This window comes from Centrocercus urophasianus, unplaced genomic scaffold, assembly GCF_019232065.1.
Source record: "Centrocercus urophasianus isolate 14NV4802_14NV808 unplaced genomic scaffold, USGS_Curo_1.0 seq_25, whole genome shotgun sequence".
Taxonomy (NCBI): Eukaryota; Metazoa; Chordata; class Aves; order Galliformes; family Phasianidae; genus Centrocercus; species Centrocercus urophasianus.
The window spans coordinates 3,582,516-3,653,549 of record NW_024884811.1 but is presented as its reverse complement, the minus strand read 5'-3'; the positions used below and the strand labels follow the sequence as shown (position 1 = coordinate 3,653,549).

General features: G+C 43.0%; 2 protein-coding genes across 2 annotated transcripts; both read right to left on the bottom strand.

Annotated features, from left to right (window-relative positions):
* Positions 1–12,064: 12,064 nt before the first annotated feature.
* S100Z (S100 calcium binding protein Z) lies at positions 12,065–39,368 on the bottom strand. Its single transcript, XM_042825755.1, has 6 exons — positions 39,148–39,368; positions 34,742–34,832; positions 29,905–30,009; positions 17,379–17,457; positions 13,516–13,672; positions 12,065–12,396 (listed from the first exon to the last, which is right to left on the bottom strand). The coding sequence occupies exons 4-6, from the start codon at positions 17,381–17,383 to the stop codon at positions 12,241–12,243; spliced, it is 318 nt and encodes a 105-aa protein (XP_042681689.1). The 5' UTR covers positions 17,384–17,457; positions 29,905–30,009; positions 34,742–34,832; positions 39,148–39,368; the 3' UTR covers positions 12,065–12,240.
* A 1,357-nt stretch (positions 39,369–40,725) lies between these two features.
* Positions 40,726–50,164, bottom strand: F2RL1 (F2R like trypsin receptor 1). Its single transcript, XM_042825924.1, has 2 exons — positions 50,058–50,164; positions 40,726–43,502 (listed from the first exon to the last, which is right to left on the bottom strand). Exons 1-2 carry the CDS (start codon positions 50,125–50,127, stop codon positions 42,397–42,399), a joined length of 1,176 nt encoding a protein of 391 aa, XP_042681858.1. The 5' UTR covers positions 50,128–50,164; the 3' UTR covers positions 40,726–42,396.
* Between the last annotated feature and the right edge of the window lie 20,870 nt (positions 50,165–71,034).

Sequence of the window (71,034 nt, the reverse complement as noted above, 5' to 3'; positions counted from 1 at the left end):
AGGATGCTTGAGGTCGCACCGGTGCGGGACATGCCCCAGGGAACAGGACAAGAAGGAGCTTGTAGGACAGCTCAGCCTCCTGCCCTTCTCTGTACATTTGCTTCCTGAAGAGGTGAAGCAAGCAAGCCAGGAGCGCAGCACAGTGGGCAGCCTGCTGCTTGCTTGTGGGAGCAACATCAAAAGTGTGACCAGAGCACTTAGATGTTGGTGTCCGGAGCTCTATTTCGGCCCTGTAAGAACCCAGATCACTCACCTTGTGGTACTTGGCACCTTCCAGCCCCCATCTGTCCAGGCTGACCCTGCTGACCTCCAGCCCAGATCTCAGCTGCTGAACTGAAGGTCTCCACTGAGGAGGGAGAGTGCTTGCTTGTGTTAGAATTTCACCTGTTACTGAAGGCTTGGGTGAATTCAACTGTGAAAAAGAGGGAAGAATAGGTGACACTGCAGCTCAGCCTGTCTGATAATCCACCTATGAGCTCATCTGCTCAGACAAACCATACCGAAAGCCACGCATAGCTGAGGTCTGGGTCAGCACTACCTGCAGGGATGCCCTGGAAAGCAGACAACCCTGGGCTGTGAGCTGCTGGCAAGTGAGGTGCAGGGACTATAATTCCCCAGCTAACAGGGAGCTGAGAGAGGTGAGGAGTCTCCTGCACAACTGCTGCCAGCCAGGACCCATGGCAGCTCTGTGGTTCCAGTGCATCTCCTGGCCCTCCCCAACCCCCTCCCCTCAGAGTCTGCCCTCCCCAATGCAGACTCTTGTCTCAGCTCTGCCTGTGGTGAAGGATAAGCTTGAGCTCTTCAGGAAATGTGACTACACTTCACAAAGCAAGGAAAAATCAACAGTTCAAACAGGGTTTAAAATATCCATTATAGCATTTTGGAAGGGAAAATCAATTTAAGTGGGATACAAACCTCGGGCAATTGAGGGGGTTTGAATTTTCTTTCCTTGTGTCGAGCCACATTAACATTTCACAGGACAATTTCATGTTGTTAACATCAAATAAGACAATACAACATGACACATTCCTGGTCTGGCCCTGCTATTGGCAGCTGTCTCACCGTAGCACCACCACATCAGCCAGACCCATGGCTGTGACTCAGTGTTGGGACTCCGTGGAGGACATCACCTGCCCTGTGCTGTGGTGCCTCAGAATCACTCTGGTGTCTGAAGAAGGGTTGTGGGAGTGCTTAGGGGACCCCCAACCCCTGCCATGTGTCATGCTAGGAGCCTGTGGGTGTCTTGTCAGCTGCAGCTTCAGACAAGAGATCCTGCTGTGGTGAGAGATGCAGAAAATACTGCTGAATAAAATGTGGTTTAAACACTGTTTACCCTCCCCCATGGAGATGAAGTGATGCTCTGTGCTGTAGTGCAGGTGATCAATGTGTTTTGCTCTCCTCACCACTGTACAGTGAGGCCATGGATAATGCTATTGGCACTGAGCTATCCCGTGAGTGGCACTAAAGCTGTAGATACTCCTTGGGGCTGCCTCCCCTGTGCAAAGGGTGATGGGGTGTTGTGAACCACACAGCTTTGGCTCTCCAGAAGTGTCCCTTGAGCCCCCACCTCCTCAAATAGCTCCCTTCTGAATCTCTGTGAAAAGTCCTTTTATTTATACACAGACTTCTTCGCAAAGACATCGTAGGGAGCATCCCAGTGGCAGACCATTGCATGTCCCATGGGCTGTTCTGTGTCTGTACCAGGCAGTTCCTTGGCCCAGGAAGAGCAGCAGCAAGGTGCTTCATCACCAATTTCAGTAAAAGACAATTTCTGCCTCAGGCACCCCATCCTCAGATGTTGGTGCTGTTAATCACCAGCACTCAGCCTGGCTGGAGAGACACATGCAAGGGGATGCACTGTGCAGGACCTCTGGTTAGGCCTCAGCGAAACCTATGTGCCTTCTGTGCCAGCTGCTAGCCACTGTGCTAAGTTACATACATTTCCCTTACATTCATCCCTGTCTTAATTCAGAATTCATTATCAGTGTAGCTTTCTCTTTCATTCATGGTGTCTGGGAGCTGTAGCACTATCAAGCCCTTGCTGCTTCTCATATGGCAGCAATCCCAAATGAAGGCCTGTGTCTTTGTGGGATGGCAGAAAGCTACATGTCATTTACATTTGATTATACAGGTATGGCATTCAGCTGGCTACAATTCCTTCACCCTATTATTCCTGGTAAGTGGGATTAGCTAGCCTGGATAAAGGAAGCAAAGAGATCTACTGGCCCTGAAATGTCACAAATGCTGCTACCACGGCTAAATTTTCAGTTTTGTCCTTGATAAATTTTATGAATTGCAGCTTTGAAAAAAATACTATGCAAAAAGAAGCAAAGGTAAGTTGTATGACAAATTACAGGTGCATAGATCCCTAGGAAACCATGCTGTTAATATAGACTTACAAAAACTTTGCTTCAAAACCTGAGAGACTGTGGAACAAGAGTGGAATGGAATGAAATAGAATGGAATACAAGAGAACAGCACAGGACAAAGTTCAGTTGGAAGAGATCATCTACTCTAACAGCCTGAGGGAGCTCCTGCTTCTGGTCCATTTCTCTCATTCCATAAGTCACCATAAGTGACACTGAGATCACTCAGTACTCACAAACCATTACCGAATACTTCGCAATACTGCGCCAGCTAAGGAAACTTTCATATTTCTGGGTCTCCACGGCCCTAGGCTCCTCAGTATGTTACTACCTCCCCCCCGCCAGTGCTGGGGAGGAGGAGGAGGAAAAGGAGGAGAAAGAAGGAGACTTTGCAACCACATCCCATCACCAGGCCCCCTCTTTACTAATAGTTTATGACACACTGTGTGTTATCAAGGCAGGTGAGGGTCAGTTAATTGTCAGGACCTGGAGCCAGATGACTCTGCGCATCCAGCACATGTACACACCACCTCACCCCACTGCAGTGGATCCCAGTCAGGGGAAGCCATCACGCATACCCAAAAAACAATCAGTGTAGTAACATCTCGAGTCTCCCTGTTGTTTGGATGACCGAACTATGACTACCAGGCCTCTTGGGACTGTCACTGTGGCTGTGGTCATGATTACATTTGGGGACTGCTTGTGGCATATAAGATAGAAGTTTGATCATTGCCACATGACCACAGGACCATTCTGTAGAACAAAACAGCATAATTCTGGAAACACTGTTAAAGCAGTGAGGCTGTGGATCTACACTGGAAAAGTGACTAAAGTAATATTTGCCCCTATCAATTTTTTGATGTGATTATCCTACACAAACCCACCCACAGTTTCAATGACAACTGAAGGAAAACATTCCCAGTACCAAAAGCACCCAGTCCAAGATGATGTGTTGTGCTTTATTCCTTTAGTCCACCTTTGGTTTGGGGTCAGCAGGTCTCCCACAACACGTGATCCAGGCTGAACCTAGCGCTCATCAACTCTCAGAAGGCAGTGATCTGTCTGTCACTGACCCCTGTCCCTATCTGTGGCCCCAGCCCTGTATGCCCATAGAGCAAAATCCACCCGCTCTTCCGAGCTTTGCCGCACATCTCTCTGTGATGACACTTCTATCAGTTGTGTGTGTATCTATAAAATGGCTTTAAGTAGAGCTGAACTTTCTGTCAGGTGAAGTAAGCATAGCTTGTTAACTCTGGGCAGTTTGACACAAGAGATGTGTGATTTGTCATGTTGAGTGGCTTAGAGAAACGACAAATGCAAGTGATTGATGAACTGAAAGACTATCAGCATTGTGCAGGCTTGATGATAAGTGTTGCATTAACACTATTTATGGCACTGAATAAAAGCAAGAACTGTGAAGCGCGCAGTTTAGCAGGTTACAAATAATCAAGCAAATATTATATTCAGACACTGAGATTGCCCTGAGGGTTATGATCACTACCAGCTCTGCCAGTGACTCAACTCAGCATCTCCGCAAAGCCATCGGGGCTAACAAGTGCAAGAAGAGAAAAGTTTTGACCAGAAAGGAGAAAAGCGCTATGGGAGGCGGGTGGTGAGAGAAGCCATGGAACGTGGCTCTGGCATTAGGAGAGGCATGGGCCATCTGCCCACCTGGGAAGTCACCTTTAACAAGCTGTTGAGGCTCAGTGTGGCTCTGACACAAGGGACCTGTTAGAAGCTCCAAGGCTGAGTCTCAACAGATCAGTGCTGGGCTAAGTCAGCCTTCACCTCTCGCAGCCCAGATCAGAACCAGTGTCATCACGGAAGGACATCTCCTTCCCAGGACACAGCTACCCAGGCATTACTTGAAGGCAATGTCATGCGTGGGATCTGCACAGCAGGCAGTGTTGCAGAGTCCTCCATTGCTACTTCTCTTCCCCAAACCCGTAGTTCTGCTTTGCATTACCAGAACATTTGTCATTTTGTTTTCAATGGTGAGATCACTTTAGTATACAAAATGCATTTGTCAGATGTATTGAAATCTCTTAGCACTTCACAAAATCTGTTAGAAGGGAATCAATGTGAAGAACAAACTTCCTGTCTGACAAAAACCCCTTCAAAATGTGTTAAGATAATTTTCCCATTCAAGGATGAATACTTCTCAGTTGAAGTAGCTGTCTCCTTGGCTGAGTCTGTCTCACCCAGAGAAGGAGGCATGATTCAACACAATAGGCTCCAGCAGTTGTAAGTATTAAGGTGAAACTCAGCAAAATGTTGGAGTGGAATACAGTTCAACTACTGAATATGAGCCAGGTAAGAGATGCCCAGTGCAATGATGTATTTATCCTCACAACTGCTCCTACTGCTTAGCCCTTTGTCACAAGTATGAGATTCCTTCACCTAGTAGAAAATACTAGAATGTTTTTTGTCAGTGTAGCAAAACAAACACTGAAGGGCTGGTCTGTATCAAAAGAAAGGTGGCCAGCAGACAGAGGGAGCTGACTGTTCCCCTATACTTGGCTCTTGTGAGGCCCCATCTGCAGTACTGTGTCCAGGCCTGGGGCCCCCAGTACAGGAGCTCTTGGAGCGGGTCCAGAGGAGGGCCACCAAGAAGGTCAGCAGGCTGGAACACCTCTCCTATGAGGAAAGGTTATGGGAACTGGGCTTGTTTAGCTAGGAGAAGTGAAGACTCCAGGAAGCCCTCAGTGTAGCCTTCCAGTAGTTGAAGGAGGGGATAAGCAGGAGGGGAACTGACTTTACACAGTTTGATTGCAGTAAGACAAAGGTGCAAAGAGGTGCTGGCACAGCTGCCCAGAGAAGCTGTGGATGCCCTGTCCCTGGAGGTGTTCAAAGCCATATTGTCCTGGGCAGCCTGAGCTGATGGATGGCAGCGCTGCCCGTGGCAGGAACTTGATAATCTTTAAGGTCCCTTCCAACCTAAATCATTTTATAATTCTATGATTCTACTTGATTTTTAGATCACCTGGTCAGCACTCTTCAACATCCAGAAGCCTGGAGATACCTTAACATTTGATAGAAGTTTCACAATCATCCTTCATCTCAAGTCTGCCAACCTGTTTTTAGACTTGTAAGCAGAAGTCAAACTTGGCTTTGAAAGACTGATGATTTTTCTTTCCATTAATCTTTTCACTGGGACGCCAAAAATATCAGAAATTTTCTTTGATTCACAACTACAGAATAGGTCATCAATGCAAAGCCAAAAAACCCTTTAGTTTCACTTAGTCAAAGCACTAACTGTTTAACAAGGCCAAGTTCTCCTGCCCTGCATCTCCTGCAACCACACTCTGCTCAACTTATGGACGTATTTGCTGCTGCCACTCTATGCCTACAGCCAAAGCTGGGGAAAATGCATTTTTCTGCAGTACTCTCAATTTTTTGGCCATTTTTCAGTTCCCAAAACACAGCATCATTTAACGTTCCAGATGGTCCAGCTGCTCTTCAGCTCTTTGCAGCTTGTCCTATATGCAGGTTCTTCTTGCCATAGCTATAGTCCACATTTCCACATTGCATTTTTCATGAAACAGATGTGAGTGTAGCGTCATCCTAAACAAGGAGATTTAAGGTAGACTCCACAGGTAGGTAGAGAGCTATGCTGTGACTCTGCAGCCCATGAACATGATCAGGACCTACAAGGACAGCCTAGAATTTAAAGCAGGCATACTACAGGAACATCTTCTGCCTACTTGCCCTTTAAGTACCTACAATCTGAGAAACAACCGCTCTTGTTTTCTCTCAGCTGTTTTACTGCAACACTTGCAGTTTTACAGACATCTCCTTATTTAGCCAACCAGCTAACAGAAGCACAACTTTCCACTGAAGGCTAATTTGAAGTCATAAGCGCATGTCCTCAGCTGTTGCAAAATTATGCCAGTAAGTGCAGTAGGCTTTGTTTTTTTACATCAGCTGAGAATCTACTTGGTAGGGAAAAACAAGTGGATGCAGCTGCAGCTCCCTGCCTCGGGAGCTGCCTCTCTTTCACAACTGGTTGCAGGTGGCTGGAATTTGGTACTTAAAGAGTTCTTTCTTCCCTAATGTATCTGCAGAAGTTTGTTCATCTGCTTTGTCTGATGGCTATCCAAGGACATGTAACCCACCATAGAGGTGAAATGTTCTAGCTTAGAAAAAAAGATTACCCGATCATAAACAGAATATTTCCTCTCAGGCAGTATCATGTGGCAAAAGAAAGATAAGATTGAAAATGTGATCCCTTTTTTCTTCAAGTAGCACAGTGTCACTCAACAGACTTAATTATCCCTGAAGACACATTTTGAATTGTTGGTCTGTCAATCAAGCCACTTATTAGACATGCACATGATGTCACATTACAGCCTAAAAAATTTTCCTGCCAGTCAAAAACCTTTATATAGATCAATCTGATTTCAGAGGCAAGTCTTGTGTGTGACCTTTTACCCGTGTTTTCTGGGTGAGAATCTGAGGGGAGCTGAACAATTTCTGCGTGGTGACAGGCTGGGGCCGTGGGCTGGAGCCATGGCCAGGAATTCTGCTCCTGGCCATGCTCTGCTGTATGCTGGCATGCTCTGCAGCTCTCACGGTGGGAAGGGCTCTGATACGGGACGGGAGTGACCTGCTGTGGACCAGAGTATGAATCTCCTTCTGCTTGGGAAGCTCCAGGACCATGCTTCACTGAAGTATGTGCACTGGGTTTTGAGACAGTGCAGTCTGTCCCACGGGGACTGCACAGACCCCCAACTGCTACCATGGCTGCAGACGCACAGCAGTCTTTTGGCACAGAGGGAGATCTGGGAACCCTTGCCAGGAGGAAATAATTGCTTTCTCAAGGGAGAAAAGCAAAAGTCCTTGCACATCTTTAAGGAGCACATACCACACTCACAGATCAGTGAGTTTGCTAGCCTATGAGTAAGGCTACCAAGAATGAGAAGTTACGCACCAGAATATGAAAGGCAGCCCCATCTGGATTTCCCAGTCTGAAGAGCTGTGCACGTCATCCTCCATTCTCATAATCCTAGGCTGCTTTTCTTTTTCTCACCTTTATGAGCAGAAACGGCTGTTTACAAGGGTGGATAGTGATAGGACAAGGGGGAATGGCCTTAAAATGAGACAGGGGAGGTTTAGGTTAAATATTAGGTGGAAATAGTGATGCACTGGAACAGGTTGCCCAAGGAGGTTGTGGATGCCCCATCCCTGGAGGGATTCAAGGCCAGGCTGCATGTGGCTCTGGGCAGCCTGGTCTGGTGGTTGGTGACCCTGCACATAGCAGGGGGGTTGAAACTAGATGATCACTGTGGTCCTTTTCAACCCAGGCAGTTCTACGATCCTATGATTCTATGATTCTTTGATTTTCATAATTGGAATACCACCGTTGAGGTCTGTAAGCTTTATAGAAGGGGCAGACAAGGTAGAAGGGGTAGGGGAGTTGCCCTCTATGTTAAGAAGAAGGGTAGACTGTGAGGAGCTGATTCTGAGAAAGAGTCACAGCCCATGGATTAAGATTAGGGACTGGGCCAAAAAAGGACATCTGGTGCCTGGGATCTACAATAGGCTGCCTGATCAAAGAGAGTCTGTAAGGTGAGGCCTTCTTGCCTCAGGGGGCATTGCACTTGCAGGCTCTCATCTTGTTGAGGGATTTCAACCATTCAGATATGTACTGGGGAAACAACATGAGGGGCTGAAAGTGATCCAGGAGACTTCTGGAGTCGACCGATGAAAGCTTTCTGGTTCAGGTATTGGACAGTGCAACCAAAGGTGAAGCGCTACAGGACTTGGTGGTGTCTGATGTAGAGCCTGAAAAGAGGTTAAGGATGGAGGCAGTTTTGATTGTAGTAACCACATCCTGGCTGAGTTTATCATCTCAAGGAATATGAGTCTGGTAAGGAATGGAGTCAGGACCCTGAACTTCATGAGAGTTAACTCCAGGCTGTTTAAGAAATTAATGGATGAGATTTACTGGGAAACTGTCTTAGTTACAACAGAACAGAGTTGGCAGTTCTTCAAGGACACCTTTCTGAGAGCACAAGAGCTCTCCATCCCCCAGAATAAGAAATTGTGCAGACAAGGCCAGAAGCCAGCATGGTTGAGCAAGGGCATGTTAATCAGGCTGAGGGGAAAAAAAGGGAAAAGTATAAGCAGTGGAAGTGGGGAAGGTGGCCTGGGAAGAAAATAGGGATGCTGTCTGGATGCACAGAGATGGGATCAGGTAAGTCAGGATGCAGATGTGAGGGATGTGAAAAACAACAAGAAGGGGTTATTTCTATACAATGGGTAGAAGAGACAGGCAAAGGAGAATGTACTCTCTCTAATAAATGAAAATGGAGAACTGGCATCCTCAGACATGGAAAAGGGTGAGGTACTTAATTAGTTTTTGCCTATGCCTTCAGTAGGAGACAGGATTCCTACACCTCTCATATTCCTGAACTTCTAAGCGGAGGTAAGAGTGGAGAAAGCACCTCAGGGCTCTGAAGGAACTGGCTGATGTGGTCTCCAAGACACTCTACATAGTATCTGAGAAGTCTATCATGGGAATTCCCCAGTGACTGGAAAATGAGAAACATCACTCCTGTATATAGGAAAGAGAGAAAGGAAGACCCAGGGAAATGCACTCTGGTAAGCTTCGTGTCTGTGCATGGGAACATCATGGAGCAGATCATCCTGGGAGAAATGCTAAGGCACAAGCAGAAGAGGAACTGACTTTTTACATGGTCTGCTAGTGACAGGACAATGGAGAAAGTTTTTAAATTAAAAGAAGGAAGATTTAGCTTACATGTTAGGGAGAAACCTTTTACTCAGAGGGCAGCGAGGCACTGGCACAGACTTCCCAGAGAAGCTGTGGATGCCCCATCTCTGGAGGCATTCAAGGGCAGGTTGGATGGGGCCCTGGGCAGCCTGAGCTGGTGGGTAGCAACCTTGCCTATGGTGGGGCTTTAAACTAGATAATCTTTGAGGTCCCATCTAACCCAATCCATTCTATGATTTGGTATGATTAGCCCATTGGGCTGGATACCTTCTAGAGCTAAAAAGTGAAGGTGTTGCCTTCCTGTTGATCTGGCTGGTAAGTTAGAGCCTGGAAGGACCACTCCTGATCCCAGTGGTGTCACAAGCAGTGCTTCAAGATCAGCAACAGGATACAAGATTCAAAGATGTTATATACACTTACTTAACCAATGCTTCCTCAAACTTTATGCACCAAGTTTCAGCGCCGCTTCAAGTATTCTTTGAACTTATATAAAAGGAAATGGCAACGGCTGAGGCTTTCAAGGTAATGCAATTTATCTTCTCAAAATCAGCTTTTTGGGTGTCAGGCAAAACAATTTCACAATAGCTTGAAAAGATCATGTCTGGCATTGCTGAATTTTTATTGGTCTTTAATGTTACTTGAAAAGACCAGGCCATGCTGCAGTGTTCATTTTTCTATTGATTTTTCAGACAGTTTGATAACACAAATGAAAAAATGCCCAGAATAAGACATCTTTCCTAAAGCTGAGGAACTTTGGAGGAAGTCACACAACAAGTCTCCACTTCAAGTAGTGCTTTAAGAGGGCTCCTGGATGCAAGTTTGAAGTCAGCAAAAAAAAGTGTCTGTAAACAATAAGAAAAAAATAATGGCTTCATATTTACAGAAGATAGCTCTTCTTTAAAGAGCAGTTAAAAGCACATCTGCAGGGTAAAGCAGCTTTTCAAGGCTGGCAGTGCAAACACCATACTGCAGGTCCAGTATAGGTGGCTGAATGCAGTCTTCCTTGCAAAAAAGAGGATTGCTCATTGCCTTGTTTCCGGTTCTAAGGTGGTTCAATACTTCCAGGTGATCTTCCCCAAAAGAGAAAGATTTCATGTATCTCTAATGGAAGTGCTGTCTGCAAATGCATCAGTGATTGGTATGGCTGGAGGAGGAATGGCAGAGGAATGAGCCCCTATTGGAGAGGGGTAAAGAGAAGTGCAAGCCCTTTCTGCAGAGGAAGCAGGCTGCACTTGGTTCCAATTTGCACAGCTGAGGAGGTGGCTCTGTGGAACATCCCCCTGCCTGACCTCAGCAGTGTGCCACCAGCAGCTGTGATTTTTCAGAACTCTGCTCAGTGCATGAGCTGCTGAGCATCCTTGGTCCCACCAGGGGTAGGCAGGTTGTCTACGGAATAGGTGGAGCTTCTTTCCAAAAGAGCTCTTGCTCAGAGCCCTCTCTGAGAAAATGCGTCTCCTTGTAGCCTTGGGTTGAAGTTTTAGACTGCTGTCCCTTCTCTACCCATAGAGGAAGGGGAAACTGGGAGACCAGGAGCAGCCTGCAGGAAGCCCATGGAAGACCATAAAGGCTGATCCTTCTGCCTCTCTGGTCCAAGAACTGCAGTGATACTAAAGCACATGGCATCAGAGGGGGCAAAATGTTGCATGACTGCTTTCAGTCTAGTACATTTTTCCAGCATTTCTGTATAAGATATCTCATGAATCCTTATCACCATCACTGGTGAGTTAAAGAGACAATGTGATCTGGCTCTGCCAAACTTTTTCTTTCCAGGATAACACCATCTGCTGGTGGCCTATTTCTGGAGATGATTTCCACCTGTTTGTATATTTGCTACACGTAACAGAATCCTTTTCTCATAACAAATTGCATCACGTTACAATATGTAATTCTATACAACTATTACAGTCTTTACGGAATAATATCCAGGGACCTGGGGATGTTGCCTAGTAGGGCACATCTTCATTGAGAGTTATTCTTACCACTTACAAACAGAACATCCTGACTTAACTCAAACACCTTTTATTACAGTTTGAACTAATAACAAAACAAGAACAAAGAAAGCTCTCCATGCAAAGCAAAAGCATGACAACCTGCCACTGAGGACTGCAGACATTTAGAAGCATGTTTAAGCAGAAGTTTAGACATAGATGTATTTCAGTCCATGCACCGATTAGCATTGAAATGGATTGTCCTTCTCTGTCCATGCCTGGTCAGAGGGTCCCACTGTCTCCTCCTGTGCCACATTTATGCAGGGATTTGGATCTGCATGAGATGAAATCATTGTTCCATCAGATGACTCACATGATGAAGCTGTACCCTGGGATCTCATCATGATATCCTTCACAAAATCCTTCTCTTATGGGTGCCAGAATAGTGAAGGCATTTACCCTTCCTCTGAAGACCTGGCTCTTCCATCAACATTTAAAGCAGCTCGCTGACTAAATCCCCTATGCATTTGAATAATTTATCAGATGAACAAATTAATTTGTGCTGAATGAAGAGCTGGACTGCTGAGGTGCAGTAATGCCCACACAATGGAATGGAAGCTGGGGAAGTGGGGAAAACAAACCCATAACTGTGGCACACAGTGCCATCTGCTTGGGTGGATAAAGGCAGTTGTGGCCATGTCTGAAACACAGGAGAGCAGGGAGTACAGAGCAGCATCCAACAGTTGGGTGAGAATGAATAGAAGTGTTTAAGAAACAAGCAAGTTTTGTGACCTGGAGAAAGATATTGTTACAGAATGACTGAAAATTCAATTGCAAGTTTTACAACTCATTCCAGATTTTCCAGTTCAGAAGCAATGTAAGTAACATTAATGTTCCTTTTATATCACACCGACAGTTATGAAATAGAAATCTTAACTCCTGCCAAACAATCTGCCACCCCAGGCCTGGACTGGGAAACTGACAAAGGTGTATTACAACAGTGCAAAGGCTGAAAATACTAACAGCCAGACTTCAGGTAGTGTAAGCTGCCTTTGGTCCAGCTTACACCAGCTGCTGATCTGGTCCACAAGAGTTTTGCAGCTGTAGCAATTGGAGTGATGATGGTTTGTGTTCACCAAATGCTAATGAGCACTACCTAACTAGTCACGGTTCATTGCATTTGTGACCAGAAGACCGATTTTATGCAGCATCATTAAAATCCTTCTTCTAGCTGTTCTTCAAAGAAATCGTTACAAGCCACAGTCAGAGTTGCAACCAGAGTCATAAATTCATTAAAATCCACTTCATTGTCTTTATTGGAATCCAGATCGTTCATAATCTTATCAACAAGATGAGGATCGTTTTGGCCCTGAAAAGAAAAAATAAGAAAAAAAAACAAAAACAAAGAAACAAACAAACAAAAAAAACTGACTTAGCTGTGTAGATCTTGACTGCATAATTACAGCAAACCAGATGGTACGTCACAGCCCAGGTGCTATGAAATAAAAGAGTGAGGGAATGATGCACCTGAACACTAACATACCATGAAGCGTAACATTAAAAACACAGATCTGGAGTCCCAGAGATGCACAGTAACAGAAATTGGAGACTGTGCAGCTCTTAGGAGAAATACAGGTACTAAATGGGTACAGAAATGGATCAAACAGATTTGAGGAGCTACTGAGCACTGATTTATTTTGACAAGTCTGATCTGCAATGCGTATTTCTCTACATCATTCCTAAAAAACATGTTCATAAGTAGTTGTATTATACCTCCACTGATCACATTCAGAAGGTTTCTACTTAACAAAGAGCACATCCTACTCAGTGAAAGTAAGGGCAGCCAATCTCATAATAGTAAATCAGTAGCTAAGACTAAAAGAAAATCCTACTCAAGGAAATGGAGGTATAAGGGTATGAAAAAATCCTGCTGACGGTAATGGGTCTCAGAACAATGCTTACAGTTCAGAGGCTCCAGAAAAAAACAGTTATGAATCAAATTATCATTCCATAAAGCATCAATGCTTTATGAAGAACATAACAAATGTGTAAAGAAATTCATATGAAAGGCTGATCACTGGGAGGTTTTCTTAGAATCTCTCTGCAGGGCAGACAAGCAGCTGTATTGTTTGCAGTTTCCCACAAACGTGTGTAACAGCTGTCTGTGATGCACTTATAAGCCTCTAGGAATATGAGAGACCTTGGATCCCACACTACATGACCATGGTATGCAAACTGCTTTCTTGTCTGCTGAGAGCTAGTTGCTGGAATTGATTCTTTGAAGGACATATTCTGCCTTTTCAACTTTCCACTTTTCAAATGGGATATTTGATCTCATCTCCCTCTCTCCATCTCTCAAAGACAACTGTCATCTGAGAGGCTGTGGTACAAAGTGTGCAGTGTAAGGAGATGCCGTTCCTGAACACTTTGATAGATGCTTATCCCACCTGAGAAACAGAAACTCAGAGACTCAGGAGCTGCATCTTACAGAAAGGAAGTCAGTGAGCTCCCTGGTGAGGAGTTCCTTGAGCTCTCTTTTGCTCAGCTTGTATCTGTCACCTTCTTTGCCAGAGTAGTGATGAAAAATCCTGATGAAGGTGTTCATGGCATCCTCCAGTGGAGTGGACATGGCAGGAGCAGGAGAGCTGTGGGGCAAAAACCCAGAGTCAGCAACGTGGCATAGGAGCCAAAGTCATGACATGGAGAAGGCATGAGAACTAGCTGAGGATGGGCATTGTCACCAGTGCAGAGAAAATGAGTCTTCTGCTGATCCATCCTACCATGTGCATGTGAAAAGGCTATGTTATTAAAAAACAGCAATAAAACTGGGGACTGGAATTAGATCACAGAATCACAACTGTAGGGGTTGGAACGGACTTCCAGAGATAATTGAGTCCAGCCCCCCTGCAAAGCAGGCCCCTGAAGATGAATGGCAAATGAAGATGAAATTGAAATCACTTCCAACCCAAGCCATTCTCTGATTCTATGAAAATAAAATATCATCCTGAATTCATTTGCATTTACCTCTAAAAGGTACAGAGAAAGGAAAGCTCTTATTTAAGAGAGTGTTCTACTGCAAATACACTTGCTACAAAAAGAAACCTCTTGCACCCATAGCTGAAAATTCAAACATGATGAAGGCACCATGCTGCTCATTCAGAAGTTTCCACGAAAAATTAGAATCAACAGAAAACAGCAGCTGAAGGGGACATGAATTTATACAGGATGCCCCTGACATTTCTATGGTGGTTGGAGGAAAGTCACTGATTATAAAAATGCGCAAGGGTATGGGCATCAGTTTTTGCTTTATTTGGTACTGGTTTGAGATGTTTTTTTCTTTCATCTCTGTAAATTACTTGAAATAAGCAAATATAAGCTATAGGGCTTGTTTCATCAAACATGCAGTAAGAAAAAAGAAAGGGAAGCACCACTAAAACAGAAAAGACAAATGTAATGTAATTCATTAGTGAGTAACTGACATTAAAAGAATAACAAAAAACTGTGAAAAATAGAAACAAAGTGAAAGGAAAAGGGAAACATTGTCCTGATTAAGCCCCAGAAGAGAGCTTAAAAAGGCAGAATGAAACTCAAAGACTGGAGTCATGAGCAATATTACAATGCAAAGACCAAGACTTACCTGCTTTAGAGGTGTGGTGAAGTGTTTGAAGATAAACACTCAGCTCAGAGGGTGGTGGCCACCTTCTGTTCAAAACCCACACACAGGCTTTTGTTTATCAGGCTGAGAGGGTGGATTACACATATAGGGACAGACGTATAATTGTCACACACACAGGTCTTCTGTTTCGCTCTGCAGTTGCCTACTGTGTGCTGTAAAAGTCCTTGCTCTAGATAGGTCACTTAAATATTCACCAGGCCGCATACAGGGTTGTGTGTGGACACTCAAGATATTTTTTTATCTTTTAACCTGTTACAAAAATATATATCCAGAGGCCTGAAAGTAAAAACTAGTAAATACAAACAATAAATGTAAGTCTGCATGGAATAACATATTCCATTTTCAAAAACACCTTCTTAATCTCTCCACAGTTCTACAGCAGAGAGCCAGAGTGCCTGGGCACTGGCAGCCCATCCTCAAGGATACTTCAGGATCAAATGTAGGCTTGTAGTTGAGTTTGCACCAAACCCTTTGACACGTTTACTGTCAGATGTCTCAACAAGCTTAAAATGCTGGTCTTGTCAGACAAAGTTCTTGCCATAGAATCATAGAATCATTGAATCATAGTATCAGTTTCAGATAAAGATGTGGCTAGAACTGCAGTGCGCTCAGATCTGTGGACTTGAGTTAATTTCTGTCAACTCAGTTGAACTGAATTCCAGAGACTCTAAGGAGAGCACCCTGGGTTTAGCACACAGCTTCTTGCTTGAGTTTGGTTTCTCTCCAAAAAGTTTTCCACCTGTTGCATATGCATATTCATCAAAGAAAATTGCACAGAAGAACAGCTACAGGAAAAACAGCTGTGGCTACTTCTCTTTTTTATCCCAGCCTGGAGGACAGAGAAGGAGATGGGCTACACTGTTGTTTCTGAAAGCTTCCAGCCACTCATAATTTTAAGTGCCCAGCAGATCTCAGCCCACACCTCTGTCTGTCTCCTCTGCCCCCAGATATGCCTCTCTCATCTGTGCTGCTGCAAGAAGCCTCCACAGCGGGAGGGGTCTTGGGCAAGGACTTGTCTGATGGGCAAGGATGTGCTCTGGGAAAAGGGATGCCACACAAAATGCTGAATCCAGCAGTATAGGAGGTGACTGCACGTGAAGCTTTGCTTCTGAAGCAGTAGGCAGGCTCATTTGGATAGAGGTCTCTGTGGACGCACACAGCAGTGCTTCATTTCCTATCACTGTGACTGTGATTCTCACTGGGCTAGGAGGAGGAAACACGTCCGTTGGAGGACGGGTCCTAATGGAAGCCAGCCTGGATGTTGATCCACAACAAAAAGAATCTATCAGCCCCTGAAATCAGGTGAGTTCTGGGGAAGAGTACCCTCCATTCCCCTTCTGTATGTGGTGAGGGATGCTTGTGGTATCAGCTGCATTGCAGCTGTGCATGCACTGTGCCATTGCAGATGCTAAGAAAAAAATATATCAAGGGAGACTGTTCTTTATGCATCTACAGACATGAAGGGCTGTGATTCGCTAATGACAACAACCACTGTTCAGAAATATTATTCAAACAAACAGTAAAACACCTTTTTGTTGTTGTTATTTATTCAACATCTTCACCCACAGCCAGAAAGAAACACAGCTAAGTCAACACATATTTATACAATCCTCCTGTTTTTCTATGTATTACACATATCCTCTGCCTTATGAATATTGCAATTAATTATTTAAGCAGAGTCTACAGGAGGTGCAACTTTCAAGCAGCTCGTATAGTCTTTCAGAGCTGCTATCCTCAGGACAGAAGACAGAAGGGCTTTCTCTGTTATCTCCAGAACATCAACTCAATAATTTACACAGTGATACAATCTGTGTTGTCTCTTTCACTAAAGCTAATTGTGTAAGGAACTCTCTATCCCAAGCTGGAGGATTGTATCTTCAGAAGGAGCAGCTGCACTGAGCTTGTTTATTAACATATCCTTTCATTTGTTCTGTCCACCCCACTCCCTTTCCAGCTATTAAAATCCTGCTGGTGGCTCCAGTGACAGCAGGGATCTCCCTGCTCCTCTAAGGGCAGATCCCAGAAGCTACTCAGAGTTCATGATTATCTATCCACTATTTTGAACTCTTCATCCAAAACTCTTGATAATCATTTTTTGATATGCTATCTGATATGCATTGAAGATAACTAAGGGCATTGTGGCCTGAGAGAAGAGCATTTCTGTATCAGGGCAAGAACCAATTATATATTAGTAGCCACCACTTCCCCACTGATCCTACCCTGCTCTCTGGTTTGCACCAGGGTGAGCAAAGGAGTGGCGCCAGGGCAGACACATGGCTGACAGAGCAGAATTGCAGTGATTGGAGACATAGAAAACATTGGTACCTTCTTCATTAGTGTCCAAACTGCCCATGCCTCATCCCACCTATTGCTCAAAGTAGAATGGTTACCAGATGAAGTTAGCTATGGGTTTATCTTGCTAAATCTTAAAAACCTTCACGGACAGAATTTTCAGAGATTCTTAGGTAACCTACAGTTCTGCTGCATTACCTCCCTAGAGAAGATGTAATATTCAGTATGGACATCCCAAGTTGTGAACATGGCCACTGGCCGTTCTTGTACTGTCACCACCACCAAGAAGTGACTTCACTGACATTATAAATTATCTTCAAATACTCATTATCCCTCAGCCTAACTCAAAAATAAACCAGAAAGCAGCCTGTTGCCTGACTTACCTCATCTAGTTCCATGTTTTTGTGTATCCTGCATGTCACATGCTGGCCCCTTGCAGACTGCTCCAGCTGTGCCCTTCTCCTAATGAATAAAGTGATATTAATGTGCACACTGCAATATTAAAGACTACACTGCAAAATTAATGGCTGTCAGAATCAGAAGAGCAGATTTTCCAGACGGCATGTCAAAACTTCTACATAGGACTGAATTCTGTCATCTTTGGTTAAGCATTAATACACACGAGCCTTACAGAATGAGTAATCCATCCAATTGTTCACTGGAGGCTGCTGAGAGATGAAGGCTTTTTCTTGTTGTGTAAATTTGAGAAAAGACCAAACCAGCTATGAGTGATTCCTTCATTTCTAGTCAGAGTAAGCTAGAAGTACACATTGTCTCTATGGAGTTGCACCTTCCCTCCTCCATGGGGATGAAGCACTCAGACCTCAGGCAGAGAATCTTAATGCTGTTCTCTGCTCCTTAAGAATGACTGATACAAGTCAACAGCCCTTCACTTCCACAGACAAGAAGGAGAGGTTTTGGCTTCTTGCATCACAGTGATTTTCCCTTTGGTCTCTTTCTGAAGCAACATAATAGAGGATGCTTTTAAGCCAGAGCAACCTATAAAGTGAGAGACTAACCTGCAATAAAATACTGCTCAATTTCAGTGGGAGAATCTCAAACTCAGGACATCTGTTTTTCAACATTTGCCAGAACACATGTGGGGAATATTTTCTCACAAGTAATTATTCTGCTGGGAAAGACAAGTCAGCCTCCCACCCACATCCTGTGATCATTTATTTTTTCCCAGATTCACACCACTTTTGAGATGCATGTGTTCTGCATAAATGTTGTACCCCCAAAGTGGCAAAAGGTGTGATTGGAAAGAACAGGCAACTCTGCAAGACTCAGAAGGACAGATAAACTGGACAGTAAAAAGCTTACACTAGATTAACTAGCCTAGATTAGAATAAAGAGCTTATTTCTATAGATTAAAGAGTTTACAAGAGACTTGCATTTGAACCAGTATTTCATGTTATATTGAGCATTTTTACATTTTTAGCATTGCTAGCATTTTCATTTCTGTTCTGTTTCTGTATCTGGCTAGTTGACTGATTTGTCTCATTACATCAGGCATAAGTCTCCAACAAGCCTGGTTCACATCTCCAAGACTTTAAACTGCTGTAACCACACAGATAGCAGAATACCAAAGAGCTGGAGCTGCAGTGGACACCCTGTCCCTGGAGATACTCAAGGCCAGTGTGGACCAGGCTCTGGGCAACCTGATCTAGCTGTGGATGTCCCTGTTCACTGCAGGGGTGCTTGTCTAGATGACCTGTAAGGGTCAACTCCTAAGGATTCTATGATTCTGTGATCCTGCTAATAGCTTTTATGACCTAAATTTGGTGATTTTCTCTGTACAGATCTTTTCTGAGAAGTTACACTTCAAGGACTGCCCAGCTCAAGTTTACCCTGATCTCATTATTTTCTGAGGCCCATGCTGAACAAGACTGTATATATCTTTTCCAAATGCACTGATGACTTTTCATTTGAAATGTCTAGCCCACTGAACTCTGCTTGTTCTCATAGTGATCATTTCTCTTACGCTTCTCATTTGGGACAGGAATTGGAGTGTTGCATATGAGATGCAGAGTTGCTTCACCACCCACTACTCCCTTCTCTTCCTTCTAACAAATGAACCACCTTTTTCTCTGTGAGCAATCACCCATTACTACACTATGAAAGTAATGCTTGATTGTACAGGAATTTATTGTTACCTGGAAAACTGCCTAGAAAGCCTTATCTAACCCTAAACTGAAATTATGAAGTCATATTCTGCTCATACAATACTTTCTTCCACTCAGGCCTCTGAAACATATGTATTTACTACGTCATTTATCAGCCAAGCCATTTATTACTTTAATACCACTGGTCTACACTTAGGAATATCAAAATAGTGTAAAACGCCACACAGTCAGAGCCAGCTCTGCTTCATACAGCAGCAGGGCATCCAGTTCAAAGGCCAGAGCACAGCTCTCCTTTCTGTAACCAGAGAACATGCACACTGCTCCAGCTGGCTATGCTAAGTCACCTTATGATATGTCACCATCTGAGCAAAGCCAAGATAGCAATACCCCTTGTGATAATTCCACTGGTGCATAAGAGGAACTCACACTCCTGAGACATGCTATTTCTGTCTGACTCATTCATACTTGTATCAACATTCAGCAGCCTTTGCCGTAATTCATTTCAACGTCCAGTTCCTTCCACAAGGTTTTTGCAGACAGGTACAGCTTGTGCTGCATAACCATCGGTAGCCCTCCTTACAGGGTATGTTGCAGGTGCCTGCTGGCTTTGTCACAGGACAGTGGCCATGTCACCTAGCAGGTTGTAGCAGATGACTAGGAAAATTCCTGTCCCCTTCACATTCTCCAGTGTGTGTGGTTCTCCTAAACTGCCCCTACCTGAATGGCACTTCAGGTCTGACACATGCAAGGGCACATGGGAACAAGAAGAGTTTGCCAGTTACTGTTGATGTGAAAGCTGATGGAGATGTATCAGTTAACGAAGATACCTTGGAAGGGTCCAATGTGCAATGATTCATTTTCTGCTTCATGATGATTTCAACAGCACAGCTGATCCTCTCCCCTGAGCGCTCGGAAACATGTAGGATACCTGCAGACCTTGAACAACATCCTGCGTGTGCTTTCATTGCTTTGTAATCTCAAGAAATCACATGCTCACGGAATCGCAGGGGTTGGAATGGACCTCAAGAGTCCCTTTGCATACTTCTCTAGTCTCAGGCTAAAAATTCTGCAGCTATTAAATTTAGGAACAAGCTTCCGGTGGCAGTGAGCTCCTCCAAGCAGTTAAGGACCCAGCCCATGTAACTGCACACTTGCACATATGCTTGGCCATGTCATGATGCGTGGGTGGCCACAGAAGTGGAGCTTCTGCAGCTTTTCCATACTCACTTCCATACTCACAGTAAGCTGTGAGATCAAGCAGACCAGTTTTCAGATAAAAGGAAAATAAACTCTCCTTCCTTATCAGTCGTGCATTAAGACCAGACTGATTCAATATTTCTGGGTATTGTTGATATGAAGTCAACATATATATATATTTTAAAAAAGAGGTAAATAAAGTTTTCTTCGTGTACGAACCAATGAGAAAAACTTATTTTGGTCTGGCACTGCCCCTTAGTGTCTTGCTGAAGAACTGCTACTTCCAGATCTCAACTCCAGCAGTGACCAGCAACTACTGGCCCTAAACTGCTCCAGGGCACCTAGAAGTGGTTCACTACTGCACCATTACAGCACTGCATAAGGGTCTGCATTATGAACTGCAAGCTAAATGAGAAGAAAAATACAGAAAAAGAAAATAAAAACCAAACTCCAGCTACTTGTGTCTTGTTAGCTAAAGCTACCAACTCTGTAGATAATTTGTGCTTAACACCATTCAGCGTTCAACCTATGGGGTTTAGGCAACATGCTTTGTAGAACTCAGGCTGTATATCCCACTAATGAGAGGCAGGCAGGCCACAGCAGGCAATTGTGGAAACATCTGGCCCTTAGTAGTGCGCCACAAGCTCATCACCTGCTGTGGGAAAACCAAAGTTAATTCCAATCCCAGTGGTTGGGCAGTGACTGAAAGAAGAAAGAACATGGTAATGTAGTATGTGCAAGAGCTGTTACAGAAGCAGACTGTTAAAAAAAATAAAAATTAAAATTAAAAAAAGGATCTTTCTGAAATGCAATGGGATAAAGGAGTCTTAAGAGGGATTTTGGGGGCAGGCAGGTGTTCAGGATACAGAACAAGTACCTGGGGAAGGTGAAGCCATAGAAAAAGACGTAAGTATTTTCCAGGTGTTTTCACTGTGGTGAAGCTTGGGGCTTCCAGAGGATGGAGAAAGGGACATGCTGAAGGATCTGTGTCAGACCAAAGTAGAGGAAGAAGCTGTAGAAGCCAAATCCTCACAACAAGCAGAACGAATTGATAGGACTGAATGATGCTCATCCCAGAGCTGTAGAGGAACTCAAGGTGGATGAACCATGTACTCTGCCTGGGAGCCGTGTTCTGAAACCTTATTTGGGACTACAGTGCAGGAACTGGGCAGGGAGAATGTCAATGTGAGAGGTGCCCTGCAATAGCCAGAGGGATGCTGACAGTAAATGTGTTGTTCAGGGTAGATCAAGAGGAATTCAGCCTCAAAACCAGAATGCTGGGAACATGAATAGAAGTAATGTACTGGGGAAAAGTAAAGGGAAGTCATAGCTCAAACCTGCTGATGTTCCCTGGAGGAAACCATAAGTTGATAACCTCTCTCCTTATTGTCTACCTTGTTCACAGAGAGTATTCCTCACTCTTAAAGGAGCTAGGATGCCATGGCATGAGGGAAATGACTGACTGAAAGATAGCATATCAGGAATGAATTATTGATCTGTACAAGTGAACTGAAACTGCCAATGGAATTCTGCAGGAATCTGCACTGTTCAACACGTTTATCAGTGATCTGGGAGGAGGGGTGAATAATGAAGAGATAAAGGTTTTTTGCTGACATAAAACTGTACACACAGAGCAACTGAAAATGTTGGCCCAGTAATAATATGAAAATAAACAGGATTGGGAGAGAAATAGAAAACAGAAAAAGTAAAATAAATAAGTGCAAAAGGGCACAGTGGTGGCCCTGGTGTCCTCATCTTATAAAAAGTACAGCAGGATTGGAAAAGGTAAGGAGAAGAGCAGCAAAGAAGATCAAAAGCAGTTTTAATGTTAGAAACAGATAATTACAGAAGGTGTCTCTGTCTGTGGAAGGACATAACTGAGTGAGTATATGACAGAAGTCCATGTAGAAAGTAGCATGAGAAAGATGAGCAAGAAGTAGTTGTTCATGGTGTTTTCCAATATAAAAATAAGGAGAAACAAAAATGAAAAGAAACCAGCTCAAAACAAACTAAATAATATTTTTAATCTGTAAAACTGCTTGATTTGACAAATTCCTGGAAAATATATATCGATAACTTAGAAATATAAAAGCTTGTGTCATCAAATCATTGTCAAAATGCAAATCACTGGACATGTGATGAGCATCTGATAGTGTCTGCTTTCCTGGAGGACTGTGGCTGTCTCAGTAGTTTTGCAGCAGGGAGAACATTCATTAAAAAATTCAGAGCAGACCCAACAGCCATTTCCAGGATTAGACCACAGCAAAGCAGAGCTCTGATGGCAGAAAGCACACATGGCCCTTCCTGGATGGCCCCACTGCTGATATAGCTAAAAGTGCTCTGAAGGGTCTGGTCCAGAAGAATACATTTTGGATGGCACTAGGAATGAAACCAGACTGGCAGTACAGGAGCAATGGAAGTCCTAGCAGGAGCCAGGCAGATTTTTAAAAAAAAGAACACAAAAAACTGATGTAGAGTGAGAGCCAGAGGCAGGTGTTTGTGAGGAACAATTGCCTTAATTGTCTTTAAAAGACAAGGAAATTAGGTGGTTGTTCCATGTTTTTAATGAACACCATAAATAATGGCCCAGAGATATGTTGCATGCACGTGTGAGCCACAAACAACAGAAAAGCCAAGGGGCATCATTGTCTCTCCACATCTTACAGAGTACCTAGAATCTGGGGCTGTGCATTTCACTTCCATTTGGACAAGAATAAGCAGCACTGTGCAGATACACTCAAGTGGCAGCCAGCCCATGCTGCTGTGCTGTGGGGCGTCCATCCCCCATCTGGCAGAGCACAGCAGGAGCCCCCAGCCCCGCCAGCCCTGCCAGCGCCTTCTCTGAGCCCCAGGCCTGCAGCTGGGTTCCTCCATTGAGTCACACAACACCATAACCCTGCGGGCTGCATGTTGGCCTCCTGACCCAAAGCTTCAGCTGCCTTATCAGGGCTCATCTGCAGGTTGTGAGTCATACATATCCCACGATTTTGCTCAAGACTTTCATGTCCACTATATTAATTGCACAAAAGCAGTCTGAACAGCCTAACTTTCAGAAAGCACTTCTAATGTATAAAACCAGTGACATTAAATAATCATTGGAGGAGAAGAAGTAGACACAAGTGACTGTGGAACTACTACTTAGTTGAACGAATCACAAACGAAAATATGTTATTAAAATTTGGAAATAAACCTTCTCCCATTATATTGAGCTAGGTGTTCAAGTATGTTCCTTTTGGTAAAAATGTGCAAACATCCTCATTTTCAGTTAGCAAGAAGCAATATTGAACACCTGTGTCTCCTATTTAGAGGAGTCACCATGCTGTGCATTGAGTATGGTGCAGAAGTGTGGCAGAAAACAGTATTGTATTAGCACTGATTACAGCTGCAGGTGGATAGCGCTACAATTGCGATACCTTCATCGATTCTATGCATCTGTTTCATCTTCCAATGGTCACTGAAACAGGAAGTATAACAGACATTGGATGTGTTTTATTCTAATGGCCGTCAAAGGAAAATTATACAGCAAATGAGCAAGGATGTCCAATAACCAAAATTACAAATGTTTCTGCCCCACTTAAATCTCCTAAATAATAGCATGACAAAACATCTAGATTTTCTTATCAAGGACTGAATCCAGGCATTCCTCATTCTTGTTTGCTATCAAGAGAAATTTGAATTAAAATAAATGTACAAAAGAGATTCTGATATTGTTCAGAGAGTGAAAAATATTTTTTTTTTTTTTTTTTTTTTTTTTTTGCTTAAGAAATACATTTATTTCTTGTTTAACTCCATTCTCAACTTGTGAAGAAACCTAAGTTACCACCAACAGAGAACTGCAAAATCACAGTATGACAGAACCATAGAATCATAGGATCATAGAACAGCTTTGGCTGGGAGTGAACTTAAGGACCACATAGTTCCAATCCCTGCCATTGGCAGTATTGCCACCCACCAGATCAGCATAGCCTCTGAAGTACTCAGGACTAAACAGTGGGCCTCGAACCAAAGATGACCTCCTGATGAATCTCACAGCTCAGCATTATATATCATCAGTATTGAATCATTAGTGAAAAATGTATGACGATTAGCAAAATATATATCTTGGACAAAACATCTCTTTAGCAAAAGATGTAGCTTAGATAAAAGGATATGAGAACGTATTAATCTTTCCTCATTTAGAAGCATAGTGTCAAGGCCTACTAGTACATAAACTTCCTTGGTTTCTCCTTGAACTCTGGCCAGGCTCAAGGGAGAATGAAACCAGATGTTTCCGCCTAATTGTCACATAAACTTGTTTATTCAACGAAGTAAAAGCTGGCCTCTCTTTTAGTGAAGTTGGAGACTTCACATATAAGAGGATGTACTGCATAGGATCTCCCAGTTGCTGGGAAAGGCTCTCCAAATCCTCACTGTAACAGGGGCTCCCCAGTGACAGCAACTCTGGATGATGTTAAAGTATTAGGGCAATTGATGATATATTTTTCTTAATCACTGTCACTATCCTCATGTAGTAATGGTTAGGTGCATTGTCTGGTTCTGTCTTGTTCTTGCTGTATCATTTCACTTATTTTCTTATTGCTTCAAAATTAAGTAAAGATAAACACACTTCTTTAACTCGGTGCCTGTGACCTTTGTGCCGATCTATCCACAGCAATGCACCATCCAACCTGGCTTTGAATGCTTCCAGCGATGGGGCATGCACAGTGACCCTGGGGAACCTGTCTCTGGCCTCACTACCCTCTGAGTGAAAAATTTCCTCCTAGCATCTAATCTGAATTTCCTTCTATTAGTTTAAGACCATTACCTTATCACTATCTGTACATGTAAGAAATCGGTCACTCTCCTGTTTATAAGCTCCCTTTTAGCAATGAAAGGTCACAGTAGTTCTCCCTGGAACCTTCTCCAGACTGAACAAGCCCAACTACCTCAGACTGCCATTGTAGGAGAGGTGCTCCAGCCCTCCAGTCATCTTAGTGGCCCTCCTCTGGACCTGCTCCAACAGCTCCATGCCCTTCTTCTGCTGGGGGCCCCAGGTCAGGATGCTATTTTCCAGACAGGGCCTGAGCAAAGGAGAACAGTATTCCCCCCCTCCTTGATCGCTCATGTCCTGCTTTTCATTCATCAGAACCCCCAGGTCCTTCTCTACAAGGCTGCTCTCCACAAGATCTTCTCCCAGTCTGTACTCACATCTGGGATTACAGTGATCCAGGTGCAACACCTTGCACTTGACTTTGTTGAACCTCACTAGGTTCATGTGAACCCACTTTTCAAACTTGTTGAGGTCCTTCTAGAGGGCATCCCTTCTACTGTATCAACTGCATCGTGCAGCTTGATGTCAGCAAACTTGCTGAGGGTGCACTCAATCTCACTGTCTGGGTTACTGATAATGATCTTAAAGAATACGAATCTCAAGATAGACCACTGGGAGACACCACTCATTACCATTCTTCACTTATATGTAGAGCTGTTGATCAGAACTCTCTAGCTGTGACCATGTAACCAATTCCTTATCCATTAAACAGTCCAGTCTTTCCAATTTAGAGATTACAGTTATTCGTAGCTATAGTGGCCATTGTAAACCCGTGTTAAGTTTTCAGCCAGACATTTGAAGACAAAGCAAATGTCTTTCCATGCTAGTAGTCTTCACATGGGCTCAGAAACTGTGAAAATAAAGAAAAATAATCATCTATTACAGGTAATAAACTTCTGTATATCATACTAGTTCAGAAAGCTGAGGATTATGAAGGTAAACAACAGGTTTTTTTGTTCAGATAAGATTACACTTGGAAGAATTAGGCTTAACCTAGATCAAAGAATAGGGAGACTGAAAGACCTTATGAGAGTACCCTACTTCAGAAAGTAACCTTCAGGAGCCCTGTATCCCTTAGCAGTCTGCTTCCCCAATCCCAAACTTAGTGGGGATATTTAATATCAGATGTTAAGTCCTTCTCTAGCATCTGATTTGTGTGTTTTGAAGTGATGAATTGCAAAATTATCTGCACATCACAGGGAAAGCTGGGTTGTCTTTCGTATTTGTTCATATTAAAGAAAACATGCAATATCATCTAGACACAGAAGAGGGAGCATTTCATCATGTTATTGTTCCTTTTTTTATTTTTTTTTTTCTTTTTGTTCTTTTTTTTTTCTTTCTGTTTTTGGGCAAACATGATTCTATATTTAAAATTCTTTTCCCTTGAGATGCATCTGATGAACAACAGCTCTTAAATATCACCAGGATGATCTTGGGCATACAGATTGGCTGATAAAGTGTATCTCTGACTGCTGTCTGAGAAGCCATGATCCCACATCATGCTTTTTGCTCTTTTTCTGCAGATACGTTGGTGAGTATGTTATACCCATGTTATAAGTCTTCTACTGATAGGAATTTAATAGGCAAAAGCAAGAGTGCATGTTCACAGGGAAGGTTCATGGGAAAACCCTGCACAGAAAGCCACGGAGGCACTAGCACCTCCAACTTGAATGCTGCAGCTTTGGCTTCTCCTATGAGTGGTGGAAGGAAGGTGCTCTAGGAGGAATGAGGGAAGCTTCCAGACTAGACTTACGCAGCTGCCCTCTGTACCATCTATCTACCAAATGTTTAGATACCAAAGCAGAGATGCGCCTCGTCTCCCTGCTCAAGTGCCAAGGAACTGGGAGCAAGCCTGAGATTGACCAATTCAACACAAAGGCACTGAGTTCATATAGCTCAGTGCTCAGTATGGTGACTTCAGTAGGTGAATGGTCCTCTGGCCACAGTGCCCTGTAGGCACCATTTTTCCCAAGTGCATTCAATAGGTCTATTTTTTGGTGTTTTGTGTCAAAAAGGAACTCTATGATTAGTATTCATACCACATACTGTTTTAAACTTAAACTCAGCATGAAAGAGAAAAGGATCTTGAAATATCAGGGCTGCTAACACATCTTTTATTTGAAATCTTGCTATCTTGATTTGAGGTGTAGACAGTGGCAGCCATCTTAAGCAGTAGAACTAGGCACTGCCATTTCCCCATTTTGGACTCTGCTCCACAATGTCCCATTCTTAGATCCAAAATTTTCATTAAGTGCCCACCTGAGCCCACAAGAATAAACAGAATGAAAGTACGGCATTGCCAAAATGAATGTAGCTGTGGGAGGATGACCTCCTCTTCTCCCTCTCTTACCATCCCTCCTTCTATAAGTACCTGCTTGGCTACTGCTACATGATATAACCCGGTAGAGATCACCCTAAGCTGAGTTTTGTCTGTGCTGAAGACAACTCTACATTCTTCAGTAGCAAATCAGAGCAAAGTCAACTGCACTCTTCATAGAATCACTGAATCATAGAATCATAGAATAGCCCAGGTTGGAAGGAATCCCAAGGGTCATCAAGCTCCAACCCCATTACTGCAGGCAGGGCCACCAACTTCCTTAGTTAATACTAGATCAGGCTGCCAGAGCCCCATCCAACGTGGCCTTGAACACCTTCAGGGATGGGGCATCCACGGCCTCTCTGGGCAGCCTGCTCCAGCACCTCACCACTCTCTTGGTATAGAACTTAAAGAACACTTCAGAGACGCTGGTCCAAAAAGTCCCCTTACAAGCAGCCTGCCAGCAGTACCTCAGAGCATGACATCGTGCTCTCCATGGCCAATCCTGCTAACTTAAACCCATGCAGGAGGACTGTAGCAGCTAGAAGAGGATTCTCAGACTCAGTTACTCACCCATAGTCCAGCAGCAGTTCAGGCATTTACTGTGGAGTGTTGTGCTCTCAGGTACTTTTGTCTTTCCTTGTGTGTTCCATGGCTGCCAATTTAAACACATGCTGGGAGCCTCCAGGTAACTAGCCCAGTATACACAACACAGTATTCATAAATTATGACAAAGCACCTCCATAATTTCATTGTATGGTTGCATTTTACCATCAGATCCCTCTTCATAACAACGGAATCCTCTGCACGAGCTCATAATTGCATCACCAAAATGCAGTCCCATCCCTGGAGGTGTTCAAGGCCAGGTTGGATGGGCCCTGGGGAGCCTGGTCTAGTTTTAGATATGGAAGTTGATGGCCCTGCCTGCAGCAGGGGAGGCTGGGGCTTGATGAACTGTGAGGTCCCTTCCAACCCAAGCCATTCTATGATGATTCTATAAACACAGCCACCTCTGGTCTTTCCAGTTGGCACACATTGTACCCTGAAATTACATGAGAGACAATGATTTAACCCAAAAAAAGCCCACATATGAATGCAATACAGAATCACTTGCATCCAACATGCTACAAATTTATGTCTTGTCCTTAATATTTTAGACTGAAGCACATCACTCAGTTCAACCACTCAGAAAAAAAAGATGGATTTGATTGACTGGGAATTCAAGACAAAATGTCAGGAGGTCAGGCATGTCAAGCTTTAGATACACGCTGGTCCTGAGCCACTGCCAGCCACATGCCAGTGAGCATTAGAGCATGGTGTTCTCTTCCCAGCCCACACTCTTCTGAGTCATCTATTGCTTCTTTTGTTTTCTTCCTATTCCCCTTCTTTCTGCCTTTTGTAAATGTGTGACAGGAGACTCCTGTGGAAACTCCTTTTACATTGTATCTTTTATTTATTTTTATTTTAGTTATATAAGCTAATGTGTTTTTTCTGTTTGTTTTTTCATTTTTATTTTTAGGTAGGCCAGCCTCTCTAAAGAGGAGAGCATGTCCTTTGTTTTCCTATGTTAGTTTTCTAGGTGCTCCAAAATGCAGACCCAGGCCTATTACAAATTTTCTCTACTGCATCCCACAGTGCATTAAGTGATAGGGCAGTCACCCTCACAGACATTCAGCCAGGAGCAAAACAGATATTATTGCTAAAACACAGCACTAGAAGTACTTACTGCCCTAGATTCAGACCCACCGTAGAGAAAATCTGAATGCTGTTGCTATATGTCACTGCAGCAATACTTCCATACACTGCTTTCTTCTTCTATGTGGTCAGAGAGCTGACAGGCACCCTAACTTGAGGGGTTATCAAGTGAACTGCACTAAAGATTCATCTCAGACATGCAGACCACACAATTCCTAGCACTTTGCTTCTTCCAGGTGAGGCAAAAAGCAGAACTGCAGTCACTGAAACAGAGGCAGCAGCTAACTGCAATAGGCAGTCATCCCTCACATGTGCCAGCTCATGCTTGTTCTCAGACAGAAGACTTGTTGCTTGATGGATGCAATATTTGATCAAATGCCATCAGACATGGACAGCAGCTCCCATACAGCTGTCTGGTTTCATGCATCTGTCCCGGGGCTGGAGGTAACCGGCTGCCAGAGCTGAGAGTTGTTACCCTACTAGATCATTTCTCTTAACTCCTTAATGCAGGTTGGTTGCATACAGACTTTTGTTCTCCTCCCACACTAAGTTCTCTTGCTTCATTATACAGGTGCTCACTAATGCTCATCACTGCATATTATTAATACATTCAAAATAAAGGAATGAGGTTTAGCCCACGTGAAGAGCACAGTACCAGCAAACTGCTGGTAAAGCACTCCAAACATTTACATAACTTTTGCTATAAACCTGTCCTTCACAATCAGAGTAACAATCCCATGGAGACCAGATGGAACAAATTTTACCTGCAAAGGTGCTGCCTGTGAGTTACAGTTCCCTTAGGGTTCTTGCTATCATGGCTCATCAGGGATTGCACCAGTTTTCTCACATGGATCATCTACTGGAGTCTGCTGTGGCAAAACACAGTACCCAGGTGAGTGTTAAGCAGCTTCACATTACATTCAACAGCTGGCAGTGTATGTGACAAGAAAGCAGCTTGCACAGAGAGATGGCACTGGACACATCTAGCCCAGAAATACAGGAAAATTGTAATTTTATTTGCATTCAGGTGTGCAGCCTCTCTACTGAAGCACACAAATTAGAACTTGGCCCTGATAGAACTTATTACTCAGTAACAGCACAGATCATAGCATCACAGGTCCACAGAACCATTTGGGTTAGAAGGAAACTTGAATATCATCCAGTTGCAGATCCTCTGAAATGAGCAGGGACACTTCCCACTGGATCAGGTTGCCCAAAGGCCAAGGTTCAACCTGGCCTTGGACAATTCCAAGGATAGGGTATCTCTTTCTCTTATAGCTTTCTCGTATAGCCTTCTCTTCTCCAGGCTGAACAAGCCCAGCTCCCTCAGCCTTTCTTCATAGGAGAGGTACTCCAGCCCTTTGATCATTTTCTTAGCTTTCCTCTGGACCCGTTCTAACAGCTCCATACTTTTCTAGCCCTGGGGTCCCAGGCCTGGACATAGTATTCCATATAGGGCTTCACAGGGGCAGAACAGAGGGGGACAACCATTTCCCTCTCCCTCCTGGCCACTTCTCCTTTGATGCGCCCAGAATACTTTGGCCTTCTGGGCTGCAAGTGCACACTGCTGGCTCATGTCCAGTTTTTCATCTGCCAACAGATCTAAATCCTTCTCCACAGACTGTCCTCAATTGACTCATCACCCAGTCTGTATTTGTGGTTGGGATTGCCTCTTATCACTGCTGAATTTCATAAGTTTTGTGTAGGCCCTCCTTTCAAGTCTTCCATGATCCTTCTGGATGGCATCCTTTCCCTCTAGTATGTCAATCACACCACTCAGCTTAGTGTCATCAGAAAACTTGCAGAGAGTGCACTCAATCCTACTGTCCACAATCCCAACAAAGACATTAGATAATATCAGTCCCAATACTGACTGTCCTGTTAGCAGTTGGGATGGAATTAATTTTCTTCCTAGTAGCTGGTATGGTGCTGTATCTTGAATTTAGAATAATATTGGTTACACACTGTTGTTTTAGTTGTTGCTGAGCAGTGCTTACACAAAGCCAAGGATATTTCAGTTTCTCGTGTTTCCCTGTCAATGAGGAGGCTGCAGTTGCACAGAGCTGGAAGGGGACACAGCCAAGATGAGTGACCAAAGGGAAGGGTGGCCAACAGGAAATTCTATACCATTTGATGCCATGCCCAGTAGTAAACCTGGGGGGAGTTGATTGGTGGTAGGGAGCTGCTGCTTAGGCATCAGTCAGTTGGTGTTGAGTAACAGCACTGATTGCATCACATGTTTTGCTTATTATTTTATCTTCATTATAATTATTATGATTCCCTTTTCTATCCTATTAAACTTTCTTTATGTCAATCCAAATGTTAACTTCTTTTTCTAATTCTCTCCTCCAACTCACTGAGAATGAGTGAATAAACAACAGTGTGGTGCTGAGCCACAACACGACTCCCGAGGGACACCATTCGTTACTGATCTCCACCAGTTTGAGCATGACCACCCAAGCGATTCCTTATCCATTGAATGCTCCATCCATCACGTCCATGTCTCTTCAGTTTTTTGTGTGGGACAGTGTCAAATGCTTTGCACTAGTCCAGATAGATAATCCCAGGTAGATCTTGGCAGACTCGAGCTGGTTCTTTTCTAGTATTTGAATCACATCAACAGTTGCAAGTGGTTTGCAGGCTCTAGCACTACTACAATCCTATTTACCTCCATGTACGTACAGGACCAAGTACATCTTTCCTTCTTCCCCCAGTCACCACAGGGGGACTAACAGGCTAACAGGGAAGCTGTTTGTAGCCACACTTAAATGACTGTGAAGTTCGTGTCATGCTGACTGGCACTGGAACGGATAGGCCTCATGGACCCAAGTCACAGAGTTTCTGCAGGGCACTCAATGCACCCTTCACAATCACTAGTGTTTTTTCCAATATCCAATGTATCTCCACCTCCTTTGGCCTAGATAACAGTGAACTGACTACATAGTCATCCTGTTATACCGGTCCTGCCAGCAAACAATGCTTGGAAAATGTTTGTCTCTAAGTCTACAGAAGGTTATTGATACTGAGAAAAACGACAGTGCTTGATTCCCAGGAGAGCTACATGTTTAGAGACGTGTTACATGTCTGCAGTCAATTTAAAATGAATGTTTAAATTGTTGATGGTGTTCAAAAGGGATTACTGTGAAAACTCAGGAATAAAATAACTGAATTTGTAACAGTTGGACATTACCTCTTACAGAAATTGCACTTGAGCTCTAGAAACCAATGTCTTAACCTATAATTAAAAGCAACTTCTTTAGGGTCCAAGAGAGTGTGATCCCATAAGTCAAATATATATACTTACATCTATATATGCTTATAGCCAGAGCCATAACTGAGGAATGTTTGCATCCTTTGAGGAAAGGCCACTATAGCCTTTGTAAAGAGAAGTCTGGGCTTAATAACTTTTTGGAGTTATTGGAAGAGGAAGAACACACATGAAGTCAAGAGCAGATACAGTCTACCTGAATGTCCAGAGAGGAACAAAGGGCAGCAGGAAAATGTTTGGTCTTCACAACAAAGGGAGCTTACCAGCATAGTGCTGGACCTGTTCTGCACATTCATAGCTGGTTTGAAAAGGTTTAAGCAGTGAGGAATAAAAGTTTGCTGAAGACACAGTGTTAGTCAAGACAGTAGGGACTTTGGCAGACTGCAACAAGAGCTTTGCAACACTGAGCAATGAACTGACAGATGAACTAAGTTAAATAACTGTAAAGTGAGCTTCACAAAGAAAAAAACATCTTGCTTTATGCAATTATTATGAGATAAAACTACTGTAGTCACTCTGGAGTGCAGTACTGAATTACAAGCAGTTCTATGAAAATATCAACCCAGTGCAGATTAAAAAACATAATTCTAATAGGAGAACTAAATGTTGCAAGGTACTGGGAAAATAACTGGGAGTAAAAAACCAGCACTCATCACTCTGTCATCTGTGGAGTGGATATTGTATGTAGCTGAGGGACAGAGCAGAGGAAATAAACAGAATTATCACATGTTGAATTGTGTCTGAATTGGGGTGACTGAATTGGCCAGAAAGCCTCAGCCTGGGAAGTAGCTCAGAGGAGGAATGTGATACTGGCCTACAAAATTCCAACAGGCATGGACAAGGTGGCCAGAGACTCATTCACATGCTTTTCTTCTTTAAGAAGCAAGTGCCATCAAGGCACTGATTCAAAGCAAGTAGGATGAGTTTGATTTTCACTGCAAAACAACTCACTGATGTTTCTAACAGACCAGCCATATCGGACTTCAGCAGCTGGATTTTGTGAGTGTACTTGTCTCATTTTTTATTCTGAGGTCCATAGCACACCACTCTTATGGTGGTGAAATGTGATGAACTTCACCTGCCCTATCTTATGTGAATATGTTACGTTGTCCTTGTGCCCTGCTCAGCAGTTCTGCTGCCTGCTGGCACAGTTAACTGTCTCAGGGCATGGTGAGCAGGTGGTGGGCCCTGGGTCTGTGCCACCAAAGCCATTCCTATCTTCTCACATGGGGCTTCACTGCTTTCTGCTTAGGCATTAGACAGAGGCTTTGCAGTTCCTGTGCTTCAACTTGCTTTGCACATCCACAGCGTGAACTGGTGCTGACAGTGCTGACAGTGAAAGACAGGCTGCTTCTCTCCCTCGTGCTAAGCCAATCCCTCAGCAACTACACAAATGCTGTTAATATATAAATCAAACCTTTGCCTCACTCTCAACTCCAGGTTTAACTTCAACTGATTACTCTTCATTGATTCATTCCACCACAAGGTCATGCATGCCTGTGACAGCATGAGGGAATGGTGTGATCTGGCAGCCAGGGCAGGGCAAACACGGCATTACAGTCTATTAGCAGCAACATGTGCTTGAGACGTTTGTGTAACCATGACAGTGTGCACATAAATTACACTGATTTTGAGTTCCTTGACACTTGAAAAGGACTGTTTTTATAGCATCCAAGCCTTCTCTCAGCCATAGGTAAGGAGGGATTTGTTCCACCTTTTGGTGTTCGAATTGCAAGGTTAGTACTGTAACTGCTCAGAATTCATTTGCTATTACCTGAAGGTGACCACCTTCATACCAACTGGTCCTGCTTTAGTGTACAGTTAGCAGCCAGTTTCACCTTCCTGGGCTAACTGTGCTTGCCCCATCTCTGTCTGGCTGCATAGGAACTCAACTGTCAATTCAAATGTGCTTAATTCAGCTAAGTACTACATTTCAGTAGTGTTAGTTTTCTACTGAATCAGCCCTCTAACCTTTCCTACTCAGCTGCATAACACCAATGCCTGAGAAAGGAGGGGAAGAGAAACAGGATTCTGGCAAGACAATATAAGATGCTCCTCCAGGATATCAAGTCGCATACAGCACTCTAACTATAGGCATGTTTTATTCAAACTTGCAACCTCTTTTATTATCCTGTGTGCCACAGATAGCCTGGTCTACCTGCCCACTTAATGGGAGCAAAATTAACTCTTCATAAATTCAGGATAGGGACTTGCATTGCAGATATAGATGGGAAAATCTGTATTAAAAACAACACCACTGTTTTAATAAAATCTTACCACAATTTGTCATTGCTTTAAGAAGAAATAAAATAAGAAAAAAAAATAATTCTTACATAGGTTCGTTCCTCTTCTGTATCTGCAAATTAACTTGCTCTTCATCATACTTGGGTCAAGGCACACGAAGAAACACACAGGATTGTTTACCTAGAAGTTAAAGATCTTAAAAACTATTGGACGCTTGATTAAGTTCTCAGTAGCTGTTCTTTTCTTCTTCTCCTAACCCTGCAATAGTTTGATGCTGAGGGAGATGACCCCAACATGCATTACAAAATAGAATGAATCTCAGCCTCCCAAAACAAAAAACCCATTATATCAGTAAAACAGTGAATGCAAATAAAAAATGGAGATTAGTAATCTATATTAAAAAAGAAACATGACTGAAGATATCTGCTCAGTGAGAGCAAAGTTGATCATGAGCCTTGAACAGTGTTCATAGAATCACAGAATCATAGAATCATACAATCACAGAATCATAGAATGGTTTGGGTTGGAAGAGACATTCAAGATCACCTATTTCCAACCCCCTGCTACAGGCAGGGACACCTCCCTCTAGATCAGGTTGCTCAAAGCCCCATCCAGCCTGGCCTGAATGCTTCCATGGAGGGGGCATCCCCAACCTCACTAGGTAACCTATTCCAGTGTCTCACCATTCTCACAGCAAGAATTTCTTCTTGATATCTAATCTAAATCTACCCTCTTCCAGTTCAAATCAATTTCCCCCATCCTGTCACTACATGCCCTTATAAAAGTCCCTCCCCAGCTTTCTTGTAGGGCCTCTTCCTGAAGGTCTCTATAAGGTCTCCTCGGAGCCTTTTCTTCTACAGGCTGAAGAACCCCAGCTCTATCAGCCTGTCCTTGTAGGAGGGATGCTCCAGCCCTCTCATCATCTTTGTGGCCCTCTTCAGGATCCACTCCAACATCTCCATGTCCTTCTTGTGATGGGGGCCCAGAACTGGATGCAGTACTCCAGGTAAGGTCTCATGAGTGCAGAGTATAGAGGGGCCCCCATCCCCTTGACCTGCTGGTCATGCTTCTCTTGATGAGAACCCAGGATAAATATACCCAAGATAGGCCTTCTGGGCTGCAAGTGCACACTGCTGGCTCATGTTGAATCTTTCCTCAACTGACACTCCTAAATCTTTCTCAGCACGGTTGCTCTCAAGCCATTCTCTGCCCAACCTGTGTCTGTGTTCGGGACTGTCCCAATCCAGGTGCAGGACCTTGCACTCGGCCTTGCTGAACTTCATGAGGTTGCCATGGGCCCACCTCTCAAGGCTGTCCAGGTCCCTCTGGATGTCATCCCTTCCCTCTAGGCGCATCAGCTTCACCACTCATCTTGGTGTCATCTACTGAGTTGCTGAGAGTGCACTTGATCTCACTGTCTGTGCTACCTCCAAGGCTGTAGCATTGGTCTCAACACCGATCCCTGAGGAAAGCCACTTGTCACTTGTCTCCACTTCAACACTGAGCTGTTGATCACAACTCTCTGAGTACGACCATCCAGCCAATTCCTTATCTAGTGAGTGGTCCATCCATCAAATCCATTTTTCTCCCAGTTTGGTGACCAGGATGTCGTTCTCCAAACTGTATCACATACAGTGAAATCTCTTTTAAAAATAAATCATTCTGCTAATTAAAACTTTTCCTCAGAAAGTTTTCAGTCACACCACAATAACATCTAACTCACAGACCTCTGCTGTTGCTTCAGGTAAAAGGTGAGATTCTTCGTTGCTTCCTGCTTTGAAAATCAATGATTGAAGCAGGCCACAGGGAACAAGTACTAAAGCATATCAACACTCTTTCTTATGAGCTGCAGTGCTCTGATGTGACTACTTCATTTTCCCCAGCTCTGATCCTATCAATGACAGGAAAAGAACAAAAAGTGAGGGTACATGCAATATTTGGTGCACTTCTAAGTACACCATACACAATATAATGGCAAGAATTAAACTGTACATATTGTCAGGAATAAGCAATGGAAAGCACTAAATGGGGTTAGCGATTTTCAAAGCACTGTCCACCAAGGAAAAATTTTCAGCAGCCTAGTGTGAAACAAGACAATTGATGTTTCAGAATGCACTGAAAAGACACACTTTTAACTTCTGGAATGTTACAGAAAAGTTAGTTAAATAGCTAAAGAACTGTTTTAGATATTTCTGATGCAGTATAGAATGTTACACAAGACTGTACAGCACATATATCCATAAATTGTAGTTTCTGTGTTTTCCCTAACTTCAGGCATGCAAGTGTCCCCCTGGATTTAACGGATATATTAAACACATTATTCATCAATAATATAACTCTCACCCGTGGCTTATGAGTGGTATTGTTGTGGCACTATGTGGATGCTCATACAATTCATCACCTTTACAACATTGTGGTTTAACCTTGAAGGCACCACACAGCCACTTGCTCACTCTCCCCAAGTGGGATGAAGGAGACAATCAGGGAGGTAAGAGTGTGAGAATTTGTGCATTAAGACTATTTGCTAGGTAAAGCAAAAGCCACAGTCACAAATAAAGCAAAGCGAGGAACTTCATTATCTCCCTTTGGCAGACAGCTGTTCAGCTGCTTCCAGGAAAGCACAGCTCATCATATGTAAAAGTTTATTGGGAAGACAAACACTGTCATTCCAAGCATCCCCCTCATTCCTCCTCCTTCTTTATCAGCTTTTATTTCTGGGTATGATGTTGTACGGTACAGAACTTCCCATTGGTCAGTCTGGCTCAGCTGCCCTTGCTGACCCTTCCCAACTCTTTGTGCACCCCTCAATCCCCTCACTGACAGGGCATCATGAGATGCTGAACAGTCCTTGTCTCGGTATAAGCACTGTTCTGCAACAACTGAAACATCAAGTCATTATCACCAAAAATCCTGAACAGCATCATGTGAGCCTCTACAGAGAGAATTTACTCTACTCAGCCAAACCCACACTGTTATCCACTCCTTCTCCCAAACCCACACTGATATCCACTCCTTTTCCCATATCAGTAACATCGTGTTCAGGTTCTACACTTTTCTACACATCTTTGTTAATCATCACCCTTCAATTAATACACATGTATGGTTCCCCCAGCCTATGATCCACACCTGTGAATCATCCATTAAAAGTCCATAAAATGTCTACTGTGTTCTTTTAGCCCATGATTTCACTTCTGTCTCTTATGGTGATTGTTCAGGACAGGAGAGGCAGTATGATACGTGGATGCCAAAGCCAGCTCAGGTCAGGTCTCGTATTACCTTCTATGAGGCTTCTGTTGGTTTGAGTGGACTACAGGATTTCCTTTAATAACTCAAATCATGGGTTACAACAGTTTAAAGGTGTAGTCACTATAATCTCCACCCCACATCCCTTTGGACCAGGCTGAAGAATTTAGCATTGCAACGAACTCCCTCCCTGTTGCAGTCTGGGCTGGTCCATCTGCTGTGGTTTAACCCAGCAGGCAGCTCAGCACCACACAGCACATCACTTACTCCCCCTCTTACCAGTGCAATGGGGAGAAAAATTGGGGGAAAAAAAAAGGTAGAATTTTGAAGCAGAAAATGAAGAGAGAAATAGTAGAGCAATGACATATAACAATAAAGATAACAGTATATATTTACAAAACAAACAATGCTCAGTGTAATTGATCACCACCCATCGATCAATGCCCAGCCAGTCCCCAGCAGTCTGCTCCCCTGCCTCTCAGTTTTATATTGTTTTCACATGCTTTCATATGGTACAGAATATCCCTTTGGCCAAGGTAGGCCAGCTGCCTTGGTTCTGCCCCCTCCCAGCTCCTTGTGCTCCCCAGCCCCTTGCTAGCAGGACAGCATGAAGAACTGAAAAATGAAATGTCCTGGGCTCTGTGCAGCATTCTTCAGCAATAACTGAAACATCAGTGTGTTATCAGCATTTTTTCTTTTAAAGTCAAGACAGAGCATCATACCAGGCATTATGAAGAAAATCAACACTGTCCTAGCAGAAACCAGAATACCATCCTCAACATCCCTGAGAGGTGTACCTGCTTCAGCATGGCCTCATCCTTGAATCACAGTCTACTGCCCATGTTGTGTACCTATCCTGTCTACTGCGTAGACAGTCACAGATGCTTTGAGGTCTACCTGTTCTAGTGTACACAACAATTATTAACAGGCCACAGCTTTCTCAGAAGTATACTTTCTGTGGCATGGACTTATCCACATTCAGAGTTGTTTTGAGGTATAAGCACAAAAAAAAAAAAAAAAAAAAAAAAAAAAAAAGGCTGCTCTGGTACAGCTTTTTTCATCCATAATAGATCCTCCAGAGGTCCTTTCAGACACTGATGTGTCACAGTCTTATCCATGACCGCAGAAATTTCAAGGTATACTCGCATGGCTTAATCCATAGACTTGGATGCTGCAAGGTGTACATGCTGTGACACAGACTTTACCATGGCCACAAACGCTCTGATGAATACTTGCTCCAGAGTAGACTTACCTGTGGCCACAGATGCCTCAAGGTGTATGTGCTCCCATGTGGGCTCATCCACAGGTCAGTTGTTCAGTGATGACTTCAGTTTGGTCTGGAGTCTCAAGCTGTATCATCAATACTGTGTCATCAGCACAGAGACAGCACTGACACCACGGCTATCTGCCAGCCCAGGGACATGGCTGTTATCAAAACACCTCCAGGCATAGCAAAGCAAGGTGATAGGGAGTAGAGCAAACAGCAACAAAAAAAAAGTATCCACTAATAAGCCCTGGACTCTAACATATAGTAAGGCAAGCCAGGCCAGTAACAACCATAGGAGTCTACCGATTAGCAGTACAACAGCTTTAATATCTTTAAATTTGGTGTAGCACAATCCACAGTCTAATTGTATTTGTCAACATCTCTAACCCTTTGTGTCCCATGTTGGGCAGCAAAAGGACTACTGTAGATTAACCTTGAAGGCATCTCAGCACCACAAAGCCGTTCACTCACTCTCCCCCAGTGGATGGGGAAAACAATCAGGAAAGTAAAAGCTTGCAAACTTGTGAGCTGTGACAGTTTACTAGGTAAAGCAAAAGTTGCACAGACAAGCAAAGCAAAACAAGGAACTCTTTTGCTACTTCCTATTGGCAGACAGCTATTCAGCCACTTCCAGGAGAGCACAGCTCATCATATATGAAGGTTTGCTGTGAAGACAAACACTATTTCCTCCTTTACCCCAGCTATTATTGCTGAACATGGCACCCCAAGCTACAGAATATCCCTTTGGTCAGCCTGGGTCAGCTGTCCTGGCTGTATCCTCTTCAACAGGGCAGCATGAGAAAGAGAAAAATCTTTGGCTCTGTGTGAGCACTGCTTTGCAATAGCTGAGGACATCAGCGTACCAACACCGAAAATTGCAAACACACCATCATACGAGCCTCTAGAAAAAAAATTTACTGTATCCTAGCCAAAATCATGACAAATACAGCCTTTAACCCTTGGACTCCTTGCAGAACCCAGGTAGTGCTCAGGGCACCACTCCAATCACATGAACTGCATGCCATTCGAGTTACTCATTACCGCATATGAAGCAGGAAGCACATTAGGCCATTCAGAAAGAAAAAAAAAATAGACCTTCTCATACTCTGTTTATTGCGCACAGAATAAGGAAAGAATTTAGATGTTAAATCTTTGCAGTAAGGTATGGCCTTTTTTGAACAGTTATTTTCCATTACGGACGCTACATTACATCTTCAGTTCAATAATAAACAAGCAATTGTTTCCCTACTTGCTCTTCATGTTTCCTGACAGAAACACAACTTTCACACCTAAAAAGCACTTGTGTTCTGTGTGACCTAAAAAGCTGTACACTCTGCTCTTCAGACATCCATTAAAATGACTTGCTGTTTTAGTTAGGACCCACTGGGATACCATAACATTTCACTATTGTATTAAGTATCTGTTTAGAATTGATAGACAAGATTGCAGCAAACAAAAGGAGGGCTAGAGCTTTTTTAGCCCTCAAAAGGTGTGGTCAAACACATTAAACAAACTTCTTAGATTTTACTATGTGTGAAAGAAAACTACTGAATCTGCAGATGCTTAGAAAAAATGTTTGTTGACTTTATTAACAATTCCAAGTTTATCACAAAAGAGTGAAAGTTCTAACGAACACATATTCATATATTCATCACATACAGGGTGATGAACGAGCTCATCAGAAAAGCAGGGGGAGAATGTGGAAATGAAAGAATAAAACAAGGGACTGAACTGACTAGAATAAAAGCAAGCAATCACAAGAGAACAAAAAAAAGCACATAACACAGTATTTATTACAGGAATACTTGCAGCCTTTAAACTGTACATAACTGCTCTGATTCTAGCTGCAGTTGAAGATCCCCAAAAGGCTGGCTATTTCCCATCTATGTATCAGTTGTTCCAGAGTGTTGTTTGGACTGACAGCTTCTCTATTTGCTTACGTTTGCAGGGATGCAGCTCCACCTAAGTCTCAGGTCACTCAAACACTAGTGCAATGTACAGCTTGGTGAGACTTAGGAGGACTGGAAGATTTGAAAAAATCTGGAAGATCTGAGAAACCACCTGTATAACAGCAGCTTTTCAGATTGTTGAGTAAATGCATTTCCATATTCCTGAGTGGTCACAAATATTACAGATGGGGGAGAAGGGTTTAAGGTATTTTAGAAATCCAGTAATGTTTAAGTTCTGTATCTTTATTAATCAGTTTTATATCTCATAATTTTCCCTGAGTTCTGAACCATTTGGTTTAGTTATCTGAAGGAGACAGAGGTATGTTCTAATGAAATGCATCAACAGGTAATCCTACTTGACAAATTCATATGTTATAGCTGTAGCTGTCAGGCTTCCAATTCACTACGGAACAATCTCTCTGAAACCAGGCAAGTTGAACTGCTGAGCCATTTGAAAAATATATAAAAGCATTAAAGAAAGCAGGCAATTCAAATTTGTTACACATAAAAAAGTCTTATTTAGATACCTTAAAAAATACAAGGCGTTATATAAAAAAAATAAAATCAAAGCTACTTATCAAAATTTTGTTAAATAGACTCATTTAAGATCTGGTTCTGGCAAGCACTAGGTAACAGTATATAATCTCAACTAACATTTTATTTATCCAGTGCTAGCTGATAACAGGTTCAGCTTGCCAACTTAACACGATAATCTCACCAGGCTTCTACAATGTTAGTATTTAAAACATTTGGAAAACAATGTAAGATTATATTATACAGCAAATAATAAGCACTCATGTTGCTGGACCCACAACAACATAGTGAAGTAGATTCTCCTTTCATTGTGTTTAAACAATATTCAGTGTAAGCATGTACAGAGAGCAATGCTGGATGTAAATAATGTGTTTCACTGTTCATTACAGTTAAAGCCAAACAAAACAGATTTATCTGTTAATTAAATATACTAGTGACTTTACATAACATCCCAGTGACATTCTGCTTTTAGACAACTTCAATATTGAACAAAAATGTCCTCAACCCCAGCACACTGAGGCCAGCAGCACTTTTGCAAAGCATCAGAAATGCCATGATATTTTTCCAGTCTGGTTAGAAGACTTATCAGTTTGCTAATTCTGTACAAGATCACCTGTCAGTTCTGACATCTAGGCTTCAAATGTGAATAAAAAAGCAAAGTAATTATTTCTTCAAACTGTTATACAAAATAACTTTCTTGTCACTGCCTTCCTTAGAATAGTAAAAAGTCCACTTTTTTCTAGGACTGAAGTCAGTAGGTTGATTTAGTGGTTCCATTTGAGTTTGAAGAGTAAGAATTAGATTTCTTGGGGTATCTGCCTGATGAGAGAGAGACTTGCATCCTCCGTGTAGTTCGCACGCTTCGGCAAATAAGAGCATTTTTAAGATTGTCTCTGAAGTCTTTTGAAATATAGTAGTAAATGAATGGATCAATACAACTGTTCAGTGTGGACAGACACAGTGCAGTTATGTATGACATGTACAGAGAGCTCTCATTATTGTTTCTGAGTTGCAGATAGTGCACAACAAGTAGCACATTGCTTGGTGTAAAACATATGAGATACATGGACAGGACAGCAATAATGAGCTTGATTGCTCTTTTTCGTTTCTTCCCAGTGCTTATATCTGAGATTGAAGCATTCAGAGTCTTAATCATTAGTATGTAAGCAACAGCAGTGATGAGAGCTGGAATTAGGAAGAGTCCAATTGCAAGTGAGAGGAAGTAATTGAACATGTCATGAGCTAAAATATTGTTAGGTAACACATCATGGCAGGTTGTGATGTTAAGGTCTGAAATATACGCTGTCTGCTTAACAAGATACAGTGGAATGGTTCCCAGCAAAATCAGTATCCAGATAGCAAGGGAGATGCCCAGGGCAATTTCAAACTTCTTTCTTGAATGTACTATGGGGTTCACTACAACCCAATACCTTTGCACACTGAGACATGTCATAAAAAGAATGGAGCAGTACATATTTCCATAAAAAAATCCAACAAGCACTTTGCAGAGACCTTCCCCAAATAGCCAGTTATTGCCATTTACATGGTATGCAATCTTCAGTGGGAACCAGACAACGAAGAGAAGGTCTGCCAATGCCAAGTTAAGCATATAAATCACAGCTGGATGTTTCTTCTTTGTTCTGAAAAAAAAGACCCAGATGGCCATAGCATTGCTTGGCAAACCAATGATAAAGACAATGACATAGACAATGGGAAGAAAAACTGTAGTCAGTTTTCCTGTAAGGACTTTTGCTGCAAAGTCATCCACTTTGTATGTCTCCTCAGAGGCATTATCAGTATTTGGAACCCTCTGGCCAGCAAAACTTCTTCCTTTTGAACTGCTGTTTCCACTTCTCTCTAGAAAAAGAAATAAAAATTGAGAAATTGCTGTTATTTATTTTTCTTGACTTTTCTTAATATTTTTTGAAATCTTTAAGATAAACTAGGTAGCATGATTTACACTGTGCAATTAAAGAGGGCCTTATCAATAAAAAAAATTAAACATTTTCAAATACTTGACAATTTTTCTTCCCTTTTTTTAGTTTATTATCCAAACAATACCTATATCCTTATTCAAGGATTGTATCATCTACCCACATCATCAGGTGCTTCTACTAGCTCAGCAGTTGAAATAAAAACTGCTTTAAGTATTCCACAGCACTATTATCCTTTTTCATGGTGCTGCCAGATTGCTCAAGTGCTGAGATGCATAAAACTCTGTAGCAGGCATCCAACATATATGCAGTACAAGTTTCTTAGATGAGATGGCCTCAAAATCAGCTAGGCAGAAAATAGAGCATGGAATCATAGAAAGGCTTGGGTTGGAAGTGACCTCAAAGATCGTATAGTTCCAAGCCCCAGTGCTGTGAGCAGTAACCAATGAGGCACTAGACCAAACTGCCCAGGGCCCATCCAACCTCACCTTTATTGCCTCCAGGAAAGGGGCGCACTGTCCTCAGACTAGCTGGAACTGAAACAACTGGAATGCAATGCAGGAAGCTATGTGTGCAGGAACCAGGGAATTGATGGTTGAATCACCATCCCTGGATGCGTTTAAAAACTGTTTGGGTGTGGTACTCAGGGACATGATTTAGCGGAGGGTTGTTAGAGTTAGGGCAGGATGGTTAGGTCACGGTTAGACTCGATGATCTTTATCGTCTTTTCCAACCTGAGCAGTTCTGTGATTCTATGACTCTATGTGTAAAAGACTTCTGAAGAAAGATGTTGTACCATATCCAAAGCTAAATATGAACAGGCTAACTTTGCCCGAGAAGATGCAGAAGGGGCAGATATCTGTAATCTCCTTCCAGTTCTCAGGTAAGGTAGTTAAGCAGTCCCTACAATTTCCACCCAAATTACTATGCTGCTAGAACTAGCAGCCTAGACTGCTTTGTACACCAGAAAGTTATTACATCAGGTTTTGGTCTGTCTGTTTGTATGCCGCATAAACCTGAAAACCATATAGGTAAACCAGACACTCCTGACTGCTCTGCCTTGTATGAGAGCCCTCATACGGCTCAGTCCAGAGACTCCCACTACAACACCTTCCATACCCAGTGCAGTCCACTTGCACAGACTAGTCAAAATGCACTAACAGAAAATGACAGTGCAATTACTCTGTTCCAGAGAGTCAGCCAAAAATCCACAGAGGTAGACGGAGTGGACACGAAACACGACTGTTGGTGGTAGAAGTATTTTAACCTTATCACAGTTTCTATCAATATCTGAGGACAGCTGTAGTGGGAAAACAAACAAACAAACAAACAAAAAAAACACAGCTCCAACTCCTCCACTCAAAACAACACAACAAAAACAAACAAACAAAACCAAACCACACACACACAAAAAAACCCCACAGGAGTATAAAGAGCTTTCTTAACGAAGCAGGTTTGTGCGTAATAAGACAAAAACAGTGTTTAAGGATGAAACTTTTTTCTTTCAGGGATGACTGTTTTTGATATAATTCAAAAACAAAAAATGCTTAACAGCTTAAATTTTGAAGCATAAGAATTATCAGACAAGAACCAGATAAATACACGACTATCCATGTTTCCAACACAGAGTGTCAAAATAGATTCTCAGAAATAGACATATAATGTGTATCAATTCTTGGCTGTATAGCTGGTACTTGTATGAGGGTTTTGGTTTTTAAGATTATGGGACTTTCTATGAAATACATAATCCATCAGAGAGGGATTGCCTAGGAGAGGCATCTCCTAGGAGAGATGCCTCTGCCTAGGAGAGGCAGGACAATTTCTGGCAACTGGAAGGCCAACATAGTGAGCCAGGCTTTTAAAAGAAAGACTTGTAGGGGAAGCTCCAAAAATCACAGAATCACAGGGGCTGAATGACCTTAAGAGATGATCAAGTCCAACTCCCCTGCTAAAGTGAATTCTATACAGTAGGTTGTACAAGTAGGTGCCCACACAGGTCTTGAATATCTCTTTAGGAGACTCCACAACTTCTCTAGGCAACCTGCTCTCCTGAGTCATCACCCTTACCTTGAAGTTCTTCCACATGTCAGTATGGAACTTCCAATGCTCAAGATTTGGGTCACTGATCACTGCACACCACTGAGAAGAGCTGGGCCTCATCCATTTGCCTCCTACCTCCCTTTAGACATTTATAAAATATAAAAATGTATAAAAAATGGCAATGCTCGTGCTTTTGCAACCAAATGGGGAATAAGTCAGGCCAATCCAAACAGTGATAAACATTCCTTAGTTGCCTCTTGCAATATGAGCCAGAAGGTCAGCTACCTCAAAGGTGCATATAGCTACAGATGATCCTCTTGCATTCTTCTAGAGAAATATGCATCTTCTACTCCCGTCTCCTCCCTAGAGTGTCTATATACCAATGCATACAGCATGGGGAGTAAACAGAAAGAACTAGAAATATGTGTGAGGCCTCAGGATCACAGTCCCCCTGTAATCACAGAGATATGACTGGAGAGCTTGCATGACTGGAATGCTGTAATGGATGGCTAGGTACTCTTTAGGAAACAGGCCAGCAAGGTGAGGTGATGGAGTTATTCTTTTTGTGAGACAGCAACTGGAATAGATCAAGCTCTGCCTAGTAATGAATGAGTGGAGACCTTATAGATCAGAATTAAGGAGAAGGCTCACACGGCTGACACCACTGTGGGTTTTACTACTGACTGATCAGAGGAAGAAGCTGACGAGGCCTTCTACAGAAAGCCAAAAAGTAGCTTCACTATCAGAGGCACTTATGGCTCTTATGGGGTATTTCAACCATCCTGATATTTGCTGGAAAAGCAACACAACCAGGCAAACACAGTCCAGGAGGTTCCTCCAGAGAATTCAAAAAAAATTTCTGACATAAATGGTGGTGGACCCAATAAGAAGTGTGCAGCTGGACCTTGTTCTTACCGCTTGACAATGTGAAGGCTGGGGGCAGTCTTGGATGCAGAGACCACAAGATAGTGGAGTTCAGGACCTTACATGGACGTACAAGGCAATAAGTAGGATTGCAAACCTGAACTTCAGCAGAGTCAACTATGACCTGTTCATGGACCTACTTGGAGGTATCTCATGGATTACAGCACTGGATTGTAAATAGGCCCAAGAGAGTTGGTAGACATTCAAATCCACTTTTTCCAAGCTTATGACTGCTGTACCCCTAAGAGTAAGAAATCAGGCAAAGGTGGCAGGAGTCCTGCATGAATGAGAAAGGAGCTCAGTGAAAATCTCAAGTGGAAAGTCTATGGAATGTGAAAAAGTGGTCTGGCTGTTTGGGAAGAATACGAGAATATTACCAGGGCACAAATGGATGCACTGAGAAAGGCTAAGGCCCGCTTTGAATTAAATCTGGTTTGGGAGGTCAAGGACAACAAGAAATGTTTCCTTAAGTATATCAGTAGCAAATGTAAGATGAGGAAAAATGTGGGGCCACTGCCACGTGTGGTGATTGCTCTGGTAATGAGGGAGTCCAAAAAGGTACAGTTACTGAGGACATAAGGAAAGGCACTGTCACTCCAGTCTTCATAAAAGGCAAGGAAGAGGAGTTGAGAAACCACAAGTCAGTCAGGCTCACCTCCATCCTTGGGACTTAATGGAAAAACTCACCCCTTATGTAACATCCAAGCAAGTGGAAGAAAAGATTGTCATGAGCAGACAACATAGATTCACAAAGGGGAAACCATGCTTGTCCAATCTGGTAGTGATCTACGATGTCATCACAGTCTGAGTAGATGGGGGTGAGCAGTGCATGTTTTCTACCTTGACTTCAGCAAGCTTTTTACACTATATTCCATAACATCCCCATAGGTAAACTGAGAAAGTGTGGGATAGATGAGTGGATGGTGCAGTGGACTGAGAAGGAACTGGGCTTGTTTAGCTTGGAGAAAAGAATACTCCAGGGAGACCTCATTGTGGCCTTCTAATACATGAAGGGAGCAAGAACGACTGTTTAAATGGGTTGATAGCGATAGGACAAGGGGGAGTGCTAGGACAAGTTTTAAACTAAGACAGAGGAGATTTAAGTTTGATATTAGGAAGAAGTTTTTCACTCAGAGGGTGGTAGCACACTGGGAACAGGTTGCCCAAGGAGGTCCCATCCTTGGAAGCATTCAAGGCCAGGCTGGATGTGGCTCTGGACAGCCTGATCTAGTGGTTGGTAACCCTGCCCACAGCACGGGGGTTGAAAGTAAATCTTTGAGGTCCTTTTAACCCAGGCTATTCTACGATTCTATCAGTACATGTTACGGTCCGACCTACTCAAAAGGAGCCCTGTGGAGAAGGACCTGGGTGTTCTAGTAGACAGTAGGTTGGCCATGAGCTTTGCCGCTGATGTTCACAGGCTTGTTTGAAATGTATAATCAAAAATATTCTCCAAAAACACTATAATGTTAGCACAACACTGAAGAACAAAAGCAACACAAAGTAGATTGAAGAGCTCATGACCCACAATTAGTATTGCAAGAGTGACAAAACAGAGACAATAGTTTTATTGTTGCTATCCTTTGTTCTGTTTTGGAAGACATGGTCAAATTAAACGGATTATTTCAGACAACAAGTTTGGCTTTCACGCTCACTTCTTTTGGTTTCGGCTTCAAAATTTGACTGTTACTGGTCAGCTTTTATTAGCCCAGCTGGCATGCATAGGGAGGCAGTTCTGCATCCTGTTTCTGTAGCAGTTAATGCTCCCTCCCAGGGCAACCAATCCTTTGTTAGGTATGTGCATTTTCTACAACCCTTTCATACTCGCTGTTTTCCATAACAATTGCTGGTTTTTTCCAAGCAGAGTTTCACCCCGCCTGACTCAAAGGCAGAGAATGCAGTTAACTTGCTTATCTGCCCACGGGAAAAGCTTACCAGCCATCATGGGGACGAAATATTCCTTCCACACCAAAAGATCGTTTCAACACTGTTGCTATTTGTCCAGTATCACAGAATTACAGAATTCCCCAAGATGGAAAAGACGCACAAGGATCACTGAGTCCAACTCCTGGCTCCACAAGGAACCACCCAAAAACGGGACTGTGTTTCTGAGAGTGTTGTCCAAATGCTTCTTCATATACAACCCACAGCACAAAAAATGAACTACTATGCCCACCCTGCAGATACAGAAGTGGTGGTAGTATACGGTATCTAGTTCAACTATTGCAGCTCACGGTGGTAATATCCACAAGGGACTACAGTCTATCAGTCTACAGACTATCCCAGTGCTCGGTTCAGCAGCACAGATTCACTGTAAATCCACAACGTCATGAGCCTATTGGACAACAGCATGTCTCCTGACTTAGAATTGCAGAATCATTAAGGTTGGAAAAAAGGACTAAGAACATAGACTAACTGGGGTTGGAAAAGACCTCAAAGATCATCCAGTTCCAAACCCCCTGCTTTGGGCAGCTCACTAAATCAGGCACTAGATCATGTTGGCCATCACCTGGTAGTAGTCCCAGCGATCACCTATTCCAACCGTGGACCCATCAAGCAGCATGCCCCCTGAGCCATGTCCTCTGCAGCACATCTTGGCACAGGGAATCCCATCACCAGCTCTCTCCTGTCTCAACATCAGAACATCAAGCACCTGGCTTCAGTGCTGAAGCTCGCCACTTTCTCCTGCAGAGTTGTTTCCGCAGTCACAGCTCAGATAACAGGGATACCAGGAGGCAGACCCACATCACCAACTCCGTGCTCAACCACGAAATTTGCACCTAACGCCTCACTGATTTTCACAGCCTGAGGATTTCACGCTGCCTTCCGTCTGCGAAACTTACAACAGCTCCAGACAGCACAGACGAACACTGAGCCAAAACGTACCAATGCACAGCAAAGCAGAACGCATCTATTGCTATCGCGTCCCGGTATCGAGCACGCAGCTGATAACCGCGTAATAAAAATCCAGCGTTTGCGTGCTGAGAAAGCACGACCTACCACGAAGCTGACTTCATTATTTACACAGTTCTTATGCATATACTTTTACTACATAAGAAGGCACGGTAGGAACGAATGCAGGACGGCACAGTGCAAAGTGCACGCTGAGGTACAGCCCTGGGGCTTGCTGCAAAGGCAGGGAAGTGCGAACATTAAAGCAGCAAAATCCCAACGTCACTTTTTTTTTTTTTTTCCCCCTTTCCAAATAACACTTATGTCCAAAAAAGCAACATAAACTAACAAAAGTAGGAATTAAAATTAGGGAAAAAGCAAAAACAAAAACAGACAAACAAAAACAAACAACCAACCGGAACAAAAAGTGGTAACAGTCTTTAAAGATCGCTGTCTTGTTCGCGGTTTTTTTTCTGATACAGTCCGGCCGCTAGCCGGTCGCGAACAGCTCCACAGCCGGTTATGTAAAGCGCCGGCAGCCACCGAACGCCGCGCTGCCCGATGGAGGAGCCGCCAGGAGAGCCCGCCCGCCCCACAGCCCGCGGACCCCGCGCCGTCTCACCTGTGGGAGCGGCAGCCGCCAGCAGGGCGCTGAGCAGCAGCAGCACGCACAGCCCGCGGCGCCCAGCCATCCTCCCTCCGCTCCGGACGCTGCCGCCGATCTATCTCCCGCACGCCCGACCAGTTTCGCCCGATACCTGAACTAGGAGGGGTGGAGGGGGCGGAGGGCGCGGCCTGCCCGGCAGCGGGCGGGAGGGCGGGGCCGCGCCTCCAGGGCTGAGCGGAGCAGCGCCTATAAATGGCGGGGGGAGCCCCGCTGCGGGGTTCCCTCGCGGCTCCGTCCGTCACAGCTTGCTCTTCGGTTGGGACTGCGCTGCTGCTGCAGATGTCCTGCGGGGAGCCCGGGCCGGTGTCCGCAACAGGGGCGGCCGCTGGGGCTGCTTTTGTATTGCAAGTTTTGAATCATCGAATCGTAATCATAGAATTATAGAGTGGCCTGGGTTAAAAAGGACCTCAAAGATCGTCTAGTTTCAACCCCTGTGGGCAGGGTTGCTAACCACTTGAGCAGGCTGCCCAGATTTTTATACCAGCTTTGGGTGGTGAGGCTCACTGCGCGGAGCCAGAAGTCGCACCAGACCACCTCTGAATTGTTCCTCATGTACACCTGGTGAAGTGAATGGCCCTGCGTGTGCTGTGGCATCGCACTGAGCTGTAGGAGGGGAACACCTTCCACATCATCTTTGTTTCTTCCCCATGTTCTTCCAACACTGCTCGCTGATCAGGTTTGTATTAGAAGATCAGCAGTATGTGTGCTGAAGTAACATTTTTATCAGAATAGCCCAGCAGAGTGTTGTTTGGTCTGCTCTGTGTGGGGACATCGCCGTGATTCGCACTGACCAACACCTCAGCTGGAAAAGACCACAATGCGTTAGCAAGGAAGGGGCTGAGGGGCGTTTTTGGAGTCTTACTACTCCTGCTGACTCATAAAGTGCTTGTTTATGTTTGCCAGGTTTCAAACTATTCTTCAGTGTGTTGTCATATGAAAAACAAGCAGGAATATGTGTAATGGTTGCTTAACCCATTGCATTTGCGTGTAACAGCACAAGAGGGATGTTTTTGCTGTTGGCCTCATTTAGGTTCGGGGAACACCAGGTTCCTTTCATTTTTGCAAATACAGGTTTCAGGAATAATGCAACCAAGCGTAATGTGATGCTAGCCGTGTTTTCAATTTTTTCAACGTATTTTAGGAGTGTATTTAGACTTGTAAAAATCAAGCGTGCAAGCTATCAAATTCAGAAATTAAAACCCTTTCAGCTGTAATTCACACCTCTGGACATGGAAGTGGCTTTCTGGTCACATCAGTGGTGTCCTCTCCCTCTTGGTTAGTATGCAGAATGCTTAGTGTTTAGCTAGTGATAAACTCGTTGCTTTCTTCCATTCTTTTATTTATGTAAATGAATGAATATATTATGAATATATTGCTCTTATTCTATGTTGCTCTGAAGACAAAATTGTTCTTTTTGTGTACTGTGATGTTTGTGAAGTCTCACTGCAAGTGCATGGAGTCTGCATTGCTCATACGTTACAGGTGGGAAGTGGAGCATAGAGGTAACAAGGTAAATACACTTGGAAGTGTTAGGTATCTAGGCTGTGCTCAAGGGCCTTTTTTTTGGCTGGGGGTGGGGGTGGGGAAGTTCTTTGTTATAAGTTAGTCACTCAAAGCATGTATTTGCTTCTGTTTGTCATCACTCATAGCTCCTGTTGGTTCCTATTTGTCATCCACCCAGTGAAGTCTGCTCATCTGAATCTCAGCTTCCTCCTGAGCACTGAGAAAGCAATAGACCATCTCTATGGACACCCCTGTCTTCTTTCTTACGTGCTGTGTTGTTCTGTTAACTTTACAGGCTGCTTCATGAGTACTTAGTCTCCAGCTCCTAATCACCTTGTTCAGTGAGTTGTAATCTTCCCACCTGGATTTTATCTAATCTCCCTTTCAAATTGGCATGCATGTATGTGCTGGCTTTCAATTTCTATGGTGTTTTCCCTCTCTTTCTACGGTGGTTTCCCTTTCAGACCTGAAGTACTAAGACCTATTTAGCCCTCCTCTCATCTGGGTCTGCTCCAGCCGGTGCTCTCATGCTGTCTGCCAGCACCTAATTTTCACTGCTCGTTATTTCTTGATTTATTCTATCCAGTCTGTCTTCTTGTTCCTTTACATTCAAAGCAGATGGCTTATCCCTTATTTGCCTGGATCTAGCAACAGTGGAAGGAATTGAGAACAAGGCAAAAGGATTAATTGCTGTCAATAAACAAAATCTGCTGCAGGCTGTCCCATGAGGGGTTGGAGCAGCGTCTGAGAAAGTTCTGTAGCTCTCTGCAGAGTCAAATGTCACTGCAGGCATGTTTTCTGCAAATGAAACTCTGAGCTTAGCCTGTAAGTATAAGAAGACCAAGCTGATGTACGTTTCTAACTTGGCTAGGTCTTTGTAGGAATGTCAGTAATTGACATAAGGAATATCTCCTTTCAAAATCTCAGAAGAAATTATTGAAATTCACTGGCAATCAAACAGTGGAGCTTATAAGACTGTATGCAGGGCATCTGTAATGCTGGAGAACTGTCAACTTGCTTTTCAGGAAACTACTGATCTTGGGTATATTTAAGCTGTGGATTCTAGAGCTCCATCAATGCCTTGATAACAAGGCTTTTCTTCTGATTTTGTTCTCTTTATTTACTTTTATCTAGAAGTTAAGTGATTTTAGCTAACATCGTCAGCATGCATTCTATTTTTCTAGCAAAATTACACATTCATAGCGTGCAGATTAGTTCTGCCTCAAAACTTAAAATGTATGTAATAGAAACTGGATACTTTTTGTAGCTAGAGCTTTCTTTCTGCACTTCAATCACACTGTGAATTTCTGAATTCCATCAGTGAATGGGTTTATAGTCTCTGCTTTACTGTAATCCAATCACATGCCTTTTGGGGAAAAAGGTACCGTAGTCTTAAATGTTAGCATCTTAAATGCTTTCTTAAGGTGCAAGAAGAGCTTGTTTTTAGAAGACAGAGGACAGAAAGATCTCCCACCTTTAAAAATCAGCGTGCCTTGTAGTGATGGCACAAGCACTTGCCTTACATTTCAAACACTGTGACTGTGCTACGGTCCAAGGACAGAGTGGGAAGTTTGGTTTGAATGAAATAATAATTTCATTTTGGTAACTTCAGTATTGTAAAGCCTTCCTCCTTGTGTTTCTTGTTTGTAAGGTGACACTTTCTTGCATCTAAAGTAGTCTTTTCCTTTTTTTTTTTTTTTTTTCCAGAATCTTTGAATAGGTCTTAGACTATCTTCTGCCCAGTTCTTGGTCAGTTTTGCTGGCAGACTTATTGGGTACTACATACTGGTCACTAAATGTCTCATGTGTTCATCCAGGATTTCAGAAACGGGGAGTAATGGGCAGCAACTGTGGTTGTCACTGAATGTCCATGACACTCATATGTTCATCCAGGATTTCAGAAACAGGGGGTAATGGGCAGCAACTGTGTTTTATTTCGTTGATAGCAAAGCTCAGTTTTATTTTATTTTTTTTATTTTATTTCTTACTTTGTGCTTAAGAATTCACTTCCATTGCCTTTCTTATCCTGTCCACCCTAAGACGCTTGCAATTTTTGGGAATTCTGGCTGTCATGAATGTGTGTTTTGTGAGTATTGTATTTGTGAGTAGTGATGTTAGTGCTGGGGATGCCAGAGTGGTCAGTGTATTAATTCATGGCATTTTAGGATCATTGTGTTGGAAGAAGGGTTATGTAGTATGAGTTGTTTAAGGAAGTCCATTAATGGTTATTGGGTATCTTCCTGATTTTTTTGACCTTCTGTGAGCTGTGTCCTGTATTTATTCCTGATTTTTGACCTTTAACACTAACTGTATTTGCACCTTTCCAAAAGTGAGGAGACAGGCTTTGGTCTGGAAGCATCGCAAAGAGAAGTGGCAAAGGTTTAGAACAAAATGTTAGGTATGTCTGGTGTGTGGAGGATACAAACAAAAGGCAGCCCAAGCCTTGTTTCACTCTGCATGGAGCTAGAGCTGTGACTCCTGTTTACAGTGACCTTTCCTTAATAAAGGACACGTGAAGTAAACAAGAATGCTGGGGCTAAGCAGAGTACAAAGCAGTGCTTCTGCACTTACGTTGACAGTTGCTTATCCTGCAGTACATGTACCTTCAAGTGTGCATAGGGATACACTTAAAAGAAACAAAACAAAACCCCAAACAACAAAAGTATGTTGTGGCTCAAATTAAGAAATTGGAAATTAGGAAATGCTGTAATTTGGGCTTCCTGTACTTTCTCAATTCAGCCCACTTACGCATGTGCATTTTGAAAGGAGTTTAGTTATAACATTACATCCAGTCTTTTCTGTAGTGCACTGGATGGACTGTGGGCTCCTGAATGAGCAGATAATCTCAAGTACCTCCATTTACAAGTACAGATAGTATCAAGATACCAGGATTTAGCTGGTACTGACTTATTATACTACTGCTGTTGTGAGCTGGGAAAGTATTCTCTCTGCATAGATAGGAATTCAGAGAAAAGGATATGCAGATAGCTTACAACTGATCGGCGAAAATGAGTGCTTGCATGTCTGCTATACATAATAGCACTATGTCACCTGTGCTGAGTAAATGAAGCAGTAGTTCATTATTAAGTTTAGGAAGAAAAAAAAAAAGTAATACCTCAACAAAAAGGAGCACTGTCACTGTGCTGGCGTGTTTGGCATGAATGGGTGCTACTGTGCCCTTCTGTAATAGCCAGCTACTCTCCAGAGCATACCACCTGCAAAGAGACAGTGCTGGATGAGCTTGCATTGACACCTGGACTTAAAAACAAGTTCAGCCTTACAGCAATAGAGAGAAGATTATTAAGGAGCTGTATGCTTACATATGCAAGCTATTTACAGCAGAAATAAAACAAGGAAGGCTCTGGAAGGAAATTATGCACTGTGTTAATCATTCTGAACTAGATAAGGATATTTCACATCTTTCACAGTCCTAGTTGTCTGTTTATTTACAAAGAAGCTTATTTACAGTTAATTGCAAATGTAATTTGGTTTCTGCTGACACCATGGAACTATCCAAACAACAAATTACTTTTAGGAGAAATCTTAATTACCTAACCATTAAGAGCAATAACTGAAAATATTGAAAGCACAGTGAAAAATGGTAAAAGCCATTTCTACTCACTATATTCCTTTTGGAAATACAGTGAAGCCACATTGGTTCCAAGGGAGAGTTTAAGTTAAAAATTATGGCAAAAAACTTTTGAGCCAAGAATGTGTTGCAAAGGGATGAGAACAGTGAAGCATTAAGCCTGTCCGGTGGGAAGAGGTAAATGGCTTTTCCTTCTGGAGATAAATTAAATGAATCTATATTAATTTAATTTTGGAGATACAGTCTCCAAACAGAGGAGGCACTCCTCCTGTTTTCTCCTTTATCTTTTTTTGTGCTAGTGTTTGCATGTATTGGTTTGTAAAACTGTTCTGAAAGGGACTGATGGATGATTTCAGTGTTGCAGTTCTTTTCTAGTCCATGTACATCTGCACTGGAAGGAATATAGTGTATGTGAAGTGTATAAAGCAATTCCTCTTAGAATAGTCTAATTGCAGTTGATCACAGACTTAATGAATGCAAATAGTATTGTCCCACAGCAAACAAGATTCCTGTTTAATGTGTGTGAATAAGTTCTTCCTTTATTCAGCACCAGTAAGTTGTTTGTTGAAAAGTATTTCCAGCTCTTTCAACATTTTCCTTAAAACTGGATATAGTCCAGAGAAGATATGAGCAATCAGGACAATCTGAAAAATGTTTGGAGCAGTTAATTTTTCTTGGTCTAAAGAAGGTCACAACGGAAATGATAACATACTTAAAATATTCCATGTCTGAAGCATGTCTTCAGTGTACACTAGGTTGACTGGAAAAATAGCTAAGTTAGACATTAGGAAAAAGTTTCTTACACTTCTCACTAATTGTATTGAGCTCTTCCTAAGGAATCAGTGTGCCACTAATCACTGGCGGCTTTAAATTAGTTTAGACAAGCAGGAATTATGTAGGAATGTGTAGTTTACCCTGGCAGGAGAAGTAGGTAAAGTTTCACCTAATTCAAGGTGAAGTCAGTGAAATCACTAACCTCAGTGATTTTAATCCTTTCAGGCTCTGAATTCAGTAAGGTTCTTCATGGTATTCTGTGTTGTGCGTCAAGCTGTGGTCTTGCACTCATGCATCTCTCTTCAGAAACAGATGCTACTAGAATGCTATCTTATCTGATTCTATCTTGGGAAGTGTTCAGATCCTCAGGTCACATTTATCATTTCTGAGCAATCATGACTCAGATGATGGAAGTTTTTGACTCCAGAGAGAGGAGCCTGTACAAACCCCTCTGCATTCTTCCTTCCTTACCAGACAGAGATTACAGCAGTGCTCTGAATGAAGAACCAGGAGCCCAGAGGGAGGGCTGCAATGCATTCCTGGTTGGATGGTGCTGAGAGGGAACATCAAATAGGTTTTGGAGCAGTAATAGACATCCGGGAAATTAGTCTATACCCATTTTGAAGAGCTAGACGATAGTTGCAGGAAGATTCTGATTCCAATCCACAAAGTTTGGTGGACACGAGGAGAGCTGTGTGTTGTAAATACAAGATAAAAATACGTGAAGCAGCTGATACTAAGCCACAAACCTAGCACCTTCAAAAAAGCAGAATCAAGATGCAGTCTCAGATTTAGGAGCTGACTAAATCATAGACAGATTTCAGAAAGAGAGGAGACTCAAACCTAAATGTGGATAGGGTAATGAAGGAAGTGTGCTGCCAGGTATTTGAATTGTCTTCTGACAAGGCAGATATCTATAAGAAACTAATCATGTAGGCAAAGCAAACATCATTGTAGTTGTATGTGATTTATGTTTTTCACAAGAGGGTAGGCAGGAATTTTTATGTACTTATTGTTTGTATTTCTGCTTATTTTTACTTATTTTGCATTTAAAACACAAATGAATAAAATAAAGAGATCATTAGGGCACTAAAGGAATGCTTCGTGTTCTCCCTTCTTTCGCTTTCTGGGCAGCCAAGTTAAATGTTTAAATAATTCTAAAGTTAGATTATGTGATTACGAACAGTCTCTAAGAGTTGACCCTTCTGCTTGTGTTGATCTAATCCAGATTGGGAGAACACTCTACAGTCAAACAGGAATACAACATGCCTTTCGGGTTTTATCATGACCATTTGGAACTGTCTCCTTATCTGCCTTGTGGGTGTATGTGTTAGATGATTAGCAGTCTATCCAAGCATATAAGAATAATCCAAGTAGAAATAACCCAGAAACACCGTTATTAGCCTGATTATTGTTTTCCTTACTGCCTTGTTTGTTTGCTTTAGCTCTCCTTCTACTGTCAGCCTGCAGAATGACATTGCCTGCCTGATGCATCTGCTTTCACTTGGTCTTTGCATTTCCCAGTTTGGTAGAAACACATGCATTTTTTTTAGTGTTCTGCTAGCACACGGTTATTATTCCTCACACTACAGTCCCCAGAACACTTTCAAAAGAGGATTTTTTTTCTATGTCTTCTAGGTCAACTCTACTTGAGGGATACCTGTGGAAAGAGAAGGTAAAAAGCAATGTTTTGTGAGTTGCGTCCTGGAAATGCATTTTAAATTTGTGATTCCTTCATGTCTTGAGAACTCAACAGAGTTCCAATGTACTGTGCAATGCTTAAGTAGATATGTGGCAAATCTACAGAGGAGGAAAGTGGAAATGGAGACATAGGAATGAGTGGAACAAGAGTGTAAAAGGAAGAATAGTCAGACTTCAAGAAGAAGAGGGAAGAGCAGAATGACTTGTAGAGAGAGCTTTAAACTAGATAGGAAGGGGGAAGGGGATAAAGCCAGGTCTACTAGAGAGCAGCCTGGGGAAGTGGTATTGGGATTAGGTGAGAGGCGAGGGGCTCAGCTGAGGTGCGTCTACACTAATGCACGCAGCATGGGCAACAAACAAGACGAGTTGGAAGCCATTGTGCAGCAGGCAAACTATGACCTAGTTGCCATAACGGAAACGTGGTGGGATTGCTCCCATGATTGGAGCGCTGCAATGGATGGCTACAAACTCTTCAGGAAAGATAGGCAAGGAAGGCGGGGTGGTGGTGTGGCTCTCTACATCAGGGAATGCTTCTACGCTACTGAGATTATGAGTGGGGATGATAACTTTGAAGCCCTATAGGTAAAGATCAGAGGAAGGGCTGACAAGACAGGCACCCTGGTGGGCGTCTATTATAGACCTCCAAATCAGGATGAAGAGACAGACGAGGTATTTTATAAGCAGCTGGCACGAGCTGCACAGTCTCCTGCCCTTGTCCTCATGGGGGACTTTAACTTCCCTGACATATGCTGGGAGTACAGCACAGCACAGAGGAAGCAGTCTAGGAGGTTTCTGGAATGCGTAGAGGACAACTTCCTGATATAGCTGGTCAGAGAGCCCACGAGAGGAACTGCCCCACTAGACCTGCTGTTCACAAACAGGGAAGGTTTGGCGGGGGATGTGGAGGTTGGAGGCTGTCTTGGACAGAGTGACCGTGAAATGATAGACTTTTCGATTCATGGTGGAGCCTGGAGGGGGAATAGTAAAATTGCTACCTTGGACTTCAGGAGGGCGGACTTTGAATTGTTCAGGGGACTAATAGGGGGAGTCCCCTGGCATTCAGTCTTAGCGAGTAAAGGGGTCCAAGAGAGCTGGTTGCTCTTCAAGAAGGAAGTCTTAAGGGCGCAGGAGCAGGCAGTCCCCCTGAGCTGCAAAATGAGCCGGCGAGGAAGAAGACCGGCGTGGATGAATAGGGAACTATTCCTGAGGCTCTGGGAGAAAAAGAGAATCTACCGCCTGTGGAAAGAGGGACAGGCCACTCAGAATGAATATAAGGAAGTCGTTAGGATGTGTAGAGGTGAAATCAGAAAGGCAAAAGCCCAGCTTGAATTTAACCTAGCTGCTGGGGTGAAAAGGAATAAGAAACTCTTCTATAAATACATCAACAGTAAGAGGAGGACAAAGGAGAATATCCACTCTTTGGTGGATGAGGCTGGGAATGTGACCACTGAGGATAATGAAAAGGCAGAGGTTCTGAATGCCTTCTTTACGTCTGTCTTTAAAAGTCAGACCAGTTATCCTCAGGATACTCCTCTCTCTGACCTGGTAATCTCGGCTGGGGAGCACACTAACCCCCCTGTGATTCTGAAAGAAACAGTCAGAGACCTACTGCTCCAGCTGGACTGTCACAAATCGATGGGGCCAGATGAGATCCACCCGAGAGTGCTGAGGGAACTGGCGGAGGTGATAGCTGAGCCGCTTTCCATCATCTGTCAGCGCTCCTTGTTGACTGGTGAGGTCCCAGAAGACTGGAGGCTTGCTAACGTGACTCCCATTTTCAAGAAAGGTCGTAAGGAGGATCCGGGGAACTACAGGCCTGTTAGCCTGACCTCGGTGCCAGGGAAGGTTATGGAGCAGATTGTCTTGAGGGAGATCATGCTGCACGTGTGGGATGAGCGGGGGATCAGGCCTAGCCAGCATGGGTTCATGAAGGGCGGGTCCTGTTTGACCAACCTGATCTCCTTCTATGATCTAGTGACCCATCTGGTGGATGAGGGAAAGGCTGTTGATGTGGTCTACCTAGACTTCAGCAAAGCCTTTGACACTGTCTCCCACAGCATTCTCCTGCAGAAGCTGGCAGCCAGAGGCTTGGATGGGTACACTTTTGGCTGGGTAAGGAGCTGGCTGAAGGGCCGGGCACAGAGGGTGGTGGTGAATGGAGTCAAGTCCAGCTGGCGACCGGTTGTGAGTGGTGTTCCCCAGGAGTCGGTGCTCTTCAATATCTTTATTGATGACCTCGATGAGGGCATCGAGTGCACCTTCAGTAAATTTGCAGATGACACCGAATTGGCTGGAAGTGTGGATCTGCCTGGGGGTAGCGAGGCCCTACAGAGGGATCTGGACAGGCTGGAGAGCTGGGCTGAAGCCAATGGGATGAGGTTCAACAAGGCCAAATGCCGGGTCCTGCACTTCGGCTACAACAACCCCAGGCGACGCTACAGGCTTGGGGCGGTGTGGCTGGAGGACTGCGTAGAGGAAATGGACCTGGGGGTATTGATTGATGCTCGGCTGAACAGGAGCCGACAGTGTGCCCAGGTGGCCAAGAAGGCCAATGGCATCCTGGCTGGCATCAGAAACAGTGTTGCAAGCAGGAGCAGAGAGCTGATTGTTCCCCTATACTCAGCACTAGTGAGGCCACACCTCGAGTACTGTGTCCAGTTTTGGGCCCCTCACTCCAAGAAAGACATTGAGGCCCTGGAACATGCTTCAAAGGAGGGCAACAAAGCTGGTGAGGGGTCTGGAACACAGGCCATATGAGGAGAGGCTGAAGGAGCTGGGAATGTTCAGCCTGGAGAAGAGGAGGCTCAGGGGAGACCTCATTGCTCTCTATAACTTCCTGAAGGGAGGTTGTAGTGAGCTGGGGGTCGGCCTCTTCTCTCGTGTCATTAGTGATAGGAGCAGAGGGAATGGTTTCAAGCTACGGCAGGGGAGATTCAGGCTGGACATGAGGAAGTATTACTTTTCAGAAAGGGTGGTCAGGCACTGGAATGGCTGCCCAGGGAGGTGGTGGAGTCACCGACTCTGTGGGTGTTCAAAGAAAGGCTGGATGTTGTGTTGAGGGACATGGTTTAGTGGGAGCTATTGGGAATAGGTGAATGGTTGGACTGGATGATCTTTTAGGTCTTTTCCAACCTTGCTGATTCTATGATTCTGTGATTCTATGACTGAGATTTCAGAAACGGGATACTGTTAGTAAGCTAAGGGTCCATCAACCATCACAAGAGGGAGCGGTGTTCCCAACTTCACACTCCCAACACTTCACCTGTGCCAAGACTGACGTTTCTTTGTCTCAAGAGATAGAAAACAATCTCCAATCCAAAAGCTAGGAAAAAAGTAATCCCAAAGTGGTATAGTGGTAATGAATGGCAGTCCTGCTTCCCAAGGGATCAGAGCTGGTATGAAGCAGGCAGAACGTTGTATGTTAGAAAAAGTGAGATTCCATGGCCGAAATGCTAAATGCTCTTTGTGGGGAAAAAGGTGACCATGTTCTGAAAAAAGGGGGAGATAAAATGATTTTGACAGCAGGTGAGGAGTTCTCCAAATTGTCTACACAACCATTCTTTCAGGTAGTTGAAACAAGGTCTTGTGACATGTATACCAAGCTGTAGACATATTCCAAGTTAGCCATTGTCAGTAAAAGGCAGGTTGTACTTTCACACATGCCAAAAAGTAGAAATTAACTGTCTTCAGAATTTGAGATGTAATTTGGCTAGAGAATCTTGCCCATTTCAGGTTCAGAAGTTAATTTCAGTTACCTTAGCTTTATTGACATTATGTAAACACTTCAGTGTGGATAAGGCTTGTGACAGCTGGAGGGAATGAACTCATGGCTCCTTAGGAACTTAGCACTTGTCCAAGAAGTAGTGCTGTTCTCAGTTGTAATAGGATGCTAGGGCTCAGAATCCAAGAAGTTAGAGGCAACCATCAGATCCTGTTCATACCACTAAATGCTTGCTAATGCTGGGGTGTGTCTAGTCAGTGTCTTTTTAAGCTCCAATTGGTATTAAAAAAAAAAAACTAAATAGAAATTTAGATATTAACAGAAAGTCTCAATGACAAGTTCATTTGAATAGATGGATATCACATACTGACTCAAAACATTGGTGACTGATATCAAAATTATATGAATGATTCCAGTGCTGGAGCCATTCTCCAAAATTTCCAGATCTGAAAATCTCAAACTAAATAATGTCTGTCAATCTATGATCATCTAATCAAATCTCTAGCTTGTGACCTGTCTCTGAGACTTCCTTAATATTTCCTTGATATTTATGATGACCAATGCAAATCATAGCTGCATTAAGAGGTTAGAAAATGACTTGTTGAATCATAATATTATTTTTATAAATGAGAAAGTGAACTTAATCCAGTGCTCATACAGTATCAATCTATCCATTTTAAAAAAATTCTGTACTCTCTGGAAACTTGCTATGCTACTGGTCTCAATTGCTCTGTCCATTATGTATATGAAATACAGCATGGTAACCACATTTTTTGGCTAATTATATATGCCTTCCTTTTAACAAAATAATGCATTTAATGACCTCTGACTTCAAATTCCACTTCAAGTGTTTGGCGTGACTAGTTTGCTTATCTGTCAATGTGATGTTTTCTAAAGTCTCATCATGTTCTATCAAAATGTTCTTAATTTATCAGTGATCTAAATAACATGGGAAAGAATGATCTGGAATTTATAACTTTTCTAGTAATCCTGAGAGTGAAATGTTACAATAGCCATCTCTTTGGAGTAAGGGTGAAAAGCATACATACTTCTAAGGTCACAGCTTTTTCTACTGTCAGTGTGTGCACAGGCTTGTACTGTCCCACTCTTTCCCACTGTGCTGGCCCATGGGTTGATACAATCACTCACATATCTTGGAAACTAATCCAGAAAGGGGCACAATTTTACCAGGATCAGTTATCCAATCCAGTTTGCATGCTTGTATCAGCATAAGAGTGCTTCAGAGACATGCACGAATGTCCAAGGGCACTGGAAAGTCGGGCAGTTTATGTAATTGCAGTCCTGGCTTACAACAATTTTAAACAGTACAAGAAATTAGCATTAAAGAGGCTGCATAGCTAGTAGAAAGAAAGAGTTGTTGTTTTGTGATTGTCTGGTTTATCAGAAAATTAGTATTTTACCTCTTGCAGTTTTATGCTGATAAATAAAATTAAAGAAGTTAACCAACAGATACCTCTTAAATCTTGTTCAATCTAGTCTTTTATTTCCACATCTGAGAGTGATAGGCGATGTGGTGGTATAGTCACGTTAACAGTTTAGGCTCTGACAGAGACCAGTAATATTTATGGTGTGTGTTTGAAAGTGTTGAGTAACTTCTCCTTGAGACCTGACAAAGCAGGCAAGAATGTTTCAGTCTGAAATGAAGACCGTGTAGCAGAGGTCAGTCTTTCCATCTTCTGCCAGTGTGGTGCCATCTACAGAGAAATACAGAGAATCAGTTCTAAACATTGCACAGAGACCAATCAGCAAGTAGGAGATCTATGGAGCTCTTTGCTAAAGGGTGCTGAGGATAGGAGAGATTTTCACGAGTTGCTGGGAAGATGTAGATGGTACCCAAGGCAGTGAGCCTTCTTTTGAATAGTGACCATGTGCCTCGGTTCTCACTCTCACATGAAAGAGATGTGTCTGTCTGTCTGGTTTTGAGCATACTTGGTCTTTTCATAGTTTGTGTGACCTCTCCCTCTAGCTTTAGTAAATGTTGTTTTGCTGTAGCTCAAGAGGTTTACAAATTGCCTTTTGTGAATTCTTGTCATCATTGTCATAGAGATGAAAAGGGACTACTTATTTACTGCTTTGTCAAAAGCAGATAGGAAACTTTTATGTAACTACTGTATCAGCGCAGTTGTGGTCTGCCTAGAAACAAAGGACAATGTCCACAAAAAAGTGAGTTTAATGCAAAAAGTATGCTGCTTAGCTGAGATACCAGAAAACCTTTTTAATACTCCCCTTCCTGAGAAAGGATATGAAGAGAAATACTGAGCAACTCTGAGTCACACACTTTCCACACAGTTATCCATTTGTTCTCACACTGTTTATTCAGTGGGGCAGGAACCAGTCTCATCTCCTCCCAGCTTTTTGGCCCACCTCCTGCTGTCTGCACAGTGAGACAAAACTCACAAGCTCCTTATCAGATCTGATGCAGTCATCTGGCCTGAGTGTGAGGACCACTATGCTACCCATCTACCACAAAAAAGCTAGCACTAAAAAACAAAGCTGTACTTATTATTTAGGTTTAGAAAAGTTAATTTTTGTTTTGTTTTAAATCTGTCAAGCATCTAAACTAGAGATATGTAGTAGTCTCACATAAATATTTTTGTAGTTAACATCTAGTCAACTTGCATTTAGAAATCAAATGAACAGAGTTGCGAGGGTTTGAAAGTGATTAACCTTGTATGCACAGCAGTCATTTTTTGCCATTAGTTTACTGTGAAAAACCATGAGAGGAGAGGAAGGACAGAAGATTCTCCCTTTGGCCTTGCTACATCCTCTTCATGCCATTTTATCCCTGCACCTATCCAATGTCTCATTAGAGTGACAGGGGAAAGTCACTACACACAACACTGAACGTGGCAGTCCTGCCCTGATCACCTGAGTACTGCCTGTTGATAGAAGAGCCCACTGCAAACATGGGGCTACTGCTGAAAGGTACAGAATCAAGACTGACTTCAGTTTTCCCTGCTACTGAGAATTGTTCTGTGTCCTGGGTGATACAGGATTTAGATTTTATGATGAAGTTCCCAGTTCTGGCTCTTTGAGAGTGAGAAGCTACGTATTTTCTCCTTTCTGTTTCTTCCTTCATCTCCCAAATCCCAAGTGAGCATCATGTTGGGTGGATGAAGGCAGAGACCTCCTTGACTTCCACGCTCCTCCTCACTGGGGGATGCTTCCTCAATCTCAGCCATGAATGAAATTCAAGTCTCCAGCTCACTGGACCTGTGTGGAGTGGATCATTCTCTGAGTGTGAGAATTTGATGGCACCTTCTTCCCTCACCTGTGTCTATCTGCAGTAATGCCAGAGGATCCTCAGCTCTATGGCCCAGAGGCTGTTGTCCCACTGTGCAGCATGGCTGCTGTGAGGCCATAAGCTGCCTGCCCCTTCATCTGTCCTCTGATGCAGGAGTTTCAGCCAGTGCCCTTACTCACCTTATGCTAAAGCACGTCCTATGTAGTAATCACCAGGGCATTAGTAAGCTTAGGGAAGTATCAGGGTGGTCACTCATGCATACTGATCCAGGTGCAAGGTGTGTTTCAGGCTGGATCACCTTGCCTCCACGAAGCCATGAAACTACCCCAGAGCCCAGGACCCTGTGAATGTGACGTATAATGCCCTTCCTGATCTGCAGGATGTGAATTTGATCCTCCCCTTCAGCTTCCCACTACAGTTAATAATTTAATCTATAGAAAGCGTAGTCTTATACAGTTCTCTAGCAGTTGATGAATGTCTTGCAAAACAGTATAAAAGGCTGAAGTGGAAGAGCACTTACATTTCAATTGCACAGAAATTCTGCAGGATTGCTTCAAATATTCAGTGTTTTGGTTATCATCGCTGATTTGATGGCAAATTAATGAAGAGTGAAAATGAAGAAAGTCTAAACGTTTCACAAATATTTGATCAGTGAAAGCTGTAATTTTTAGGATTTCAAAGGTTGATTTCCCATATCTAATTCACTTGATGGTAACAGCTTCAGTACTCTATCTTGCTCTGACTCTGTTCATTTTCTGCAGAATGAGGCATAAGTCTTCTACCCAATTTTGTCTACTGCAGTACCCAGGATTGGAACCAAGGAAAATTTTGGAGTTTATGCTCTCCACTGTGCTCAGGTTTGTTTATGCTTTGGCAGAAAAGCTGGTTTAACTGGTTTTTCTAGGATAGAGTCATTCCTATATTATGTTTCCTGAGTTGGTGAAAGACTCCTTTTTTATAGCGTGCTCGTCATGGTCTATCCACAAAAATAATTGAAGTAGGATTAAATTACTTATAGAGATAAATTACACTTAAAGTATTTAATTAAATAGTTGGTACAGGTTATAGGAGGTTACAATGGAGTATTGTATGAAGTTTTGAAGGATTTATGAAAGATAATTAGGTGATGGTTCATGGTGGGAACCTGTTCCAAAGAGCTAAAAATCATGGTATTTGGCTTCAGCCTTCTCAGAGGGAGAGGAGCAGGCAGCCTCAGCAAGCTGGGGCATGACTTGTAAACTCTGAGTGAACCTCTGGCTCAGTTTATGCATTAAGTTTTCTTTTGGCCTAATTGGGAGTTATTTGTAACCTTCTGTGGAGTAGATGAGGTCGAGGTGAGCTGCAGAAGTAGAGCCAGAGGACAATATGTCCCTCTGGGCTCCGCGAGAGCCTAGCTGCAGAGTAAACCGGAAAACAGAAAAACAAGAGGGAAAATATCTCCACCATGGGGAGGGATTTGTGCAGGTACCCAGCTAATACAAGCAGGGCTGAGGAGCTCTGGAGGGGGTTTGCCCCATGTGAGTGGTGTCGATATCCAGCACAGAAAACCCTGCTTCTGCTCTGCATCACTGTCTGTGACAAAACTCAGCTTTTCCTCGCTGCAAGCCTTCTCTGATACAGAAAGAGCAGGAACAGCAGCAGTCCTCTTTTTTACCCACGATCTTAAGTGGTGGGAAGAGCTGGGATTAATGTACAAAGGGGGTTTCTGCCTAGGTACGTCCTTATCCTAACACTGTGCCCTAACTCCCAGGTAGAGGATGCTGTAATGTCTGAGCATTTTCGTTTTCTCCTGGGGAAACGATTCCAATTTGCTTAACAGTTCTAGGTGTTCATTGCCACATGAACACCTAGAAGTGCATCCCTCACCCTACTTATTAACAACGACAAGGCAGGATGTGACTGAACACTACAAGATCTCAAAAAATGTGAAATAAAAGTGCTAAAGGAAGATCTGTGCATTGCTTTCAACCTCATGAGTGCCTTAAATAATGAAGTCAACACATGGCAAAACAAAATTTCCAGGTTAATACCTCAAAAGGTACTTATGAGCAATAAATACCCCTATGCTGTCACTGACTCTGTAACATAATGGCTAATACCACATCCCCACAGCAGGACCAGCCTTTCTTAGAGTATTTGATCATTAATATGTGCAATAGGGATTCGTTTTGATTTGAGCTTAATACTTCATGGCTTTTAACTAATGTGTATTATCTATTTGGGCTTTTTTAAGCCTCTCCTTTTAGTTCTCAAAAGACTGCTACATACCAGGCAATTGGAAAACTTCACATCTGTTGAAAACTAGACAGTGGTTAACAGTGTCTGTATTCAGAAGTTAAAAAGAATGTACTGACTGTCCCCACCCAGTCTCATAATGCTTTACAAATAATAAGCATTACCTTTTCATTTATTGTCTGTAGCAGAGTATTACAATAAAAACAAACTGTGTTTTTAAGTGACTTCTATTTTGTCTGGGAAAATAAGGAAGTTTTTTATTTTAAATAAAAACAAGATTCTCATGTAACTAAGCCCAGCATTAAAACATTATAAAAAAAAAATGAGTAATGATTACAATCTTCATAATATAAATCCTCTTGGCTGATAATTACCAGTTCTTCAGGGCAAAGACTGCATAGAGTTTTACCCATTAAGTGCTCTGTTTTTGCTTGCGTTTTATAGGAGCTGTCAAAACACCCATTCATCTCACTATGAGGAAAGTGGAGAGAAAAGGAAGCAATCTGGATCAGTGCCAGCTGTGCACTAGTGCCATTCCTGAGCTGCTGACACAGAGTTCAAATGGCACAGAAGGCAACTGGGAAATGTGCTGCTGGGTACAGCTTTCCCTTTCCTGTTCCCCACCTACCTGCAAGTATTTCCGAGTCAGTACAGTGTGTGGTTCAGGTGATACTATGCAGCATCTTCCCTTCTGCAGGAGTCAGAATGCTTTTCCCACTGCACGGTACTGAAGGAGAGGACGTCTGGTGACTTAGTTCACTCGTGAGCTGTGCTTGAGGACACCATCAGGTTTTTTCTGTTGATTTTCAGAAGTCAGATGAGTCTAAATTATCAGTGATAGGCTGTTCTCTTATTCATATTTGCACATTCTCAGTTTTAACCCAGCTAGTATTATCCCTCAGAACAATTTCTTATCTCACTTTTTACTGCAATTAAAGTCATGTTCCAGCTGATGCTAATGGATATTTGCCCTCATCAAAGTGAAGCTCTCAACTAATGATGACTATGCAAAAAAAAGGCATTGAGAATCTGGCTAACAGGAATTTTGCCATTAACTTTCATCACACTGAATACTCACCGGCTGGACTTTAAAGGAACTGAGGCTTATGGATTGTGTGACATATCTTCTAGCTATTAATTACTTTCAAGAGGCTTGAAAAGGATATGTTATTGTGTTTAAATTATAAGACAATCATCTCAGGGTGCTTTACAAAATGAAAGTACTAGCTTTCGAATAATTCAGAAAATTGTGTAGTAATACATCTTGATAGATTAAATGTTAAAACTGTGATTAATTGTTTTTTTTTTTTTAATGTGGGGAATTCAATGGATCTCATTTCACCATGTGCTTTACCAGAGTGAGGAGTTTTATGACTGCAACTTTACAGAATCACAGAATCACAGAATCACCCGGGTTGGAAGGGACCTCAAGGATCATGTAGTTCCAACCCCCCTGCCTAGCAGGGCCACCAAACACACACATTCAGATCAGGTTGCCCAGGACCCCGTCCAACCTGGCCTTGAACACGTCCAAGGACGGGGCATCCACAGCCTCCCTGGGCAGCCCGTTCCAGGGCCTAACCACTCTCCTTGTAAAGAACTTCCCCCTAACATCCAACCTAAATCTTCCCTCCTTCAACTTGGATCCTTTTCCCCTAACTTTAAAAAATGAAATGACAGACTTTTGAATTGGACTGGGGACCATGAATGCAATACTTGTCTCATGGAAAAAAAATGAAAAGGGAAAAGTAAGAACAGTGCACACAGCCCTCTGAACAGTCTTGCCCACCCAATTCAAAAGGTCTGTCTTCCAGTGTATCTATTTTTAATTCAGTGTGGATAATGCTTGTGAAATGTTATAATCAAATCCATGGATTGTGATGTTTTAGTTAGTCTGTTAAGGTACAGCACAAGTTTTACCACCAATATTTTTTGAGTCTGTAGTGTGTTCAGTCTGGGTAGCCTAGTGGTCACTGATAGTGATAGGAATGTTAAAAGAAGGTTTGAGGGAAAAATGCCTTATTTTATTCACCCACTTCTAAGACACAGTTAGTCTCCAGTGTGAAAAGCATAAGAGTAAAAGCTGATTTTAACAGTTTGCTCTGTTGTGCTTTTGCAAAAAAAAAAAAAAAAAAAAGGCAAACATCTTATTAGGTTTAGCAAAAGAGCACAAGCCAAGTCAGTGTATTCGCCGTTTATGAAGTGTAACCTGGAGTATGGTGTATGCACTGCATTTCAGAAAATACAGAGAAGAAAACACAAAGGCCAGGTAAGGAGAACGAGATGTCAAGACAACCTGGTAAGGAGAATTTGAAAGATTTTGTATAGTTCAATCTAGAAGTGATTATACTGGTAGGGACCATTAAATACACAGAATAAGAAAGGGAAAGAAAAGAGAAGGGAAGGAGAAGGGAAGGAGAGAGGAGAGAGAGAAGAAGTAAAGAGGCTGGCATCAATCGTGGAGGCAGGGGTGGAAGTCTCCATCACTGAAGATTTCTGAAAATAGATTAGATGAGCATCAGTGAGGAGTGACATGGTGACTGCTGTTTTCAGGCAAGTTGATAGACATATGCTTTCCTGAAGAGCCTTCCTTTGATCCAATCTTTAGTGACTACTACTTGAGCATTGCCATTCCTCTGTATTCCATAATTAGTGGTGGGGTCATCTTTCCATGAGATGCCTGGGTGTCATTTCTATCCTCTGTCTGACTCCTGATTAGGTTCTTCATTGCTTCTTGTTGCCATGTGGACCATGTATCACAGAAATGTGACAGCTGAACCTATTTCTTGGCTATAGCTGGAGGAAGTATCTTCTGACCCTGGCTGGAGCATAGATTCTAGCTCTTCGTTCTTTCTTGTCTTGACATTTCCACATCAGCTGGGCTGCAGACCCAGGAATCTGTGGGGATAGAGCTGGGATGACTAACCATTTATTAGAAGGGAAGGTTTTATGGCCATTAACTTTGTTGTGATACTGTACATGTCATGGCATTTCTGACTCACTCTGACAACTACCGTTACACAATACTCTGACTAAGACACTTATGTTGTGGATGTTCTGGGTAACAGCACTATTAGAACAGATTGTTTGTGGATATATGGTGACCTGATTAAATAAGGACAGGGCTACAAGTAGGACTTGTTAGGGGATCTTCCTAAGAAATGACATTCCTGTGTGTCTCAGTGAAATCACAGTGGAAGAGAGGAGAAGGAGTGACAGTCACCAGTGTGCACTGACAGGGTAAGGGGGCTCTTCTTTTGCACAGAAACACTGAGGGCAGTGTTTTTTAGCTTAGGCTAAAACCTTCTGAAACCTTTGGTGGAAATTGGCTAAATAGGTAAATCTTGCCCATCTGCAGAAATGCGTATGCTCTTCTTCCCTTCACCCTGGCAATGAAGGGACTGGAAGATGTGTGCAAAGGGAGAGGCCTCCCAGTGGCCTACAGGGCAGAAACCAGCAAGAACTGCAGATGGCTAGGAGTAGAACTTCATTAGGTGAAAGGCTCTGCAATCCGCCTAAGATGGCGTGAAAAGAAGGGAAAGTCCTTTGAATACAGTAGTGGAAGTTATTTAGGTGGCAATCTCATAGCTCAGTATTACCATATCCTCTAGCTAGATTGAAAGATAAATTTATTTCATTAACTGGTTGAGAATGTTTCTTTGCTGTCAGCTTTTCCCACGCCTGCTTATTTGTAGAGTGAAGGTACTGCAATGAGAAATGCAGCAAGAATACCATGTAAAGGGAAGTTATCTGCAAAACAGTGTTTTAGGGGCTACACAGTCATGCTTTCTACCTGGCAGTGAATTTTACAAAATAACTACTATTTTGGAGTGAGCATTCTGACACACTTGGCAAAGTGGGTATGGGTTGTACCAAGTTTCTGAAATTGCAAGGTGTGACAGCTTGCCTACAATTAAAGAAACAGTTATACATCTTACGGAGCAGTCTGCTACACCCTGCACACATGCTCATGATAACAAAACTAAGGTATGTGTGACACTTATAGGTGCTGACTCTTATAAAAATCTCAGCAACGAGGCTTAGAATGCTTTTCAGGGTTGAGCACTGAGCAGGCAGAAAAACAGAGCCCAGCTGCTGTCTGGCTAATACCTTCAGCCTTTGTGCAGTTTACATTTTTATTGCA

Bases quoted from the DNA above. Each gene is read 5' to 3' on its own strand.
- S100Z (XM_042825755.1), bottom strand. The intron at 12,397-13,515 runs GTAAGATGCAGC...TTTTCTTTTCAG, and splicing joins AGCTCACTGACTTCCTTTCT to GGCCAAAACGATCCTCATCT.
- F2RL1 (XM_042825924.1), bottom strand. From the start codon at position 50,127: ATGGCTGGGCGCCGCGGGCTGTGCGTGCTGCTGCTGCTCAGCGCCCTG. The intron at 43,503-50,057 runs GTGAGACGGCGC...TTCTTTTTCTAG, and splicing joins GGCGGCTGCCGCTCCCACAG to AGAGAAGTGGAAACAGCAGT.